Below are 72,089 nucleotides of genomic sequence, written 5' to 3'. Positions count from 1 at the left end.
GAAGGAGAAAGAGCTTAAAGATGTCAAGGAGGCTACGAGTAGGATGCTGGGAGGCGCCGGCGACCAAAAGGAATTGGACGAGATGTTAAGTTCACTAGGTGTTGCGCCGGTTTCCGATATTCTCTCAAGTTTGTCTAGTGCTAATTCGTTAACTCCAGATAATAGTATCAATCACACCCCAGACACCTCTCTACAAACGAACGGTCTTGTTAATAAGTATGAGTATTTTTTATTAGTCATTGCATTTACACTCATATTCGTATATTGCAGCGTCTATTTGGGGAAAAGAAAAACTCCTCAGTTGAGTGTTGTGGCTGTGCAATCGACAAGTATTCCACCGAAGGAAACTGTGTCATATACCAAACAAACTCAGACAACTACCAGCGGTCATGAACGGGATGGTAAGCGTTTATGTGTGTACCTGTGTGCGTTAGTGACTGTGAAGTTAGTGTCATTATCAAATGAGAAATTTTGTAATAGTTCTATGTGCACTCGTAATACCTACAGTTAGTAAAAGATTTGAAGTTGAAGAAATGAGGTACCAATTTCGTATGGCAGCTCATTTTTTGAGAACTCATTTAGTGTGATTAGTTCAAATTAACACCCCTCAACACTTCTATATTTTTAGAGAGGTTTAAAAAAACTTCTCAATACTGAATGGACCGAAATTTAAATTTGAAAAATCCCCATTTACGACTGGGATACATCATTGTAATATCCATAGTTTTACATACATTTCAGAAATGTTGAATTGAAAAGTTAAACTATTTATGGTACCTACCTTTTTAAATTTGCATTTTTCTTGATAAGTAAGCACCACAGTGAAAAATATTAAATACAAAAATTGTGTGTAGATGAGCTGTCCAAAAAGGCCATACCCCATGTGTAGCGTTCAAAATGAAAGCGCTAAAGAGCATTTTCTTAATGTGATACTATGATTATATCTCGGATTATATAGTCAGCGGCTAAAATATGGAACAAATTCATTTGAAAATCAGGCGTATCATAATTTTTCTTTTGGAATTAATTTTTGCTCTAAAGAGAAAATATATGTGTGTCAAAAAGTAGGTTTTGAGTTGATTCTTAAAATGGAACAGGATTTTTTTAATCCATTTTTGAATTCTTAGTCAAATTCTACAATAAAAATAATTCGAACATGGATTTAAAAAAATACTGTTCCATTTAAAAAATGAACTATGGTATCAAAATCTACTTTTTGACGCACCCTGTATATTTTCTCTTTAGTGCAAAATGCGCAAGAAAAAATTATGGTAGACATGTTCGAGCATTGTTTTCAAACCAGACACCTGAATTTGAAATGAATTTGTTCCATATCTTATCCGCTCACTGTATAATAATAATAATAATAATAATAATACCTCAAGAACAAAGAAACACCATAAACACAAGTAACGCAACATGTACTACAAAGACAGGTCCATCCAATAAAGTTACACGCCCTAGCACAGTTAAAAAACACAATACTCCTTCTTCTCAGAAACAACCCACTCGTATACAACCGAAACGCAAAAACCTTAACAGCACCACAGGCTCACAAAATACTGCAATATCTCCACCAAAAACCCAAGCAACCTCACAAATACGACCTCAGGAACAAAGAAACACCATAAATACAATTAAAAAACACAAAACTCCTTCTTCACAGAAACACACCACGTTATCACAACCCACTCGTATTCAACCCAAACGCAAAGCCAAAGAAACACTTACACAATAAACTCCATTTAATAAAATTACAGGAATTATTATAATGATTTTTTTTGTTTTGTTTTCCTCTTTCCTGATAGCGTTGGCTATTGTGCCCATCAATAGGTATGTTGGTAAGTACGAATTACATTATCCCTAGATGTCCAATGTACGTGTGTGATATTTTTTTTTTTTTTTTTTTTTTTTTTTTTTTTTTTTTTTTTTTTTAAGGACCCTACATAACTTCACCAGACACAGACACAGACACTAATCGTTACTTGATTTTAATCCGTGCGATTAGTTAACCAGGCTAGACCTGAGTTCTCACAAGAAACACCGACCATAATAATAATAATACATAACTTCACCAGACACAGACACAGACACTAATCGTTACTTGATTTTAATCCGTGCGATTAGTTAACCAGGCTAGACCTGAGTTCTCACAAGAAACACCGACCATAATAATAATGAATCGACACAATACATCACAGCTGGAAAAAGACAACTTTTAGATTATGGGCTCGAACAGGGAAATTTTATAAATTCCCTGGACGAGAATGAATCTTAAGTATCAATATCATAATACACTATCGAAAAATTTTATCTTCAAGACATTTAAGTTACTCCGCGCAATTGTTGTCTCACCCTGTACATAGCACACATACTCGATGTAGCATTTCTGATAGCTCGGTCAATCTAAATATAAAAAAAACTTCAAAGTTGGCTAAAATGTTCTTTGGACCTTTCTCTTGAATATTTCTCTTTCTTTATCTCGTGCGGTTTTAGCTTGCTCCCGCTAAGGCCATTTAGCCTTTGGCCGGCAGCATCTGCATAGAATGTGTTCTGCCCCTTCATTTGCCTGTTCACAAAGTCTGCAATAATTTGGCCAGTCGTCCTGGTCCTGGCCATCAAATTTTGCTGTCTAAAAGGGGGGCGCCCCCTCCACAAATTATTTAATGAGATGCTGTTTGTGAAAGTAAAACGCGCATAACTTTTACATACGACAACGATTCTGTCTCAGATTTTGCATACTCATGCCTTTAGTGGTGCCAAGTTAAACTTTAGAAAATTTGGGGGGGGGTAAACACATGTTCTACCCTTCATGGTATTCTAATGAAAGGTCTTATCAAAATAAATTAGTTTGTACAAACAATAACTTTCCCGTGCGACTCTTTCGAGATCAGTGGGCCGGGGAGGGGGGGGGGGTATTCTAATTAAACGACACAATGAAAGGAACCGTTTCCTACCAACTACTGTCCTTCTTTCTGTCCTCTTATCAAAGTACGGGGTGAGGGGGAGGGCGGGAGGGGTACCATCATGGTACTCTAATGAAAGGTCTCAACGAAAGGAATTCATTTCTACCAACCATAGTCCTCCTCAACCTCTTATTGTGATCACGTATATTCCCTTATTATACCTCAAGAATGGATTGTAGGAAGAGGGTACTCACAAAGGGCGATTCAGACGTCTGCAAGAAATATATCCATTGGTGATGTCAAAACAAAAGCTATTTCGGTTAAAAAAAATGCGCTTTATCTGCACAGGAGTTGTGCACAATCTATAATTGTTTTATGTGGCTTGTGTGCAGTCTACAGAAGGGCTCCGGCCCTATTGACTACCGCCTGGCGCCTTGTTTGACCAGTTCATCTGCCATTATGTTGCCTGCAATGTGCAGTTTGAATGTGAGAATATCTATTTTTGTCCCTTTCTTGATTTATGAGGTTTATGACATAGACCTTCGCTTGAAAGACTGTGGCTTTTTGTCCCAGTGATTCCGAGACAACCACACAAACCAACAATTTTTTTAGGAAAATAAGACATTTTGTACACAACACAACAAATAAACCGCTGGGTTATAAAATTATGCATATCTTTTCTGTTCATTATAATATTATACAATAAGTACAATGGAGGTATGCCACTGGTCTCGCACGGCAAAAATGCAAACAGCTGATGGAGTAAACCAAAAGTAATCACAGTTTTGTGCACACAAGAAAATGGCCGCCACATGAAAATTTGCTTCAACGCGCAGCATTGCCCTTGAAGGATATTATCAGTCCCCCTTAATCATAGTCTCAGGGTGCACACGCATTTAGTGGAATTTATTATTTTATTTTGTGTGTTAAGTAGAACTAGCAAGAAAATTCATAATATTAAAAAATGAGGTTCGTTTTTTTTACTGTGCTGTGATTATTTCCAATTTAACTAAACAGATGTTTTTCACCTATAGGGCGATTCACACTTAGAGTTCATTATTGGTCTTATGATTTAGTTTTAGACATACATACTAAACTTTAGTGTGAATAAAAGTATAGAATTATTATGGATACAAAAAGAGCTGGTCAGAAACCTATCGAGTTGGCAGTGGGCGTAAATGAAAAGTAACTATTCTCTAATGAATGTGGGTGCTTCTAAAATATTAGCCTGAAATTGAATTTCGGAATATTTAAATTTTGGCGCATATTTTATTTCATCTAGGATTCTAAACCTATTACGAGTGCAAACAGAATTATTAAGAAATTCTCAAATTTTCGATAATGCTGTAGTAATTTTACAGTCACGTTTATTTATTAATGTTGTGAGTGGATATTGCAGTAATACACAATTTGATAAAAACTCATGGATTGCATATTATATTTTAACACAAGATTCGTTAGTAAAGTTGGATGATTACATATCTCAAACTATGAGGAAGTAGATCAATTAAAATTTTTAATTTACACTCCCACCGCAGATAAGTAACAAAAGTTAACCGTACCACTAACATATCTACAATTGGGAAGGAAACTTACATTTTTTTATGTTTGTTATTTTTTGGTTGCTACACATTGGCTGCACTATTTAGTTAAAAGTTACTTTTATTTCAACTCTGAATAACATATCAAAATCGGTTCATTAAAGTATGATTTCTTTTGTCATTGTTATCGACGTGTCTTTATAAAATTAAGAGTAATTTGAATTTGGGTTGCGAAACGCAATATTTCATTATCTTTCCTAACTCCACACTACTGGTATGTTATTTGGGGTCTTGCTTATCTATGATTTCTTAATACAAGACACACACACACGTTTCTAGGGCACACGCTTTAAACTCTCCAAACCACTATTTTTACAAAAGAAATGACTGCGTAGCGGTTTGTATTATCTGTTCTTTTGGTACAAGAAAATTTCCTGTTTAAACTTGACTCATTTCAGCTGCTTGCTAACGAATCAGTACAAATACTGACAGATTACAAGTCAACCACAAACAATTCGTCAGGCACATTTTATTTGAGATGATAAATTTTAGAGTATAGGTCCTTCTGGTTATACAGGGAGTTGATAACAACTTGTTTAGTTTAAATGGAACACCCTATATATTAATTCATTTTTAGTAATGAATTTTGAAAGTACCGTCTGCATCCACTATTTTTTTTGTAAAGTCAAAATAACTTAAAAACCATAATTTGTAGATATCGACATGTGGGTATCAAACAAAAGAAGTGAAATTTCACGTAGAATCCAAAAATGCAATAAAAAAATAGGCGTTGCCATTTAAAATAACGAACTTACTAGCTACTTCCGGTATTTGAGGAAGTACCACCATTTTGAAAATATTTTTCATCGATTCAGCCTTGAGAGTAACTCCTAAGTAGACATTTTCAAAAACCTACCTATTTCACTTTCCCAGAAACATTTAACTAAAGCTCCCTAAAATACACTATCTACTGTATTTTACATAGTAATGACAATACACAGTGTTTCACCCACAGTGTAAAATAGTACGAGGTATGTGGATTACTACTTCTTCAGTATATGGCCGATGCAATGTAAGAGAAACGGAAAATATAGGCTTATAGTCTATCACACTTCCACTAGTGGAGTGTTATGGAGTTTTCTTACCAAAATCACGTTCGCGCGCGTTTACTTCAAAACTCTGGATCAACCGATATAGATACAAAAAAATGTGTGGATGACTAAATTTCATGTGATATACTGAGGCAATGCTTTCTATATCATTTTTATATTCCCTCGACCGCAATTATTACTTTACAATTTAACCAGCAGTTTATTTTCCACTGTGCTCTCGATCTATTTAGTCTGATCATCATATTTGATGCCAAGCGTTCATACTCTTTAACCCTAAGAAATCAAATAAGAATCATTATTTGAAAAATACGCTGTAAGGTGTTTAAATCTACTCTTTTTACAAATGTCTTTATTTTCATGTCAATATTTTTTTCGTCACAAATATAAAATACTATTGTGCAATTGAGCAAAGTCCTTTGTTGATGCGATATGACTCGAAGTATCGAGTTTTTTCAACCCAACTGTGATTCAGAAGTTATGCCATGTCACAATTGATAGTTATATGAACTTTGTTTAAATGTTGTAGCTAATTGGCATTTTTTCTATTTTATTTCCGTAGGAAAAACAATTTAGGGATCATTTGCAGCAGTGATATGGTGTAATAATTCAGTCTGTGTTTTTTGATGGAGTTTGTAAAAATTTATGTAAGCTGTTCTGAGACCGCTAGTTTATTATAGAAATAATTTTTTATTATGTGTATGTAGAGTATTACGAGGGTAGCAGACGTTTTGAAATAAAAAATTATCAAGTGTAAGAAACTTCTATTATATACATTTGAAAGCTACACTCTTGGGCTATTTTTCAACATAGTCGCCATTCATATTCAGGCACTTATCATAGCGCGGTACAAGTGTTTTGATTCGAACTTTTATAAATCCGCCGCCTGAGACTTTAACCACTGGTTATCGCCGGCTTGAAGTTCAGCATCACTGTCCATGTGCTGCGTTGCGAGCAAGGTCTTTATCGCTGGAAAGAGGTGGAAGTCGCTTGGCGCTAGATCAGAGCTGTATGGAGGGTGATCCTTTCTCCCATCCAAGAACTGTCCAGTATGGTTGACTGTGTACGGGTGGGCGTTGTCGTCGAACAACAAAACTTCCAGCCATGAAGACCTGGCGCAACACATGGACAGTGATGCCAAACTTCAAGCTGCGATAACCAGTGTTTAAAGTCTCAGGCGGCGAATTTATAAAAGTTGGAATCAAAACACTTGTGCCACGCTATGATAAGTGCCTCAATTTGAATGGCGCTTGTGTTGATCAATAGCCCAAGAGTGTAGCCCCCAAATGTATACAATAATAGATTTTCTTAACAAGTTTAAAATTTTTTATTCCAAAATGTCTGTTACTTTCTGGACAACCCTCGTACTAATAATATTGTACCATTGATGAAATAACCATGTCTTTAGACACAATTAGTACAAGTTCTAATAAGAGCAAGAGAATTATGCAAACTTTGAAGTTTCTTACAACAGAAAAATGATTCTCTAATAAATGTTTGCTTTGGGTTAGATAAGGATAGTATTAATTTTAGTACTTTTTATGTAAATATTTCACACATACACACAAATACATATACAAGACAACAAAAGTACATATGAGTAGTAATATTTTCTTAAACAAAAATGTTTATATTTTCTGCTGCCAGAGATTTTACCATACTCTACTTGGAGAAAGTGTGAGTACTACTCTGTTGTATCCTTAAATTGTTTTTCATTTCATCTCGGGGTTTTAATTTCCGCTTTTAGATGGCCTTTTTTTGCGGCTAACATTTTTTGAGCTCGATGGAAAAACAGTGTTTTTAATTTATTCGCTTCTTAGCTACTGAGAGTTGTAAAAACATCTTGTTTTTCTTTTAAAGAGCTCATAGGTCTTAATAGAATGACATGTCATTATATGTGATGCTAACAAGGATCTTCTTCATCTTCTTCCCCACTTAAAGGCTACATGGAGGACTGGTGGAGGCCTCGCAAAGGTATTGTACATATTTTTCTACAAACTTTTATCTGCACGATTCTTGTTTTCTAGATATTGTGTGTGATATTTGTAAGTTACTAGAATGCTACGCTATTTATGTGAAAAGGCAGGTGGGAGGGACCACAAAGTCTTCCAATATTGTTTAAACTGAAAAGTAAAACTATATCTTCTTTGTATACTGCACTACATTTCTCAACTTTCATGGAGTTGCTTCAGCTGAACTTTCTATATGGCGCTCTATCACTAAGTAACTTTTGTGTTGCTATTTCTAGTAAATGAAATTTTGCATGTAAATGTAACGCAGCACACCATTTTGTGTTGCGTTTACAAATACCTCTTTAATTTGTAGTGAATTATTTAAATTATTCTAATTTTGGCCATGCCGTTGTATTGTTTTTTTTTTAAGTATACACATGCTCTTTGTTAATATTTGTGGCATTAAAATCAATTGTGAGAATACACAACAAATTGCTGTTATGGAAATTAAAACCTTTTTGTGTATATATTTTGCAGGCTAGTCCTATGTCACTTTACTTGTTTTGGTTTCGGACATAAAATACTTTTTATCAAGATTTATGTCAATTTTCAGTAACATTTGTGCTTGAAGTTGTATCTGGATAATGTCCACAAGGGCATATTAATGAAGAGAATTGATTTGTTGGTTTTTGCCATAGGTTAGTAGTACTTTCTGTAGGCTTTTCAAGAAAGGGTATGGCTATACGTCTACTACGCCGTCATATGACATTTTGGCAATGAGAAAATGCATGTGATATTCTTTGTTTCATCATACGAAGAGTTTTGTGATGGTGACAGTACCAAAATTAATTTTTTTACCAAATTTAAAAAACTGTATACACAAAAGATGCCGCACGGTCCCTTCTTTTAATTTAAAGTTTTCAAGGGAGTGCTGCGATAATGCATAATAACGCTAAAAATGAACTTATTCCATACATATGGCAATAATAATACTATTTTTCTGTTGAAAGTCACCCAAGCCATTTTGAATTATTATTATTAATATGCTCCATGTGGACTTGTAGAGTATTCAAAGTTCTCACAGATCTATGTTTGATTTTATAAAGTTAATGGAATTTGTTTATGGCGTCTACCTACTAAGAATAATAACAGCAATATTTTCCCCTTATTGAAAAAATATGTATTAAGATATGTGACCTGTGTGTCAGTTGAATAAACTGTCAAACTCAACATAGGATATGTCATAGGCGTTTGTATATTTTTGACAAAAGTGGATCCATTTAGAATTTTTGTTTATTCTCAAAACTTGATTTTAAGATAAGCCACATAATTGGTTAAAAAATAAACAAGTGTAGGTTTCCTTTCATTATCATAGACAATTATAATTTACACCTTGTAAGTATGTGGTAGAATTGATTGAGATAATTTGATTTGAATACAATTGGTAGGAGGGGTTTCTTTAGGTGATCAAATAATTAATTATTCCTTTCCTTTCCCAGCTCATGCAACTGATTATTACGGTAAGTTATGATTTTACCTACTTTATTTTGCTTTCTGCATTTCAATTAGGACCTTCCTCTCTTCCGATTTTGTTATAATCCTGTTTTACTTTTGTGTTTGAATGATTAATAGTTTCATTTACTCCCTCCTCTTTGTTTGGATTTTATAACAGCAATTTGAATGATGGAAAATAACACAAAATGCTTTTTGTTGGTTGCACAGGATCGCGTTCGAAGTTTACGTCATATATTTTTGTAACTGTAAGAGCATTTCAGCATTTTACTAAGAGGGTTGTGAATGTTTGGATGTGTTTTAAAAGAAATTTCACTCTTAAATTTGTATAAATTCATTTAATTTAATTCTAATGTTAAGGTGTAATTTCTTTTAATTGCAACATTCAGTGCGAATGGAATTCTTCGTATTCTGTAATACACCGAGTATGATTGCTATACAAGTTTTTGGGACGGGAGGTATTATTTGCTTGTATTTTATGTATGTTTACTAAATTTGCTTTTTAACAGCACGCTTTGTCACTAATAAATAGCTGAGGTAAATCCATTCCCTCTTGCATTAACTTTTTTTGCTTTATTTCTATCGGTTGTTTGATTTGATATACCTGCATAATATTTAATGCAAGATAATGAATGGTACTTATTTAATTAGCAATTTTTCAAAATTCTTAGTGCAGCCAATACGACAACCTAAATTTTATTCTAATAATCCAATCCCTACTGATACATGTTTCTTTCCCCTCAAGACGAGTACAATCTAAATCCGGGTTTAGAGTGGGAGGACGAGTTCACAGGTAGGTGGCTTTTCCGTCTCGCTCTGTCTTAATAAACGCAAATGGTATTTATTATACATCATCTAATGTGCTTGCTTGTGTAAACATTAATTTTCGTAACCTAATCATGGATTTTAGATTTTTTGTTATAAACCTGGTATCTAAATGCATTTCTTGGTAGTTTAACTTCATTTTGTTACTAAAGTGGGAACGCTATTGGATGATAAGTTTATGGAATGCTTCCGCTATATGCATTTTTAAAGGAGTAGTTTTAGTGGAATGAGGACACATCTAGCTTGGTCATTTCTTGATTGTATCACTGCAGATCTTTGTATAGCACTGATATATAGAAAGATGATAATGTTTACATGTTATATTATAGTATGCAATGAATATTTCCTCTACAATATCCATACCTTGTGTGACAATTCCTTCATGCTTTATGCAACTATGTGTTTAACTCCCTAATTTTTTAATTGAAGTGTACTGTTAATGCTTTTCCCTTGATAGTGATGGATGAGTAAATGTATTCTTGACTTACACTTCAATTAATAACAAATAATAGCAATAATAAAATACTGCTTGTTTGATGAGATGTACCTTCACAATGTAAACAGTACATATCGTCATGTTTTTAGTTCTACCATGGATAATCACATGAGTAGAAGTCTGGGCGTAATTTATTTTACATCACTACGATGACGGAACATAAATGTGGTTTAAAGGTTTACATTAAATGGCAATTTCTGTACATTTCATTCTATTAATTTGACTTGCTATTTTCCTATATCATCATTATCTGATTCATGTTTGAAATAATCATAATATCTATAATAATAATAATAATAAATCATTTTTGGGATAGATTTGTCACTTCTTTATATGAACAAATGTGTATTATCCAGGTAGAACATTGTTTCCATTAGATAAATTCTTTTTTACTTTGTTTCCCTGTTTCCAACCATTCACCAGAATTGTAAATTAGTTTTTGTAAATATATTGCTATTATTTGCATTGACAAATATTTGAATGTCATTACTATTCGAGTTACTAACAATGTGTGATTAAAATTAACATTCAGATATTTGAACTGTACTGTGCTTCAGTTCCGAGAGTAACCTTAGAGCTAGATATAGTATGAAAGTTAGTGTGATTGATAAAAAGAGTGGGCAGCTTATTTACCACAGTTTTGACATATGACGACGGGCAAGGTGAAGACGAAGAGGGCAGTCTTCCGCATCTTGGTGGATTTGGAAGTAAGCTGCCTCCGGGAATTCTTCCACATGGTCTCCCGCAAGTTAAAGAAGTTCAACCCGCCGTCACGGCCGTGGAGCAGGAACAAGCAAAACATGAAGTTAAAGAAAGTAAGAGTCCACCTCACATTTAGACCACAATGACCATATCCGCAACCTCAAATTATGATCAAAATTCTTGATTCATTAAAATTTTTCTGCAACTCAAATGAGTTGCCTTCTCAGGGGCGATGCATCGCACTCCACCTCACAGACAACACTTTTTTTCGGACTTGGCACTGATACGGCGCGAATTTCTTTAAACATTTTTTAATGTACTTATCTCGGTAGCTAAAATTAATTATTTGGGTACATGATGTAAAATGTAAATGATAAAAAAGTATGTAGGGTAGTGTACACCCCTAAATTAAACACTACAGTTTAAATGTTTATTGACCAGTATCAATGGCTTCATACATTGCTCTGATTTTCGTGTGCGGGTCGCGCGCCTTAGCAAGTCATAATAAAACGTGATGTTTTCATGTTTAACGAACTTCCGGTTGACATTTATTAAAGTGAAGTTACATTGGTCGGGGTTATGGTCACAACCCATCCACCTCAAAATGACACCTGTGATTCCACTCAAAATTTACAGTTCGAGAGCTGAGTGAAGAGGAAAAGCAGATGATTATTTTATCAGAAGACTTTCAACGGTTTGTGGATCGTGCTGGAAAAATTGTCGAGCGTGCTTTAGGTGAAACTGTCGATATTTATACTGATTACATAGGCGGTTCTGGCGAAGATGGACTGTAAGTTATAAAATGTTGGCTTACGCACAATTTAATGTTTTACATTAGTGACGAAAAATCTCATCAACGAATTGCATTAAATCGATGGTTCTACGATGAGAGATGGTCAAAAAATCGTTGTGTTACTTCGTTAGATTGGTGCCCGCAGTACCCAGAATTACTTTTAGCGTCATATAACAACAACGAAGAGTCTCCAAATGATCCAGATGGTGTGGCTTTAATTTGGAACACTAAATTTAAGAAGACCACTCCCGAGTTTATTTTCCATTGTCAAAGCGGTGTAATGTCAGCAACATTTGCGAGGTTTCACCCAAATTTAATATTAGGAGGTACTTATTCCGGGCAGATTGTGCTGTGGGATAATCGTGTACAAAAAAGAACGCCCATTCAACGAACCCCCTTATCGGCAACTGCGCATACAGTGCGTACACCTTCTTATTGTTAAACTGACTATAGTAATGATTTTCCAGCACCCCGTTTACTGTGTTAACGTAGTCGGCACACAGAATGCACATAACCTCATTAGTATATCGACAGATGGGCGATTATGTTCATGGTCTTTAGATATGTTAAGTCAGCCACAAGAGACTTTAGAATTACATAGGATGCAAGGGAAGGCTGTTGCCGTAACCTGTTTAGATTTTCCACATTCCGATGTAAATAATTTTGTTGTCGGTAGTGAAGAAGGCGCCGCTTATTCTGCATGTCGACATGGAGCAAAAGCTGGAATTGTAGATACGTACGATGGGCATCAAGGGCCAATTACTGGTATTAGTGTAAATGCTGTCCAAGGTGGCATCGATTTCTCTCATCTATTTTTGACTTCTGCAATCGATTGGAGCATGAAATTGTGGAGTTTGAAGGTGTTTTGTTTCAATAAAATAGCATAATCTTATTTTTGTATTTAGGATGCCAAGCCAATATATTCCTTTGAGGATAATAGTGATTATGTATTGGATGTCGCTTGGTCACCAACTCATCCCGCCTTGTTTGCGTCTGTGGATTGCGGCGGGCGATTGGACTTATGGAATCTTAATCAAGATACAGAAGTTCCTGCAGCCAGTATATACGTCGATGCAAATCCAGGTTTGAATAAAGTATCTTGGACGCCATCTGGATTGCACGTTACTGTTGGGGATAATCAGGGGAAAATTTGGGTGTATGACGTTGCAGAGGTAAGATTTCTCCCAACATTGTGTATGCATTATTTTCATGCAAATTTATAGAACTTCGCTCATCCTCGACATGATGAATGGAATAAGTTTTTGTATACCATACAAGAGCTACGGAATAGTCAAGTGGATGAAGAATTAGAAAAATTAAATCTTTCAGTTACAAGTCCTCCATTATCAAGTATGAGTTCATTATCATTACCGCTACGATAAATAGAAATTAATATTTGCTGTGAATTTCATTATTAAATGAAGATGATCTGTAATATTCATCTTTGTAATTAAAAGAAGAAGAATATTTATTTATGAAGCCAATGTTCACTATTTGTTAAGTAATTAGATAATTTGCAGCTGTACTAATACTACATTATAATATTTAGCAGTTGTGATTCCTCGTCTATATATTATGTATATATGGATTAGGTTGTAATAATTCTTTGTCTCAGTTATGCGTAACTCCAGTGCTAAATAAAACAAATTTGGTTTTATGCTGAAATAAACGTTTCGAAAAGTTCTTCATTCAGGGTTCGCGTGAATACTCTCAAAGCATTGTCACTTTATTTTTTACCTTTTTTGCACAGATTGGCATGTACATAGCTAATTTATTGTTTTGTTATATGGTATTTAATTAAATTTTTTTACTTATTTAAACATATTTTTTATTTCTATTTTGCACACATGCTTGGATGTTTCTTTGATTTTTTGAGAAAGCATGCATAATATATCGCATATTACATACCGCTTTTTCATAATGGAGAAATGTGGTGCCTTTTTAGGAGTAACAGCAGCGGGCATGTTATTTCATTTCATAATTCCTTTCCAGTCTTACCAAGGCAATCGAATGTTCATTCACATTATACACAATTCCACTTCTTTTTACTATGGGATGTTCTTTAGGGTTCCACTTTACTTAAACACTCGATTGACTGGATGTTATACTAATATTAATCGTAAGTTAATAGTATGAACATTCTGATAAGTCTGTAATCTGAAGGTCTCGACCACCTGAAATTATAGCATTTGTCAACTGGGAACTGTTTGGGCCATTATATATCAATATCGTTTATGAGAAACTAACTATGCACTGGTTTGATGCTACTAATTCTTTGCCTTGTATGTCAATGTAAATTGTGAAAAGTTGAAAGAAATAAAGACTAAAGTTTCTTTCTGTTATGTAAATGGCAGGGGCCCAATATGCTGGTAGGCCGTAATGATTAATGAAGCAGACTGCCCCTGTAATTATCTATAACTTTCCTTTACATATTGCTATGTGCAATGGCAACTGGATACCAAACCAGCCCCATAAACACCTGTCCAGATAGCTCAACAAAACACAGGTACTCGAAAAACCTCCCACACGAAATGATTATAATTTTTCCAGTGCATGTCCAGCGTCCGCTACTGCGAAAAATCTATAAGCCTTTACTTATTATTAATCTGAGAAAACTCGACAGCCTTGATCAACTCCACAATTCCAAAGAAATATATGAAACATTTTTATTTAAACGCCTAGCATAACTAGATACCAACAAAAAAATGTATCATGAAAACTCATATCTTGGGTCGTAATTTGGGCTCGATTAAACAACATAAAATATTTACAGAGGAAACAAATCTATTAGAAAAGATCAAGATCAATAGTAAATAAATAAAAATAAGGAGCCCACAGGGCTTATAAACAAAGTACCATGCATAAGCGATCGAATCACAAATTACTTATAGAAATCTTAATTACCTACTTGTGTTAATAATCAAAAATATCCGATCATATATAACTGTGATTTTCAACAAACAATGCACAACCAAAAACTAACTGATGTTGTTTTTGGAACTTACCTTCTTTACTTGCACTGAAATTTCGATTTAGATGACACCGACTTTGAATTACAGATGTACAATTGGCTCTGATGATGGAAAAAAGTTTTATCGCGACTTAAGTCTCTCTCTTCAAATTAATTAGCGAATATCGAAATTTATCGCACTGACCAGAGGTAACATTTTACAAAAGAATGATCTTTTAACACGTAAGTTCTTTACAATCAAATAAACAAAATACAAGCGATTAGTTAAACAATGAATTAACAACATTAAATAATTCTTAAACAAAATCACATTGACTTAAAATATGATCGAAATTGCATTCCATCTCAAATTAACGACAACATCTACCCTTAAAAATAAATGAAATTCCACATACAGGATGGCCCATTGTTATTATAGGTGCTGAAGCCAAACATAACGTCTGCATTTTTCAAAAGATTGATATCGGAAAAGTTGTTTTTACAGGCCTTTAAATTTTTCCCAAAAAAAAACAAACAAATTAAATTTGGTTTCTGAAATTGCAATTGTTTCCCCTGTTAATTATATCTTATATCCAAGTTTAAGGGGGAAAAAACTCGCCCTATGTAACCTATACAAGTAGTGGTGTATCCTCACCAATCTTCCCCTTGTCACTTCCTGCCCACACTGCAGAAGTTCATTCAAATGAGTAAACATTTTAACATTTAAAAGTTCATTAATTTTCACTTGCATAAAGCTAAACAAAAATAAGGATAGATACAGGGTGTTCAAAACGTCTGAACTTTTGAGATGCAGGGTGTTAAAGTTTTAAGAAAAAAATCATTTTTTATTGTTTTCATTCCACGTGTAAAGCAAGAAAAAATAAATCTAAAAGAGAAGGACGCAGTGTAACAGGCTAACAGCTAACTGAGCATGCGCCCCCCCCCCTCTGTCCCCGCGATTAATTACACAAATATTACTTAGGGTACTTTTGACTTATTATACTACTTTTTTAGGCAACCATTTCCAATGTTGTTTGTTTACATGCACTTCTACGTCACAAATTTCGGGTGGTTGACTCGTGTTGGCAGTGAAAGGTCTAGCTAAATAGTGTACACTATATTCAACCCTAGGATTTTCAAGGCCCTCGGGGTCCGACGCCCGAACAGTCTTTTCAGACCGAGTTGCCATTGCAATCTGACAGCGAGGGGTAAACCGCGATGGGAAATCAGTGTACACGTTTGAGGAAATCTATGAGAAATCATAGGAATTCCGGAGGAACTCCTAGGAAAGCTAAGAATTCCAAGGAATTCCATGTGTATTCAGGAGGAATTCCAAGGAAATCACAGGAACTCCGAGGAAATCAAGGGAACTCTAAAGAAATCAAAGGAACTCGTGCTGCATTTTATTATTTAATTTGGTCTTAACTAATTTTTTTATTTGTTTATGGTATTTTTCTCATTTAATAATGAGTTTTTCTCATTGCAAATAGGTCTATTAAAATATAAAATAGTGTTTCGTCTAAGGTCGTGTCTTTATCCGTCCGTCCGTCCATCCGCTAACTTTGCGACGCTACTAGTTCTTTATCTTAAGAGCTATTGTTCTACTTTTTTTGCTATTTGGTTCGTTATGGTGTCGAGTCTTGTACCAAGGAAGGAATTTTTTCTGTACCGCTTACAAAAAAAGTTATTGTAAAAAAAACAAAAAACCGTTTTTTACATGTTCCATAATTTTACCCTTTTGCCGTTTATTAACGATCCTAGAGATCGTTTATAATTTTGCATTGCTATCTGTCGCCTGCCGGTTGGTCTCTCCGTCTGTTCCTTTGTCTGTCTGTCCATCTATCTGTCCGTGTGAACGATAACTTTGTTTAGAAATGTTCGATCGCTTTTACATCTCCGTTAGTTATGAACTGAATTGCATGAAATTCAATATGGGCATAGATTTAGCCATATAATACGCAATGCCAAAAGTTGAATCGAATCGATTCAAAATTCACAGTGCCCTTTTCGCATCTCGACCATTTATAAACCGAATTGCAAACTTTTTTACTTATAAAAGTATTTGAATGAAATTTGATACATAGGCACTTGGAATAAAGGAAAATCAAACGCCAATTTCAAAATTTGGTTTTGCGCATGCGCAGTGCCAACTTTTTTATTTATGGAAGAATTTAAACGAAATTTGATACATAGGCACTTGGGATAAAGGAAAATCAAACGCCAATTTCAAAATTTGGTTTTGCGCATGCGCAATGCCAACTTTTTTATTTATGGAAGAATTTAAACGAAATTTGATACATAAGCACTTCAAATAAAAGAAAATCAAACGCCAATTTCAAAATTTCGTTTTGCGCATGCGCAGTGCCAACTTTTTTATTTATGGGAGAATTTAAACGAAATTTGATACATAGGCACTTGGGATAAAGGAAAATCAAACGCCAATTTCAAAATTTGGTTTTGCGCATACGCAGTGCCAACTTTTTTATTTATGGAAGAATTTAAATGAAATGTGATACACAGGCACTTGGAATAAAGGAAAATCTAGCGCCAGTTTCAAAATTTTATTTTGCGCATGCGCAGTGCCAACTTTTTTATCTATGGAACTATTTAAGTGAAATTTGATACTTAGGCGCTTGGAATAAAGGAATATCTAACATTAGTTTTAAAATTTAGGTTTGCGCATGCGCAGTTCCAACTTTCTTATTTAGGAAAGCATTGATATGAAATTCTTCTCATAAACTGAAATTGAAGTAGCACGTCAACAATGGATTGCCCATGTGCAACGCTATCTTTTATATTTGTGGCCGGATTTTTACGATTTTAACAGAAGTTGCATCTTACAAATGGGAAATGAATGCAAGTGGAAATGCGCTTTATGTAAATCGTTTACGATTCCTTTTTAACTTGACACTTGACACTTTTATATTTTTTTTATGGTTTTACCTCGGGTTTTACTTACCAGGAAATTGTTAAATCAACGGAATAACAATGAAATAATTAAAAAACTTTAAAAAATCAGAGGAACTCACAGGAACTCCAAAAGAAAATCGACGGAACTCCAAGGAAATCAGAGGTATTTCGTGGAAGTTGGAGGAACTCGGAGGAAATCAGGGAAACTCAGAAGAAATCAAATGAACTCTGAAGAACTCGAAGGAACTCAGAGGAAATCTAATATTTATAGGAAATCAGTGTACAAAATTTGGGTTGCGGTTTACCCCCCGTCTGACAGTCAATATACCTAGCCAATCAACGATAGGATTGAAAAAATATGCATATTTTATCCAAAAAAACGATTGATTGTCGCTTACTGTTTCACCGGAAACAATCAGACATTATCTAAAATACTATGTTTTTTTAACCTACTTGGAGTTGTTAGAAAATGAAAAATGGGGATATCATAACGGATAGAGCATAAAAATGAGGATGGAATATAGTGTAAGTGTAAATTGTTGGTATTAAACACGGATTTCTTATATGAAAAACGATCAAATTTTAAAATTGATATACTTAAATAAAGAAAAAATTTTTAAAACTAAGTAAATCCATTTTTCAAATTGTGTTGTCAGAGAATGCTATATAGTACAAGTACAATATTTTTTTACGTTATTCGAAAAGAGCAATCAATTTCTGTAGGACTACATAAAATTCTGTATTCTGCAGGAAGTGATGGAATTCCTTGTGCTATTATGAAGCACATCACTAAAGATATCACGCCTGTGCTGTGTCACCTAATAAATAAATCTGCGGATGGCACATTTCCAAAGGTACTAAAATCTGCAATTGTGGTTCCGGTACACAAAAAAGGTGCCTCAAACGAATTTGGCAATTACCGACCTATATCTTTGCTATCCGCTGTCTCAAAAATTCTTGAGAAAGCGTTTTATGAAAGATTAATGAACTTCCTACTACACCACAAGATCCTGGATCCGCACCAATTTGGTTTCCGAAGAGGATTATTCACCGAAGATGAAGTCCTCTCATCTGTAAGTTGTATCTTCAGAAATCTAGAATTAGGGAAAAAAGTCACTGGACTTTTTTTTTATTATTCCAAAGCATTTGATGTGGTAGATCATGATCTCCTTCTATACAAACTACAACACTACGGAATCCGAGGTATTGCCTACGAATGGATAGTATCTTATTTAACTGGACGATCACAGCTTGTGTCGTCGTACTGTTCAAAGACTTGCATGTGCTTACAGCGCCCTCCGTTTATATTTTACAGTGCGCCATCTATGTTCGTAAACATAAAATTCACCTCTCCAGCAAGAAGCAGGAGCAGGACAAATATGAAATAAGGGGGGGAATGACCATATACCGCGACCGGCCCATAAATATACCTTGTCGGCAAAAAACTGTTACATATTATGCCTATAAGAGTATACAACAAATTGCATTTTATCTGCCTCTCACTTTAAAAATGCAGTGAGAAAGTTACTAATTGCGAAAAGTTATTATTCTCTAAAGGAATATTTAGAGGACGTATTATAAAGAAATTCGCATATGTATGTTAAATTCTTTGTTAATTGTTTTTACTTGTTGTATTTTGGGTTGTAATGACATATCCCACAACGCTTTAGTTCAAGGGACGAATAAAAATTATTATTATTATTATTAAAATATGGTTGATATACAACAAAATTGAGAAATACCAATATTTACAAAATGTATAAAATCAGCATGCTGTGTGCTGTCATAATATGTATGGTAGGTACCTGTTGTATTACACGGGGAGATGGTATCGTGCAGAAGTAAATCTTAAAAATGAAACATTGAACAAGTTATTGTAGGTCTCTTCTGTATGATATGGCACATGTCGTGCTAGATTTCACAAATTTTCTAAATATTGAATAACGAACATTTTGTATATCAATGATATCAACCATATGCATATTCTATGTAGGCGTACAGAAAATTGATTGCTCTTTTTAGATATTGTAAAATACTGTATTGCATTAGAAAAACAAAAGTTGCATCGATTTCCAGTTAAACCAGAAGTTTGAATATGCGATCAGATAGACTGTAATGTTACACACAATTGATTATATTTGACAAATTTATTGTGTGGCGCCAAATATAAGAGACATTGAGATAACCCTCTTATCTAGAATGCTGTATACCAAAGTTTTACTTAGGTTTTTGTGCGTGTCCCTTTGGATTTTCCAAAATACCTACCCTAAGATAATCGCTCTAAACGGGAGTGCGGAAAAATCTGATCTAGACAAAATTTTGTATCAGATGAAAACAATTAATCCAGTTAGTTTTAGATAAAAAAAACCATTAATGCTAGTCTAGTGTGGAATCCACTCTTTTTATTCGTTTGCATTTGAAAAACTCATGATCATACTATTTACAATGTCTCTTAACTTAATTAAATATGAAATTGAATGAATACATACATTATTTTATTATATTACTAAACATAATATTTTTTATTTCCCACTATTTACATATAGCACCTAAAACCTACGTTTTGGCTTCATCGGAGCAGTACACATTATAATAACAAACATTTTTTAACAATAACTTGGGATATTAAATGCTACGCATAAACCTTAGCCCCCAAGGTTCCTCGTGTCAGTTTCTCTTGTCGTCGTTGCTGTTGTTCCCAAGCTTTCTTCTGTCTAGCTTCTCTTCTGCTCTCTTTCAATGCTTCCCTAGCATCGAAATCGAGTGTCTGGTCTTCCCATCCCCTTTCGTCGTCCCATTCTTCCAATTCTTTGCTCTAAGATTAGACAAATTATAATTTGTTATTTTTAAACTTAAGTCTCACCATCACGTTAATGTTTTCAGGAGCCAGTGAAAATTTATTAGACGTCTCACTTTGCGTAACATTTGGATTTATGTACACTTTAGTCTGAGCTGTAATAGTGGGCATCATATCTTCGAAGAAATTTTCTTGTGTCTCTTGAGGTTCCTCTTTTACTTGACGAGCTGCAATAGCTTGTTGTCGATAATATTCTATTTGTTCTTGTACAGTTGTTGGTGTCGATGGTGTCGCCACTGGCTCATTCCAGTCATTCCAACTGTCCATTTCATTTGGGATACTTTTTTCAGAAATAACACCAACCTGGGTTAGAGGAACAAATTCATTTACTCGCTTTCGTCTTCGAAAACAACACAGTGCCCGTTTAAATATAGAAACAATAAAAAAGAAAAGGGATTTGAACATTTTAAAAATTATTTCTATCATGCTAATAACATTTTGGTTGTAAAACTAGAACAAGGAGTTAAAAATTAAAATTGTTAATGTTTACACATTACTTTGGCTTCGTGGAATGTTAGTTTACAAATAAAAAAAATGTTTGGGAATATAAAGATAGGTTAATTTGAACAAAAATTCTTGAAAAAATGTAAACGTCAAATTTTACTGTCATTATTCCCATTACTTAAAAACATCTTTCAGTTCTCACACACTCAAACAAATGCCGTTTGTACAAATGGTTTCAGTCGCATTCAATCGTTCAGATAGACAGATACATTAGTGATTAGAATGATTACAGTGGCACCACGCTCAGAAAGTCCCTGACAGGGCGTGTCCGAGGGCGCTAGAAATTTGGACCGTACATTCTGATACAAAATTTAAAAACACTTTAAGGGAATTACATACCTTATCAGATCGTAGATCCAAGCTATATGCGGCTTGAAAAAAGACGAGTTTGTATAAAACTGGAGACGGAAAACGTAAAATAAAGCAAATACAACAGGAAAAGTGTAAACTAAAATAACGTGAAGCGTCAACTGTCAAAACGGAATAATTAATAATTATGCCGCGGAATGTATCGCGTGGTTTTGCAAACTTTCTATTGGCCAGCTTGAATTATTTCAAAATTAGTTCGCATATTTTCCGGGGCTTTTTTGAGCATGGTGGCACTGTAGTGTAAGCTGTAAGGCGTGGAGCACGCCACATAGAGACACACGCGGCGCATGCAACCAAAGAGTATAGTTGTATACTCTTTGATGCAACACAACATAACCCACGGCCACACACACTTTGTGTACTGTTGAAATTACTGAACAATCTGCCATTGTGTCTCAGACACTGTGTGGCGTCAGATATGAGTTCACAAGAATAAAAAAAAATGTGCTACTTATATTGTTTGCGTTTCGTCCGTCCGTCCGTCCGGACCCACTTCTGCGATTGTGAACTATTTTTTGGGGAATGGGCCTCCAGTTCTGGATTTTTTTGCCTAATTCTTTCCTGAGATGCTGTTTTTGAAAGTAAAACGTGCATAGCTTTAACGCGCGACAACCAATTGGGTTAAGGGTGGAAATTAAATCCCCCTACAGTACGATTGGTAAACTAAACTTATTAGCTAGCAACTTATATCCATCTATAATGTTTTTCAAAAACTAAACACAAGAGAAGATTGTTACCTATACCTACTCTCTAACAGATGTCCTGTTACTGTATAAGGTACCGACTACTCCAGAAAGCCCCAAACTTTTTTTTACATATGTATAAGCATTAAGTACGGATATTTTGTTATTGCGTAGTACACTGAAATTATTCATTGGTGTAGTGTCATTACAAAGGTGCCAAGTTTAATTTTTAACATATCTACAAAACATTATTTTTGTTAATATTAGTATCATCATTCTCCAAATTCAGATAATTTGGGGACAACTAAGTGCATTTAAGTGATTATTTTAATTGTATGTTATTATTCATTTATTATAGGTATGTCAAACAGTGTCGGAACGAGATACGATTTTCATATCCGCATTTAATTCGAACAAAAATATGCACAATTATAAGCCATTCAAAACTTAAAAATAGCGGCATTCTTTTGTATTGTAAACGGTAGAAGTCTAAACACAGTTTATTTAAGGAGATGTAATCCTCTCTAGAACCTACCTGAAACCTTTTCCTTATTACAATTGCATGTTTACTTCTCAGAAGCAAGGGTATTTATGATCACAATGGTTTAAAACATAGTCGTCGGTCTTGTCCTTAAATGAAACGATACTTTAATTGTTTACAATAAATTTTCTAATTTTGGTGTGCAAGGTAGAAAAAACCACCTACACCTGTACTTGTTGGATCATTAACACCTTTTCTGCTATTCCCTTTGCATAACAAAATACATGGTATGATACGCTTATGAGGTGTAATATTGTAAAAATACACGACAAAAGCTCGTTACGACTAATTAGTTACTTATTGAAAATAAAAATGAGGTATCGTTAAAAGCATAATATTGCCATATCCTATCCACCTAGAAGAAAAAATTTTCAAATATCATCTCTGCACGAATGATAACGTTATTACAACAGCGAACAAACACCGCGACGCATTGCAAAATAAGCCTTACGATTAAATACCAGTACACCATCTTCAATCACCAGTAACTAAGATGTCTTCAGTTTTGAATAAGTTTTCTCATAGCATTGACTTATTTTCACCTTTTCCCCAATATAAAACCTACTTACGTTCACTCCTTATTAATTAATTAGTTACTGTCATATTGTAAAACAAAAAACGATTAAGATTTATAATTATTGATATGATTTATTTTCACCTTTCCTCCAATATATTAAAACTTGGTTATGTTCAATCCTTATTAATTATGTACCTAGTTGCTGACATTTTCTATAACCGACTATTAAGATTTATAATTATATCAAATTCACTTGTATTGACATTAATTTCTTAAAATATCTATATTTGGGACCAAAATGTATATACCTACTTTATATTATGTGTATTTTTACTTTGATAATTCCGGTAATAGGCATTATTGCTGTTGGAATTAAATAATAAATAAATAAAATTAAATTTAAAAAAATAAAATAAATAGGTACATAAGGTGTGAATAGGTAGTTAGAATAGGATGGAGAGAAATTGTTGCAAGTGTACCGTGTGTCCTCTTTTTGTTGAGACTGCGGTGTATCTCAGCTGTTTTTAAAGATAGAGACGCGGTTTTAGCGACCCTCTGCCACTTTTTTGTGCAAGTGTGAATACCACAATTAGTATTTTTTAAATGTAACACCTTGTACATCTTAACGTCAATTTTTTGCATTGTTATTCCTTGTTACACTGATGTATCACATCCTATAATTTTGTTTAATTTTAGCCATGAACCAAAAATAGAAACTAAATTAATAGTTTTAAAATTTTTTTTAATTTATAATTTTTAAATAGTAGGCCATAGATTTATGGAGATTTTGTTTTTTTTTGTTGTATTCATGGCCGCCGATCCCAATCAATAAAAATGGCTGACGATAGAAACATCTCATTTCAAAATTTTGAAAAATATGATATAATATATAATTATATAAAAAATACAGGTTGTGGTACATAATATAATTCGGAAATAATTGACGATAAAATATACACGGTGTTGCATTTAAAAAATACCACCATTGGGTCAAATATCGAAAACGGTGGTTCACACATTTTTTACTATGCCACTGGATTCTACGTGGAAATATCTAAAAGAAAAAGTGTTTATCTTTTTTCTACCTTGCATGGGTAGTAAGATATTATAACAAGATGTTAAACTTTTCGATTTCGCCCTGTATCTCAGAAACAAACGTAGCTAGATTGATTCTGTTTGTGACATTACAATTTTCACAAAAAAGTGGCCCAGGGTCGCGAAAACCCGAGCGAAAACCCCAAGTCTGTATTATTAAAAACAGTTGAGATACATCGCAGTCTCAACCAAAATAGGACACACGGTACAACAATCGACTGCTAAGTTTTACATTTTAGTTTACGTCTCCATTACTTTTTTGAAGGTTCGTGGATGATGTGAAGCATTTAAGTACCTACTGTACATTATCGTCTATCGAGTAGTATAGGTAAATTAAATTATATTATTTTATTTGTCACACTAATACTGGGTTTATACAATCATTATCATTAAGGAATAGCTAATAGAAACAAAGGTATGGTTTCGTTGGTTAGCGACGCTGCGACGAACAATAAACCTTTGTTTCTATTGGCTATTTCTTAATGATCTAATGACAATTAAGTAATGATAATGATTGTATAAACCCACCATTATAGTTTTGTATTGACACCATTGTTAATCGGAATTGCTAAATGCTATATCAAATATTCTTTAACAATAAATTAGGTGGCCACCTACACCCCTCCATATGTGACTGACACCCACGGACCAGACCATTTTTTCAAATTCTGTTTTTAGGGAAATTTACGAAAACAATTTCCCTTGTGGGAAGGTTTTGTCCGTCTGTTCCTCGTCTAATTCGACAACGAAAAAAAGACGGCGATCGCATTTCACCACAGTTTTGTGAAAATTAGAATCTGGTCCAAATATAGAAATGTTATGTGATTTTATCCGAAATTCGTTTAGGGCGAGCACTAGAAAGCGGAAGTTTAAATAAAATAAATCCCCGAGTATTCGTGTCAGTATTTGAACTTTTTTTTTAATACAACAGGAAAATATTATTTTAAAAAGTAGGCTAAATGCAAATTGTTCAGAGGAGCAGTAAAAAGCGTAGGTATGTGTACTATCAGTGTAAAATTGACATCGTAACTTAAGAGTTTCCAATTTCCAAACAAACAAGCATACCAAAACCACTACAGACAGACGGAATAGTAAGGGCACAAGCATAATAATGTCTCTTTTGTGGAAAAATATTTTGCTCGTCATTAATATACATGAATCTTACGCATCAAGCAATCGAGCCTGGTCTTTAGTGCATAAATAACGATTTTGACACATTTTGGGTAAACATATTCACTTAGTTGGATATCATGCAATATCTTTCCCAAAAATTGGTGAATAAATATCGATTTTGGGCAATAACATGATGAATACCAAAGATACTTTTGATAGTTGCATGTTGGAACCCATTATTCGGTTTCATATAGCAAAAACTCGGAGCCAATACGAGGTCTAGGACCCGAGCTATAGCGTGGAGCGACAGAGAGACGGGCGGAAAAGTGAGGATATAAGCGCTCCACTTTCGTGGGTTGTGCTAAAAATTTTTGTTCTAAAATTAACGTTTCTTCTTTAATTTTGAAGATAAAAATGTGTAGCAGCTGAAAAAGTTATCTACTGATGCGGTGTAAAACTAGGTTATAGAGAAAAAATGACTTTATGGACACATGTAAAATTGTAGAAAAATGTTAATTGCGGTGACCTAATAAATCTCGTAAAGAGGATCTAAAAAAGCGGCAGTGCTACGGGGTCATTGGATTTGGCCCATTTTCAATAGGCTTGTTACATGTAGCAATAATAGGTCAAATGTGTAAAGTTTGAACCTCGGTTTGAACCGAATTGGCTCAAGCATTAGGCAGTTATCGTGTCCGTGTGTATCACGGACAGACAGACAAGCAAATCAAACCGCTCTTATAATTATATTTTAAGGACTGTCTGTCATAAATGTCATCGTACGTAGGTACTGTTGTTTAGATATTTAGAAAATTCTAATAATTGTAAACGCCAGCGTCGCTCAGGCACCTCGCATACCATAATAAATGAGTTTTTTTTTTCAGAAAAAGGCAACGACAACAAAGGTCTTACGCCTAATTTATTGTTTAAATAAATAAATATAGTTCGGATCGGTATAGTGTTTGTATTATTGTGTAGTAGGTAACGATACGTATTGAATTTCAATAAGTGGTTATCTCTTATTTTTTAATTTAATTGCTTATTGTTTTGTAGTTTATCGTTTTTACTAAATATATAAATTACCAACATTGGTAATTTTCACTATTTGAATATTCTCCTTCTAACTAAAGGAATGAAGAATGCTATTATAGGTTGTAGTTGTATGAATCAATTATCTCTTTTTTTTAGATTTCTTGAGTTTGTCTTGTAAGTAGGTAGGTACTCGACAAGAAGTCAACGCCATCCCTTTTTCTGAGAATTGCAAAACGAACTTGCCTTTCATCTTAACATCAAAGTTGCACAATGGTAACCGTCCTAGTCGAGTATTTTGTTATTTTGTAATGCCGTCGCCGTTAATAGAAATGAAGCATTATTTTATTATAAATTTGACTACATACATCACAATTCAATACCTAATTTACCATAGTTTGATATTTATATTATGCACCCTATAAGAGTGCTTATAGATTTTAGAGTAATATATATTTGCTGGACTTTACAATCCGATAATTATTCACAATGTGCAATCAGGTGGCCAAGTTTGTCAACCCCTCAAGTTTCTGAGACAAACTGTTAAAATGCCTGCAGGGGCGGTAAATACCGGTTCGCACTTGGGGGTTCAACCCGTTGTAAAAACAGAAACTCAAGTAAGGAAATGAGAGCAACTGTTAGAAATATAAATAAATACAGATTAGTATCTATACATTTCAAATTAAAAGCCTTTCAACCTTGCGAATGGTTTGAAACATTGACCCCTAACTAACACTTTTTTAGGGTGATTTAGTCCTTATCAGCGTTTCAAGGAATTGCAGCAAGTAGTAAGATTACCTAAGTAGGTAAATCTAACGTGAAATAAACAAATGAATGACAATATTATCGATTTCACACGCATCGCCTTCATTGACGTTATTTGAGGTATGACCATAAAATGTACCCATAATACAAAAAGGTTTTGAACCACTGGATTAGGAACTGATAGTCATTACCGCCATCTAAGTGTAAATAGCCACACTAAATTGAACAGCAGAAAATAATAATGGCGACGTTTTATTTAACATTTTTGTTTCGTGGTTAGAAGAGCACGTATACATTTGTTAATAATTTACTTATGCAAATTTAATTCTGCGTAACTTTATCTTTCTAATGATACCAAATTCATCTATTTTCATTGAAGATCTTAAAAAAGTTTTAGTGTAATTTACGATATTTTACAACAAATTTTGTTACAAAAACATTCAAATGATTCAATACATCATATATTAGTATGAACATGTTTGAATTTCGATATAAAATGGATAATTTTTAAAATAACCACGAAATAAAAACCGATGTTTTGGTTATGCAACTTATCGTACTTCAATTCCAGCCTTAAAAAATCTATTTTAGAAGTATTTTTCCAGAGCATATGTTTTGTTTGATAGAGACTCGGGCCGCGTGTACGACTATTTCACAAAGTCCTGTACTTACTATGTTTTTATCTTCAACTTCAATCAGATTTTTGCCTTTTTGTGGACTTTGGCGTATTCAGTGTTTGCAACTTTGTTGGTCGTTTTTCAACCAAAACTTGATAGGTTTTTAATGATTCTGGTGCTAATGCGTCATTTGAAAATAGTATTCTAACAGCTCCTCGAACGACGCTATCTGCAACCGTTGATTCAACGCGACGAATTGCTCTTGTTTGTTATGATTGAGAACTTGATTCGGATACAGAGACAGAAATGCCAGGGGATAGATTTTTTTTTTACACAATTGTCAGTTAATTGAGAACATTTGGAGACTGCCGAAAAGTCGCCGATTTTGGAATCCTCTTTAATATGTTAACGTTCCTTTTATTTTCTGTCGAGGCCTGTATGAAATCCTCAGTATTTCAACTGTAATTCAAGTCGAAAGTCCATGCGTATATGCTTTAGTCTAAATGTTTATGACCCTGTGAAGTGTGAATATTGCATTTATGGTAAATTTCGTCGTATACCGTTCCACAATATACTAATAGGCAAACATCACACCTTGTATTGTATCTATTTCACTTGACCTTGAACAATTCAATAACTTTATTAATACCTATTGTAGAAGCAAAATGATTAGTGTCTTCCTACTGACAATAGAACAAAATATGTTAACAGATCAATTGTAATGGGAGCCCGTTAACTGATTTTGTTAAATTTTTTTATTTTGTTACGTGGGCGAGTGTTACTGAAATACGGTCCTGAATTTTTAAATGCGTGTGAAAGCTTGAGGCGCAGATAAGTCGTGAGATATGACGAGATTAGCTAAAATTACGGAACGATTTTGCAAGGGTCGCATCGGTGCGTTATTAAGCTTGGTACATGGCGTGAGATTTGCTAACTTTACACGAAATTACTCCATGCGAAGTAAATTTATAGGAAATATTAGTTTTGGTTGGTAGATGGAGTGTGAATCCAAAACGTAAAGTAGTGGAAAGTTGGTTGTTTGGAGAAAGCCGTGAGGCAATTGAGATGAAGCCGCGACAAAATTGACATCTAACTGCGAGAGTATTAGAATGCACGTGGAACTGTGAGCCATAGTTGGATAAAGCACAGCCTAGATTTTGAATAACATTTGGTTTAACCATTTTAAAAGATATAAATCAAAAATTGGTTATTTCTAAAAATACCTAAATGTGATTAAATTTACTTAAATCTAGCAAATTCACCCGCTACTTACTGAGAAGATATATCTTTGCTGTTCAACTTAATCAGCAATTACCTAATCTGGATGTATAGTCGAGGTCACGGGCATGCGAGCATAACAGAAACTGTGCGCTGATCAATCGTTTCTTGAGTATGACGCGCGCTATAATCAGAAATCCCGAGCAACAGAAGAGTAATTCATGAGCCACTCATTTATCGTTATCTCTGAAACTCCCATAGTTGGTTTTGTCGAGTGAAATATTTGGTTCCGGTTTATTACTTCGTTCTTTGTCTTTTAGGGGGGTTTTGGGTATATGGAGCGTAATCAAACAAAATCGTAGTGTTCGTCTGTCTGATGGCAAGTCGTTGGCTCTCTGTTCACACAAGAACAAGTTTAACTAACAGCTCGCAGACAGAAATTTAAACAAAACAAGCGCTTAGGGAATTTTTAATATGGCCAACCAATTTTGCTCCGTCGGCAGGACCCAAGAGAGGTTGATTTTGTTCCGATCAGTGTTACATCCCTTCTATGTTAAGTTTAACCTACCAAAGAGGGCAACGTTCCTAAGTCAACACAATTCTTGGTATTCCATTCTCGTACCGGAATATTATCCAGGCCTGTTTCCTTAAGTGTTACACCTAATTTGAAGTTACAGAAAGAAAAGATCCCCTATAGACTTCGTCAATTTCATGATGAGACCGACGGTTTTTCAGTCGGCACAGCGTATTCGAATAATAACGATCAAAAATTAAAACATCTCTAATTCTCTAATTCGGCTGCTTGATGTGATAAAAATGGCGAACGTCTGGATAAATAAGCGGGCTTCCAACGACACCAACCACGTACAGCCCTTTCCATTCTGATAACGTTTACTGCAGTCCATTTAGTTGGGTACAGGGTGAAATCAATTGACAGGTTACCTTATCAGGTGTATCTACGTGTAAGGGAGCGACCTTGCCGGTTTCTATCCTAGTTTTAAATTACGATTGAGCAGCTAAAATCGGTCAATCACTAATTAACGGAGCTGAAATCATACAATATTAATTTTTCCCCTGCTTCCCCATGCAGAGGGCTGCCAGATGCTAAAAAAAACATTTTATTTCATACTGCTCTATTTCTATTAAAATACCATTTTGATTAGAGTGTTGTAGGTACACATTAACATAAAAGCAAAAGTCGATCACTTGATTTGTTTGATCTGACAGTAGTTTGACAAATATCAATGCATACGTTTAGATGGATGTCAGTTGCGGTTGCTAGGCAAAATTTTCAGTCTGGTAAAAATTTTCAGTCTGGTAAAATACGATTTACCAGACTCAAATCAGTCTGGGAAAGCGGCGATTACTAGATAGTATGAAATAAAATAACATATAGGGGTATAGGCGTAATTTCTAAAATCAAATTAAAGACAGAAACTCATTTCATATTCTAAGTTAGACTATAAGTATTAAGTTTAATAATAAATTTGGTTACAGCGTACCAATTATTTATTCCGTTAGTTTGCATAATGTACAAAATAGAAGCTACTTTGCATCACAAATGTAAGCAACATTTTTAATCACAATGTAGTCAGTTTTCCATTTGTTAATGCGCTTTGAATAATAAGAGACGATTAATTTATCACGCAAAAAGTAAGAATTTGACGGGGAAGAAAGTCACATGCTCGTCGTGAATTTGATGAAGTTCTGGAATTACAAAATACACTTTTAATGGACGTCATCTAACGTAACTAATAATCTAAATTTTGTGTATTTACTCTCTAAAAACAAGATGCCAATATTAGCCGTGATTGGGGGAAAGTTTTAATATGTGCATGAGCTCGTCACACGCTCTAAATGTCGCCTTAACATGATGAAAAACGATTTACTTTTCTATAGGTGGAACACACATCTTAAATGATATCTAAAAATATTACCTACAGAAATGATTTTGTTAATAAGAAGAAAGTTGTGGTAACTTAAAACAACGGGTTCCTAATGCAAAATCGAACACTACCTTCTAAACACCCAGAGGGGATGTATCGCGAAATTTGAATTTGCTATAAGTGAGACTGGGGGTTTCCTACCAATTTTGTGTACTAGTTACGTCATGTCTGGTTTACTTACGGTATACATACGTCACCCGATTGTACATGATACCGAGAAATCTATATACGATCCTTGTCACGAAGAATGTCTTACGTCATTATTAGTATGCAGAAAAATGTTTTTCATTAGAAAAGTACTGTGATAATTTTCCCCGCCAGAACACGACTATGGGGAAGATAACTATTCACAAAGGTTTGGGGGAAGTCGCGCCTGTGAAATGAAAATCTTTTACGTTTCTTGCGTCGTTATACAACAATGATGCATTGGCATTTGTTTGCATCTAACCAGCTGCATTTTCGTTGGAAAACGTCGAAAAGCATTAGGGCCGATTCTACAATGAAGGTATATACCGAGAATAAGCTATACCTAGAATAAATGTCGACGGTTGCGTTGGCTACCATTGTGTCAACCAATGGCATACATGTTGCTATGGCAGTTATTCCAAGAAAATCTTATTCTCCGTAAAAGTGTAATTTTAAAACCGGCCCTTAATCCGATAAATAAACTCTGTATAATAGCAACTGGCGGTTGCGTCATATCCAATTTATCTCTTTTTAATACCCGCATGTTGGAAGTGACAGAAAATTAATGTAATTAAGATATGTCGAGTCGTATGTCGGATGACGTTTGGTGTTTGTTACAGGTCACTAATAAATCTAACCCAAAAATCAATGAAGTTTGACATATCGTCTGGATAATCGTCATCTTTGTCTTTGTTATAAAGATGGAGAGAGTAAACCGACGTAGGACATTATTTTAAACTAAGTGCGTACCAGACAACAAGTCAAATAACAAAATTAATCAATATGTGACGGCCGTTTCTCTTTTCACTTCGCTATTTATGCTGAAGCCAAAACGGAACCAACGGAATTTCTACGATCAGCGTCCCCTCTAAACCAACAGCAGACCCCCATTTACGTTATCTCGACTCTGAGAAAGGAAGCAACGAGATGCGCAGTATTTGGACAACAACCCACGAATCTAAATGCCCACGTTTATCGGTAACAAACTGATTCGCGCCTACTATCCGTATGAGGCGGTACTCATGAAACTACACCCATATATAAAATTCGAAAAATTTTAACTGCAAAGAGTTCCAGAGCAATATGCCATAAATTCTGTGAAAGAGAATTGTGGTGGTTTCGCTTGCATCACACTATTCACATTCGCTGCTTCTGGATGTTTTTAATCCCTCAACCAAATAACAAGGAAATTGGGAGTGATGTCTTGTGGTTTCCTGTATCGCAGAATTTAACGAAGTGCCCGTTTTCGCCTTTGAAGTTTACATACTTTCATGACCACTCGGTACGTGAACACCCAGCATCTGGAGGCGCTTCGTTACGAAAAGGGTCGTGCCGAAAGTATTTGTGTTGGTTCTAGGAGTTGAAGATAGAAGGTCAAAATATTGATTTAAGAATCCATGGTGTGATGAACCCAAAAAAATGGGGTTGAAGTAAAATATAAAGCTAATTAGTGTGGGGAATGTTTTGTGTATAATTTAATGATTGATTTAATTTATAGAGTTGTGTTTCAGCTGCCGTTACCGTAAACAAATGCTGTAATTAATTCATCGTTTGCAACCGTTCCCGTCAAGATATTTTAATTACTCTTGTTGTCTCGGAAAGCTCTTCTCCTTTAGGCGAATTAATTTTTTAGAATTTCAGCTCCGTTAAGTCTTTATTTGCCGTTTTAGTTTTCTATGGTAATTTAAAACGAGCATTAAAGCTGCAAGGCCATCCAGGTTTACGCCAGTATTAATTTGATAAGAGACCTTTTGCCGACCTGAGAAATAGCAAGAGACAATTGGGGGTTAATTATAATTATGAATTTAGAATTATTATTATCCGGCAAATTATAAGTATGTGTAATTAGCGGTAGCTGATTATATGAGATGCAGTAAACAGCATCCGATTACGTTGTGGGGGTCTCAAAAGAAACGCTCTTAATTAAATTTCTAGGACGCAGGCCGCACAATTAATTAAACAAATTTCAATTTAATTAACCGAATACGCCGACCGGCTCGGTATTTCCTACGTTTCCTCTTCGTATTTTGGGAAATTTATATAAACGGAATGCTTAATTTAGATGGGGTCTTTATTATTTTTGCTTCGGTGAAATCATGTATGTAAGCGTAGTGAAGATTGATTTTATTATTTTAATTAAAATTTTTTGTAGTTATTATTGATAATTATTTATATTTTATTTTATATTATTTTAGTTATTAATTATAATTATTGATCATTTCCATAAATTCAGTTTGCTTTTGAAAATTAATTGTACTGCCCCAGATTTAAATTTAGTTTTCGCTTTCACAGTGTTGCTCGGGATTTTTTGAAAGAATTATTATATTATATCTTATTTCCGGCTAATTAAATTTCCTTTCTCTAATTTTATCATTTAATTTCTCGCTGCTCGCCATCAAAAGCTATTTCTGGGAAAAGGCATGCGATATTCATAGCTATTCTTCAAGTTGACTACCCACGTTATATTTTCTCATTGGTACTTTCTTCTTCCCGTGCAAATAGGCAAATAGGATGCTAAATTTCCTAGATGTACCTACTGTAATAAAATAGCCTTGTTCTAAAAATAATTGAAAAGTATGGTCGCTACCCCTGTAAGATAAAGGAAGTAAAATTTCTTTGAAAAATAAATAATAAAGTAATTTCTCTCTAAAATAAAGGTTTATATTAGTAATAAATTGTTTAACATTAATTGAATCTTTAAATACACTATTACCACTTTGATAATAGGTACTAAAAAAACATTGATAATTTTTGATAATAGATTATCTAATATCGACTGATAACATTTATTTTAATTATAACTTGTGCGATACGTGGCAACATAATATGTTTAAAAAAAGATAGGCATTCCAACAAGTATGGACGAATTTACATTTTACATAAATATTACAATTTTAGAGATAATGAATTAAATGTGTGAATAAATAAAATATTTAGATTTTCACTGAAGGCCTTGAAATTAGACTACAAGTTGTCTATTAATCAGGTGAAGTCCAAATGAATTTTAAATAATTATGAAATCTACAGTCCAAATTAAATTTAGTATTTTTCGCTAGGACAAGTTTACATGTGGATCATAACCAAAGAATTAAAGCCTGAAGGGTAAATTCGATTGATAGTTTATTTTAAAACAGGGTACATAAAAGAAATGGAAATTTTCATACAGTACGTTACCAGTTGGGTTATCTTTAAGCCCATAACAATCCAGAAAGATAATGAATGGTTTATATATACCAGGCATGTCAAATTCAATTCTCATCAAGGGCCATTTTAAAGTTTCCGCATACAGGCTGATTCAAATTCGAAGGCCACCAGGAAACTGTAAGAATAGGTAAGTTGTTGGCAAAGTTGCGTATTTTGAGTCTTAACAAAATGCCGTTTTGAAACTGAAAAAATTCCGACTACTTTCGTAGAAATTTTGCAAAATAGTTAATTTTTTACCGAAGCTATTTAAAAAGATAAAATGACACATTATTATAGCCACTTTTTCCCTGTACAAGATACTAGTTTTAAATTTTAAGTCTAACTGACATGGTTTCGGAGAAAAAAACCTAAAATAACTGTCCACTTTAGAAACATTTTGCAAGTAAAGAGATGGTTAAAAATTTCGAGTTTTTGACCAAAAACCGATTTTGCTAAGTTGTCAGACAACAGTGATGGGGCTGATTTACTGAAGCTCTGAAACTATGAAAAAATGTCAAATAACTTCGAAACCATGTCAGTTAGACATCATACTAACAAAATCATACTTTTTTTATGAGGAATTCAAAAATGCCATCAGAAAAGATCATCATCAACATTGTAGTACCTAGGTATATGGTAAATTAAAAACGTATTATATACGTTTGTCAGGTTAACACTAAAAACCGTTTATTTATCTACTTATTTTCAACGTTTCTTATACCAGTTTTGTTAGATTATTATGACATAAATAATACGTACTTTTGATACGTAGAATATGCCTAATTTTTATTCGTATTTAGGAGGAAGTAAATATACCAATGTGCCAGCATGGTAGATCAAAGAGGTATTAAACGTAAGTGTGTTGGCTGGGTAGCCTCATTGTACGAATATTTTCGACGCGGCAAAATCAACATTTTGCTTAAAGTGGCCATAACTGGTACCTCTACCCTAGACTGACAGCTAGCCGGAGCACGGTTATTTATATAATTACATATCAAGAACCACCCCCAATTTAATTACGATATCCGAAGATTAATCAGAGGTGAGATGGAGTAGAAGAAATATTTGTAACATCCGTTACAGCATGATAATGCAATTAAATTTTGAAAGGCCTTATTATTCTAAATTTAAAGACGCCCGAGATAACATGATCCAATCAGTTGTTGTGAGCTTCTGGTCATCAATTCTGAAAACGGAAATTCAAAGTAAATCTTGTAGTTTCATGCTTACTGATGCTATAGGATTTGTTACTGGCCGCAGTGGGAACCACGCCAATACTTTTTTGAGCAGGACATCCAGGATCTCTCACGATAGCTTTAAATTTTTCATATCGAAGATACTCGAACTTTAAATTTTGCGAAACAAACCCCTATCAGATTACTTCTTCAACGCACGAAAAGCTGAACTCGACCAAGCAATCAGAAATGAAAATTTTCTTTCGAATAAAAGCGCCTTTTTCACTAGAGGCTCAAACAAGGCGCTTGTACCGATCACAATGCAACCGAAAATATATTAATTAATATTCAACGGCTTGATTGTGACCCTTAACCCGCTTATCATAATTGCAAATTAACAATTAGATATGCATATGAGCCGTAAGAGAATTGGTTAAAGACCTTTTCGGAATGTCCAACGACATGGGGTGGTTTCCTTACTTATTAAGTTCGAATTTACTGCAGATACAATTCCAATTGGCATAATAAATTTAGAACAAGTTACCGATAGGATAATGTTCGTTTAAGGTACATCGGTTATAGCGTAGGTAAATCATAACAACATTCCTATCTAAATTATCTTATTCTAATAAAAAATATCTGAGGTTATCTGTGTAAGTTTAATTTGTGTTTAAGTTATTAATAAAGTATACGTCGTTCACCCTTAAGTCGCGGACTACTTTGTAATCCTTACTTAGTGTGTGTTTGTGTCTTATTATGAAAGCGTGTTCTTTGTTACGTTCGGTTTTACGTTTTCTACAACTATTGCACCGTTGCACGTTAATTGTTTAACAAGACAAAATTAAAAAGAGATTTGCATGAAAGAGATTCTAAGATTGTTTAGTGCATTACCTGTCCACGCATAGAGAAGGGCGCTGCTGTACGAAAGCACCAGGTAAGCAGCGGGCAGGTATCGCGCGCTCCCAGCCCACTATTCAAAAGTATCTGTACAGTATTCTAAAATACGAGCTTTGAGTAGCACCGCGTATGCACCTGTATTTGCTTCCATCCGACGGCTCAACAAGTGTTCGTATATGTGCATATGTTTATGTTAAGACATTAACGGTCACCTACCTACATCGGCTTTATGCCTTTTGTAATTTGTGCCTTAAACAGTGCTCTACACTCCGCTTGAGGAAGTATTGAATTTAAGTGCCTTTTTATATCCTCCGTTTTATGTGTACTTTTACAACGTGCAACTAGTGCAAAAAAATTCGATTGTGACGATCATTTATAACGGCAATTATTTCCTTATTAAATCGCCGCATAACGGAAAATCCGAGAAAAGCGCTTCCGAATATTTTCCGATAGAATGTGTCGACGTAAAGTGCCTTAAGAAGTAATAACGTGCCTTAGTACCTATTTTGTTGTTATGGCTTCCGACGAGGATTGTAATACGACATACACATATCCGTAAGTAATTTGATTGTATTCACTAATATTGATGCGGAGGGAAAAAAAGCTAAAATGGAAAAGCGCCGTCACTAACGCATTTCAAAATGAAAATGAGCCTGAAAGATTTAATCGAGCGTTACAAAGTACTTATATGTAATGGGACACGATGATAAGGGCCTATTTATAGGAGCGAGGAAACTCCTTCAAAAATATTTGACGCTAGGTACCCAATTTATTGCCCGTTTCGCGAATTTTATCTTCAACGCGTGCGATAAAATTGAGATAAAATTCCACCGGATGTTTTTTTATGCAAATGCAAAAGAGTGCCGTTTGGGAATCTTTTGTAAGAGTAATGTTAGCCGCGCTTTCAGTCGGCAGCCACAACGGATCGAAAACAAAAGAAAATCGCTCATTACTATTTGGCATTGGAATGTTTTCCAAAGTGTCAGGTAGTGGAGGTTCATTGCACGTCGAATATTTCGCAAATATTGAAATAAAATCGTAGTCTCTCCCGTTTCTACTTGCTTCAAAAGACGATTAACATCACGAATGACAAATGTGGCACAACGCTAACGAGGGATGCTGTTTATATTGAGTATTACTAGTTATTTTGGTAGTATTTTCATAACCTTCGCTAACTCTATCGATAATAAATGTTCAACGGAAGCGGCCACATTTGGTCAAAGAGATACTAAAATATGTGCCTTTAAAAAGTGGTCACTAATGCTGTTGGGCGAAGTTAAACTGAACAAGCAAAATATAGGGATCTTTTGCTTGATTAATGTATAATTTTCTTGCCACTCAATTTTGTTCGTGGTTACCGCACGTATTGTTGAAATATCTTGTAATCCGCCAACTTCCTTTTCGTCATTTTTTGAGGCTAAAAGCTAAAACATTCCAGATCAGTATATACCCATCGTCCAATCAACCAAAAGTTCTGTGAAGAAGTAAATTATTACGATTTTTTTCGCGCAAATGTATATCTGCATCGACACCCTTAACGTGCAGTCTCGCCCTCACATTCACGCACATCGTGTAAGAAAAGATTCCCTCGACTAAATTTACACTTTGAACCGTTCTCAGTGGTAGAAATCATAATTTTCATCTCAGCCAGCATGGAAATCTAAATAGCCGGATCGAAATTATAGGACTAGTGCTCATTTTATGAAAACCTTCCAGAAATCTTGTAGTTTCTGAAGGCAACAAGAAGATTCACATCGAAATCTTCCACAATCGTACCAAAATCACGAAATTTAACGAAATCCCATGCATAATCCGAATTTTGTAGTCGCAGAAATCACGATGATGGAAACCCCATTTCCATAGTCCGTAGAAATCGCAATTCTAAAAATCATAGGATTTCAGGTACATGCAATATAAAAAAACAAGTGGTAAATCCGTCGCACTCTCGCGGTTTATTTTTTCACATACAGTCTATACTAATCAAGTCAATAATCAAGTCCATTTTTGTTAAAGGAAGCGAGCGAGATAGGTACAACCTTCACTGTTGCTGATGTTTCCGAATTTATTTCATGGGGTATAGGCATACAGTGTCAGGAGAAAAACGAATTATTCCCGTAGCTTGAAATTCTGATGTAGCATTGCGCGCTATAGGTACAACTGTCTGCCCAGGTTTGCAGTTTTCAATTTTCTTTATTGGAATTTCTTTTCATGTACCAGGATTGTATGATAGGTAAGTCCTCGGTTTGGAGTCCAGCCAGCGTTTCTCTAACCCTACCATCTCCGTCCGGAAGGGCTTTTCCTTGAGCTCCTCAAGATAGGTGTTCACACGCCCTTTCACCTCGTTGTTTATGGAAATTTTTTTTCCAGTCAGATAAACAGACAGTACGAATGCCGTTTCTCCGCCCGATTGCTGTCTGTAAACGGGCAAAAGTGTGAAATAGTACTCCCTTTTTACCTTTTCGACCCACGCAACCGTCTTCGCCTTTTTCGGAGCCGATTTGTTCCTTATAGTCCACTGTCCTGACTGTTGCCTATTCTCGAAAGTGTAGTGGTGAATCTAAGTTTCGTCCGTAGTAACACAAAAGTCCACCTGAATCTTTTGCAACAGGCTCAAACCCTCCTCAGATTTCAGCGCCCGAACTTGTTTTCGATCCATCGTCATGCAAGCACGGCACATCTTCTTCATGTGCAATTCATACTGCAATAAATGATTTCCGTTGAAACGACCACACTGTCAGCTCAGTTACGCACCTTTATACGCCGGTCTTCCATTACCAAATTGTGGAGTTTGTCGATGATTTCTGAAAGAGGAGCGGAAATCGGCAATGCTGAACTGTTTCGTACAAAGGGGTTAAATAACCCAACGTAATAATGGCTTTCGTGAATCACCTTCGCCAACGTCTTCTCCACATACCCCACAAAATTGTACACATGTCGTCACTAAATATCATTACGAAGCAACAGACTTTTCAAATGACCCTCGTAATTGTTGGAGCTTTGTCGAGAAAGAGGCTCGTCTGCAAATGCCATCATTTCGCATAAATTGCAATGAGAAAAGTATGACCAGCGAGAACGTTTCGCATAGGTTTGCAGAACATATACAATGTTCCTAGGGCCAGATGAAAATAATTTCAGTGTTGATGAGCGAGCCAGGGGGGATCTATTTTCCCCTAGATACAGGAAATGGATATTAAAGGTTCTCTCTCCGTTACAGCAAACAATTATGCTCTTTCTCACCCGAAGAAATAGAGCTAATAGCCTTTAGATCACTGGTTTGGCGTTTAGTTATAATCTCTTCTCCTAAATATTAAGAATATTTCCGGTCTTATCAAAATGTTGATGTTCAATGAGTACGATTTCCATCAAAGAAAAATAGCTTTGTACGGTTTCTCGATTCAGTGCAGTGGAGCATGCAACAGACGCCTTCTGAAATTGACTCTAAAATGCGAATTGTGATTTAAAAATAGTTGCAACCAGTCGCACATCCAGCCATTTTCATAGACCAAATGCCATATATAGGGTGTCCCGTGGCTCGATGGACATAGCTTAACGCCATATTCTTTGGTCAATTTTAAGACGAAATTTCCCTATACACTTTGCCCAAAACTCGATAGTTAAGAAGTTATTGGCAATATTAAATTTAACAATAAATCAATCTAGTGAGCCATTAATTGTTTTGTCATATTGTTATGGTGACACTGTTTATTCTTTGACGTAATTTTACGATTAAATTGATATGGCTATGTTTTCAAATCAAGAATATGCGGATATTCACTTTACGGATACTGCGACGGAAATGCAAGTGCGACAGTGAGGGCATATTAGCGGAGGTTACTTACCTGATCGAAGAATACCTAATAGGCCACATCAATTTAATCTTAAAATTACAAGTATACGTGAAAGAATAAACAATGTCTCCATAACAATTTGACAAAACAATTACATGACCTACTAGATTGATTTATTGTTAAATTTAAATATTGCCCATAACTTTTTAACTATTGAGTTTGAAAATTGACCGGTGTTAAGTTATGTCCATGGAGCCACGACACACCGCCTGTATTTTGCTAGTCGCGGTGACCGTTGCTGCTTCGCGCTCCGTTTATTGCATTTTTCTTGAAATTGCGTGCCTACACACAAATTTCAGATTTGCTTTTTTGAATGAGCATAAAATCATATGAAAAAACAGTACCTACAAAATGTGCAAAGTCAACATAGTTTCATTGTTACCGTAAATCGGGGACGAGATAGGTGATTTTTACGTTTTCCTCGAAAATTTTAGAAAGAACCCTTTTAAAAGAGTAAGGTCCCCTTAAATGAGTCTACTATAGAAAAATTTACCTTTCATCTAATAAACCGTCACCCCTACGGAAAATTTCAAGGGGACAAAAAAATCTTTTATTCAGTTCATCTGCACACCGTCTGCACAATGAAATAGTTATTTGTACAACTAGAACAGAAAGTAGAAAAAAAAACACTTTTTTCTACAACTGTCAAAGAAACCTGTCATTTTCTGACGAATTTCGAAACGCGAAGTCCTAGATTTTTAAACGGTTAATTAATAAGTAAGGTGGCTCTTGACAATGTGCGCGAAAGCGACAACAGTGAAAAAAAGTATTTCGCGCACGTGACAAAGTTGAACTTAAACAGCAAATTTAATTAAAAATCGGTTCAGTTGTAGAAAAAATATTGTTGTATATAACGCTAGCGCGAAATTATTTCACGCATTTTACTGATATTTTAACTCAGCTTCGCCTCGTCAAAATACCTTCAGTCTCAATGCGCGAAATTGAACTTCGCGCTCTTGTAATATAAATAACTATCTTCTCAAGTTTTACACATAATTTTTTTTGTAACTAAAATCAAAATTGATAAATTATCGTATGCAATAATGAAGTTTGACACATAGCAATCTAGATAGGGGTATGTTTCAATTTTAAATGTCATTATTAAGATTAACGCAGCAATTGTTTTCTACTTTCCTCACTAGAGCGGAAAATCACATTTTCTTGATCCTTTTTAGAGACGAAAGCAGTTGTTTCTAAAGTAGTTTCAGAAAAATAATATTTTCAGTTGTGTTGTGTGTGGTGGGAAGGTTTAACTTTTTTAAGCGTTTTGAGACATACCTATCTAATTTTCATAAATTCCCTTCACAATTTGCGTAGTGAAAGGTTTCGAACTAAAAGTAAACTAATAGTCAGTATATACACAAATGAAAACACTATTTCGCATTTGTTGCATGAGAGGGAGTTTATGAAGTTGTTTTCCGAATTCTGCTAATGGGAAATGGAAAATCCGAGAGAAAATCCCACTACCACTCATTTTTTGTTTTATCACCTGTTACACCCTGTACAGTTTTTTTCATAATCCAAGTAGGAAATATCCAATTTCTTTTCGCTTTTCGCAAACGCACCGTCTCTTGTAAAATGTCAGTAAAAATATTTATTTTCTTGTACTATATATTTTACAGCAGTTTTTCCTGTAGAGCTTTTATTTGTTTATTCATTTTTATTATCAATTTTTTCCCAGCTTTTTTGAAAAGTTAAAATTTATAATGACAAGTTGTTTCAACTACTTTTATGAACTCTGGTCACAGATACGAAGAATCGCATGCGAATTTTTTGACACTCGGCTCGCATTCGGTAACACGACTTTTAATCCGGCTCATATTCAATAGCACTGATTTTTGAACTTGAACTCTAGAAATCGATTGGCGAAAGTTTGACCTATCGCTGTCTTTTTTCGTTCTCGAGTTATAGGAACAGACGGACAGACAGACAGACGGACGATTGGGCTGAAAAACCATCACATAATGGGAATTTTTCGAAAGAAATTCCCTAATTCGTTTTTCTTCTTCCTGTTTTGTATATTATGTACCCCTTTTACATAAATCGCGAGTTGGAAACGGTAAACCAAATGATTTGGACCATAAAAAGTACTTGTTCTTTACAATTAACAAAATTTTTGTGAATTTTTATCATGATCAGTTATTTTCAAAAGTTACGAGTGTTTTCTTTGTTTGTGTTCGCACGTTCGTGTTCGTGTTTGATGACATCAAACTATACGAACTTAAGTGATTTTTTGAACGAAAGGTATTTTTGTCGGCAATTAGCGTAAAAATGGGGCCGCGATCGCAATTATTCGGGAAGTTCCAATTTTTTAATATGTTTTATTTATACAGTGTGTCTCAGGTAGAACGCGCAATAAGGAAGCGGCATTGTATTTTTTCGCGAAAGATCCTTCTCCCTGGTTGATGACCTGAGCATCAACCAATTTCCTTTTTCTTCTTCTTCTCATTTTCCTTTCTCCCTGAACAGTTACAATGTTACGTTTTTTTCACATTTATACATCCAAAAAGATCACCAGGAATAACGAATTATAAATGGTGACGATTTTTCTTATAGATATCTAACGCCCTCCTTACAATTATATGAAGAAAATACTCCTGAAGTTGAAGTAAAAATCTTTCGGCGAAAATTAAAGTTCTAGGGTGCAGTTTTTTCCTCGGTTTTTTCGAACTGTTAATCCTGGTGTCCATTTATTGCACACCTTTTATTAACGTTAAAGTTTGTCATTAACGGGTTTGAACGCTAGTTTTATTCACATCAGAACGGAGATATTTGTTTACCAAACAACTACTCTAGGTATATTCGGTATTCGGTTAATGTTTCTTCGACTATATGGGCACTTATGCTTATTTACGTATTCCGACGACCAAATTTAATCCCCGTTTGTTCGCTAACGGCTACACAGCTGAATCTTATCGTAACGAAAAAAAACCAGCGCGTTTAATTACTCTATCCTTGGCCGAAAACGACTCCAATTTATGCGACGGGAACGGACGTATTTTTTATGTCGTCTTCTTACACGGTGTCACAGTCACTTAATCCCCTTCTCACTCGCATTCTCAATATTAACTTTATTAATAACTTTAAAGGACTTGAGTACAAATTAATAGTTTGCACTTGGATTTAGAGTTATCTATTGTGTCCGAAAAACAAAGACTTTCGCCCTTGACGAATTCAGCACAAATTTGACTATCGACGAAAGCCACGTGATTATCCTTTGCTAGTTCCCGACCCGAATTTACTGTTTTATGTCCACTCATTAAAAACATTGTATAAGTACTGTTTTTCATTTTCGGTGAAAAATAGGCATATTCGCACAAAATGATTCTATAGGCAATTTTACATGTTCTACATCAATAGGGGTTTTCCACAAAGTAAAAAAAGTTGTATATTCTATGATGCTAGGCAGTTGAATCACTCAAATACTATAATAGCACAACACTTAGTGACTCACAACTAGTACAAAACTGAGATCCTCATATAAAAATCAGAGTATATCTCAAAAACGCAAAAATATAACAGCACAAAGTATTTATTTATTTATTTATTGTCGCTCTTGTTCTAGTATGTATGTACAATGTGTTTCATACAAAATTTGTACGATAAGGCAAAGGATAATACTACCTATACTTCAGTTCACACGCAACAGGCTTAATTTTTGAAAGATTGTGACTATCCCGAGGACTATCCAGTGTGTTGAACCCCACCTTACAAAAGTAACGAGACAGCATTACGGGCATTTTCAACGTAATTTTGCATGTTTTGCGTCTAAGGTCATCCGTAATGGTTGTTACAAGGTAACTAAATAGATCATTTCGGATCGTGAGTGAATATCTGTGCATAAATAAAATAAATTTTGATAAAAGTCACCAAATCAAAATAAAAGGTGATAGTTATTTATTATATACAAGACGATAAAGGGATGTTTTAACCATTGAGTGAAAGATGTTAATTCACAAAGATTTTCCCTTTATCGTCGTGTATAATACAAAACTTTATTTTATAGCAGAAGCCATATAAATTATTGTAAAGCTTCTGACAATTCTGAATTTAATTTAGGGACGTCAAAATTAGTAAGCTTAGGTTCTGCCATCAGGATCGTTTCTATAGAAACAGATTTGTCATTGAACGTCATTTTATAACGTGCATTTGAAATAACAATGAAAGATGTCATAGAATGCACAATCATTTGTTTCACTTTATCTACCCTGACGGTTAAAGTGATCACTTCTTCTATCCTTACGGTTAAAGGACGGCTTAACCTACTGATTCAAACCAAATTTATTAAAATGTCATTTTAACATATGCTATAAAATAAAAATATTTAACTATGTTTCTAACGTTGTTAGTTTTAAGATAATAGCTTTTTTTAAGATAGTTTTGAATGGTCAGGACATTCGCCAAAGGATCACTGACAAGCAAGAAAATTATGTCTAAGAAAAACAATGCGTTTCTTTTAGTATACGCGAACGATGAAAGAATAAGATAAGACTTACTTTTTTAAAGGTGTATAGATATTTTTTTTAATATTATGCTAATTATGAACTAAAGGCACTTTTCCCGGGGTACCATTTAGTTCATGGCGCCTCGACGTCTATCGGAATTTCCGGAATATTCGCTACTTTACATTGTGCATCAAATTAGATGCCCCCTAGAATAATAATGATAACAATTATGAAAACTAAAATTGATTTGCCAATCCCATTTTGATCATCTATATAAACTGTAAAGCAAAAAGTAAAATTAAGAAAGCTCTTCTTTCTATTCTCGGTTTGTTGTATTGACAGACAGGCAGCATGATTTCAGAAACTGTTAATTGTTAACGTCATCGCCTCACGGGCTTCTGTACGACACGTCTAGTCTGATTGTTACATTATAAACCCTCATTTTGGTGGGCATACTTATGCTTTTGTCTTTTTTAATGCTTTTGTATTTGTGATAAGCTCTATACGCTGCCTGTATTCGTTAGTCTATGTCTTGGGTTCTTTCATTTTTGTTGTTAATTATGACCCCTGCGCACTTGAAGATTTTCCACAATCTGAAACCGGTAGTTCCCTTCCTATATCTACTTTCTTTTCAATTCTGTGAGGGATCTCTGTTTATTTTCTATACTTCGCTTTCTCTTGATTAATTTTCAGTCCCCTTTTGCTTGCTTCCTTTTCAATTATTTCTATCATCTAGATCGTCCGCATATGTTTTTAATATATCTCGAATATATCTATCAATGTTGTTATTGCTCTTATGTTTGTTTTGCAGTGTTTCCATTACTTCCCCAATCCATTTCTCATTTTTTCCTTTTATTAGTTTTGTACACTTTTTCCTGGTTTTTTAATACCCTTTATGGTCCTCGCTCTTTCTTGTTCGTATCCAATTCCTCTTCGATAGTTTCAGCCGCACTATACGCGTATAATTTATTTTCTCATCTCTTTTTAGCGCATTTCCACAAAAATAAAAAAAAAATGCGCTATTGTGGCCACTTTGTCCGTCCGTCCGTCCGTCCGTCCGTCCGCTAACTTTGCGACGCTACTAGTTTTTTATCTTAAGAGCTATTGTTCTACTTTTTTCGCTATTTGGTTCGTTATGGTGTCGAGTCTTGTACCAAGGAAGGAATTTTTCTGTACCGCTTACAAAAAAAGTTATTGTAAAAAAAACAAAAAACCGTTTTTTACATGTTCCATAATTTTAAACTTTTGCCGTTTATTGATAGAGATCATTGCACTCTTGCCTCCGTTCCTGTCCTGTCTGTCTGTCTATCTGTCCGTGTTAAAGAAATGTTCGATCGCTTTTACATCTCCGTTAGTTATGAACTGAATTGCATGAAATTCAATATGGGCATAGATTTAGCCATATAATACGCAATGCCAAAAGTTGGATCGAATCGATTCAAAATTCACAGTGCCCTTTTCGCATCTCGACCATTTATAAACCGAATTGCAAACTTTTTTACTTATAAAAGTATTTGAATGAAATTTGATACATAGGCACTTGGAATAAAGGAAAATCAAACGCCAATTTCAAAATTTGGTTTTGCGCATGCGCAGTGCCAACTTTTTTATTTATGGAAGAATTTAAACGAAATTTGATACATAGGCACTTGGGATAAAGGAAAATCAAACGCCAATTTCAAAATTTGGTTTTGCGCATGCGCAGTGCCAACTTTTTTATTTATGGAAGAATTTAAACGAAATTTGATACATAGGCACTTGGGATAAAGGAAAATCAAACGCCAATTTCAAAATTTGGTTTTGCGCATGCGCAGTGCCAACTTTTTTATTTATGGAAGAATTTAACGAAATTTGATACATAGGCACTTGGATAAAGGAAAATCAAACGCCAATTTCAAAATTTGGTTTTGCGCATGCGCAGTGCCAACTTTTTTATTTATGGGAAGAATTTAAACGAAATTTGATACATAGGCACTTGGGATAAAGGAAAATCAAACGCCAATTTCAAAATTTGGTTTTGCGCATGCGCAGTGCCAACTTTTTTATTTATGGAAGAATTTAAACGAAATTTATCCATAGGCACTTGGGATAAAGGAAAATCAAACGCCAATTTCAAAATTTGGTTTTGCGCATGCGCAGTGCCAACTTTTTTATTTATGGAAGAATTTAAATGAAATGTGATACATAGGCACTTGGAATAAAGGAAAATCTAGCGCCAGTTTCAAAATTTTATTTTGCGCATGCGCCGTGCCAACTTTTTTATCTATGGAACTATTTAAGTGAAATTTGATACTTAGGCGCTTGGAACAAAGGAAAATCTTAGTTTATTAGTTAGTTATAGTAAATTAGTTTTAAAATTTAGGTTTGCGCATGCGCAGTTCCAACTTTCTTATTTAGAAAAGCATTGAAATGAAATTCTTCTCATAAACTGAAATTGAAGTAGCACGTCAACAATGGATTGCCCATGTGCAACGCTATCTTTCATATTTGTGGCCGGATTTTTACGATTTTAACAGAAGTTGCATCTTACAAATGGGAAATGAATGCAAGTGGAAATGCGCTTTATGTAAATCGTTTACGATTACTTTTTAACTTGTTCATATTACTTGATCCTCTCTTTAATTTCTTCAATTTTCTCTTTACTGGTGTTTTCTTTCTTTCAACTTTTCTTATTTGCAGGTTTTTGTAGTTCTTCATAAAAGTATGCTTATTCTGCTGCCTCTTTTGGAGCGTACCCATTAATTATAAATACGTTGGTTTCTTACTCTTATGGCAGTTTGCACCGACAAATTTAAGTGGAACTTAGCTTAAGTGTAGCTTAAAATCCATGGCAACGATTATTGAGACAATGGTTGCCATGGATTTTAAGCTACGCTGAAGCTAAGCTCCACTTAAATTTGTCGGTGCAAACGGCCATTAGAGTGTTACATAAGCGATTCTTCCATTACCCCCCTGAAATCTAGTATGTTTGTTTCTATGTTTTGGTCCACCATTAAGCCTACATGCCTTTACTGTCTTGATTGTTTTCCCCTCCGTAATAAAGAGTGCAGCCTGGTTTCTTTCGCGATTTCTTCCATTTTATTACAGGGAGGAAGCATGATTCTTATGTTGCACGTTCCTATTCTTACTATATATCTATCTTTATTTGTGCTTGTTGTTTTACGTATTTCGGTTTGCATTCATTGTCTTAATGTTGCTTTTTGTTCCGTCCATGTTGCCCTCTTTTATTAATTTTTTCTGCTCGATTTTATGATTTTACGAAGTATGATTACAAATAATGGCTATTTCAATAGACGAAATGCCCACTATTGGTCCGGAACCAATCCAGGCATCAACATCGATTTGGTTTTAATATATGGGTTGGTAACTTGGTACCTATTTTCGGTACAAGAATTGTAGGACCACTTATTTACTACCATGCTCTAACATCAGAGGGCTACTTGCATTTACTCCAGAACGATTTAGAGGATGCTCTTTATTACATGGATGTTGGATACAGCAGGATGGTGCACCTGCACATCATTCTAGAGTCAGTTATGTTCACTTTGAGCAAACGTAGTAAAATTGTCTTAGATAAGTGCACGGTACGGTTCTCGTAGACTAGCCAAAACGTTTAGTAAATTTCAAAAGAGAAAACAGAATGATGAGCTAAAGAACAATAAATAATTGACAGGGTAGAACTTAAACAATAATTGTGGTCCCAATCGAGAGTCATTTAACAAATGATCCCAAAGTATTACAGATAGAATCTGAAATGTCAACGCTCAAATTATACTCAATTTTTAGCAACAAGGGATCAGTCAAGAAAATTATCAATATTAAAACAAACTTCCGTAGAAGACAACGGAGCTATAGGTAATTGTTATATGCAAGGATACATCAAGGAGTCGTCGAAAATAAAAATATTACTTTGAACTCTAGCCGTAACCGCCTCTCTGAGCTCAGAAGGACGTTTTTCTGCTTTATCTGTAGCAGATAACAACACAAACAAACAAGAAGGATAGTGAATAGCGCGACACATAAATATTGCGATAGCAATGTCTAACGTTTGACGTGTACTAAAACCGTGATTAACACTTAAAAGGTAAGCACCAATAATCCAAGTTACGTTAATTGAACAAAAGCAAAAACTTCACAAACTATTTTGTCTATAAACTCTTGGATTTTGAATTTCATTTTTAAGTAAATAAAAGAACCAGTATATTGGACGACTATCTATACCATGTTTGGAACATTTTTGCAAAAGCGAGTACTATTTTCAAGACTGTCTGCAGCAGTGGAAGGAATGCTTGTTTTGTTCTCGCTACCATTGATTTTTTTGACATAAGAATTAGAGTAATTTCAAATGACTTTTAACGAAGTAAAGTGTAAGTTTTACCTATTTTGTAAATATAACTAAAATGTATTGACATACAGCAAGCAAAATTCGATATTTTTGTGATATTAGTTTGTTGAACTTATCCGCTATTCCCATCGTCTGAGTGTAGCAGAATTTTTATGGCCGAAATTCGTAGACCAACTCACAAAAAACTATCGAAGGTTACGTTTCCAATCAATGAAAGAGATTATTCGCATTTGGTCGTCTACTGCAACGTGTGCTAAAAGAAGAGATTTAATTTCTCGAGTAGGTACGTGAGATTTATTTAGAAAAAATGAATGGCATATTCTCTCTCAATCTTCTAAATCTAAATAGAACTACGTCATTCTATTGTTACAAACACCTCCATTCACATCAGGTTTTTGACCACTATTAACGCTATTGTTTTAGTAACATAATTGATGCATAACTGATCACTTAAAAAGGAGAAATTTCTCCGTATGCTAATTTAAATTGGAACATATTGCTACTGTACGTTTCGTCAAAGATTTTATAACAAAAAAATGGATTTTTACCGCTTCGCCAACCAACAAATGTTGATTTAACATAAATCAGTATTCAGCCACATAAATATACCACCAGACAACCAATAGTGCATCTGCTTTTTTAGAGTGGAATAAATTTGGATATTTTAGCATAATATTTGCGGAATGCACTGGTAGATTTATGCCTAAAAATCGAGTCACTCATTATAGATTGAATAATATTAATGAACTGCACACTAGCGCTTCGTAATAAATAAAATATAAAGCTAGGTCAAGGTAAGCATCAAACAATCGAATCTCGAAACAATGATCTTTGATCTGCATGTTAGCTTTTACGTTTAACTCCTCCGTCATTAAGATTACGTTTTCACACAAAAATCGAAACAATCTGCTAATAGTACGTTGCCGAGATTGTTTCCGCCGCAGCTACTTTTGCTATCGTAAAGATAACGGTAAATTGCGAGATAAGCGGCGGCGGCGCTTGCGAAAACAATACTCGTTTCATTATTTTCCATTTGCACATAAAAAGAAAACGCCATCTATCACAGCGCTTAAAGGATTCAAACTGCGAAAAAAAAACAAATCTTAGTTCGTCTAGGTTTTAGGTATACCAGTCTGGCCGGCCGATATAAAAATACAACAAAAAGCGATGAAACGTCCAAAAATTCCACAACACTAAATTTCTCTTGTTAAAAACTGGAAGCCACTAAACGGGGAGTTTTTCATTGGAAATAATTCACGACTAAAATGTGTGTTCAACAATCTACTCACGTTCAGTATTCAAGAGTCTTCTGTTTTTGTAGGAAACCTGGCTAAGTTGGTTCTCCTGAAAAGGTCTTAGTAGACCGTTTAAATTCGCGCCGTCGCATTGGCCAATAATTAAGACATTTGCTACACGATATCACGTTTAAATCAAGGAGCAACTATGTTAATGGTAACTGCTTAAGAGAACCGTTTTTCTAAAATATTTGTATTATTTTATAAATGTTCGGGTTTATTTTAAAATCGATCTTAATAAAAACGATTAAATTGTGTTTATGTCTCTACTTGCTAAAACACTAAAAACGATGATGTACTACAAACAGGTTTTAATAATATATAAGCTAAGTATCGTACTCTTTTTTTAAATGCATCATAGAATAAGTAAGTACCTTCGAAACACCGAAGAGGGGACGCGTCATTGCCAATTGGTAAATACAGTCACAAAATTCGTCAACACCACGTTAGCCATATTTTTGACTACTTTCCAATTCCGGTCACAATTCTTCCACCTTAATAAAGTAAGGTACCCTTTTTTGGCAAATTTGTCAGGAATCAATTTTTGTATTATTTTATAATAAGATAATTACGAAGTCTTTAATCTTTCACGCATTTTACGTTTAAACTGTATCACTAAAAAGTCACGTTGTCTTACTTTGTGAGACGATATACCTACGAATTTTAATGTATGCTTTTTGTCACTTCAATCAATTTACTTACTACGTATAGAAAGAAACAGATGTTAATGTACAGTCACCGGACCATCGCACCAAAGTGCGGTGCAATCCAGATCAAAATCGCTGATTTTAGCGACCAATCTATACCTTTTGTTCCTCCTGAAAATGAATAGTCAAAGTACCCGCACCTGCACCAAATTTCAACATCTTTTACAGAGTTATATCACCTTGAAAGGACGGGCCAGTGGACGGACGGACAAAAATTAAAAGCTATAAAAGATATCTGGGCAGTTACAGCGAACACTGACCAACGAGTTATAACGCTGGTAATCATGCGCGTCGTTGGAACACCCTCTAGAGTGTAGACTCCCAACAGATGAGCGAAGTGTTTATAAGGCATAGACGTTTATAAGTTGAATGTTCCACTGTACAATGGTACTGGATCTACACCTTCCTTTAATGCATTGTACAGTGGAACATTCAACTTATAAACGTCTATGCGCTTATAAAAACTTCACTCATTCATTGGGAGTCTGGAGGAGGGTTACAACCGCGCGCATGATTACCAGCTTTATACCTATTTTAGCACAGCGGTATTAATTGAGATTAACAATAAACTTAGTAAACTTTCCCCGATTCCTTTTTAGATGACACGATGTAGGGTCATCTTCGTATTGTTCAGTTGTTCGCTGATGATGACAGCCTTTCTGTCGCAACGCGTTCGAGGTTTTAATAGGTATATATTGTGGTTTATTGATGTTTTTGTTTTACTTTTGTAAGTGCAACAGTCACAAGTCATTTTAACATTTTCAAAAATATAATATAAAAGATACAGGTTGTAATACATCAATGTAACCAGGAATAAGAACGCAAAAATTGACAATATATACAGGGTGTTGCATTTAAAAATACCAACATTGGGTCAAATCTCAGAAACTGTAGTCCACTGGATTCTACGTAAAATATCTAAAACTGACAGCTTTTACCCTTTTTCTATCTTACATGAGTAGTAAACTAGGATAACATCCCAAAAAGTGAACCTTTTCGTTTCCCCCCCGTATCGCAGAAACAAACGTAGCTAGATTGGTTCTGTGTGCGTTGAGTTCATATACAGGGTGTAGCATCTAAAACCCCCCGCATCATAATTACTACAAGATATCGAGTTGCACCAGTGGCGTGCCGTATTTCACTGGCGTATCAAACTTATGATTTTTAAATGCAACACCCTATATTTTATTGCAGATTTGGAAAGTACTCGAAAAGTACTTATTTTTTTATGTAACATATTATACCCTTAACTTTAACAATTTCGCTGTTATAACCTTTTTTTCTTCAAAATTTGATCGTTTTTCGAATTATTAGGTTTTGAATTGAGGCACAGGCTAAGACTTAATAACGAATTAAGTGGGAAAAAAAGTTATACAAAGATTTAATACGGTGAGCCCCTGGAGGGCAAATCCGGGGAAGCGAAGGGTAGGTAAAGTGCTGGTCAGGATCACCGAATTTCCACCAAAGTCTATCATAACTTCACATACATTTTTAAACTATCATCAAAGTTCCACCTACCACCGTGAAACTCCATATACATCTGTCATACTTCCACCTAATTGCTCTTGAAGTATTTCACTTTATCTGCTTGCGTTATCCATTAGTACCCAATAGCCAGTACAACCCACATGAGTACTTCGGTAATACCGTTTGAGTACTGACGAACAACCTATTATATTATAGGGGCCGCACAAGGGTTTGACCAGTACTATATTTGATACTTCTTTGGTACGAAATAAAAATGCAATTAGTTGTGTGGTAACCTTAAGGACGTGCTTGTAATGTACCTAATCTTCCAAACGCTACTAGCCAGTAAATGACATAGTGACAAGCACTACACAAACAGCTGGCATTATTATTACAGGGTATTTCATGAGGAATGGCTTTTGTGAAACAGTCATTTGTCATTTTGCTCGTATTACTGCCAGTGCTGTACAAATCAAAGCAGAACAAGTGCATGAAGTTAGGCGGTGGGATATTCGAACCCTTCCTTTAAAGTTCAAATTTGGATATTTTGTGTACACATTTAAATAATAGATATTTACAAAAAAGTCAGGAAAATGACACATTACTGACGCGGAAATATTGAATTACGAGGCCCCTTTGGGGCCGAGTACTTTAATTTTTGAGTCAAGTAATGTCATTTTACTGACGAGTTTTGTATTAAATTTCACCCAAAATCGTCATGAAACCTTCATTTTCATGCCTACTTTATGTCAGGAAAATGTTAGTTTCAATGACGGAGGCAGAGCAATCTACTTTTCCAGCTGCCTGTCACTTTACCTGCCGCACCTGTCACATTGCTATAATTTCTATCTGTCATAATTGACAGATTGGCATTAATCAAACGTTCAATAATAAAAATTGAAATTTTATATTAAAATATGATTTCGGGTAAAATTTAATACCACGTCAGTAAGATGACGGGCGTTGTACTTCAATATTTGCTCGCCAGTAATGTGTCATTTTCCTGACTTTCATGTAATAGTTAGTTATGTTAATAGTTAGTCAATTACTGGTGAAGAAATATTGAAGTACAAAGTACTTTAATTTCCGAGTCAAGTAATGTCATTTTACTGACGAGTTTTGTATTAAATTTTACCCGAAATCGTATTTTAATACAATAGTTATTTATGCATCAAGGGCATTAAGGCGATATTTATGCCGAGGGCGACAGAGCCCGAGGGATTGTAAGTCGCCCGAGGGTTAAATATTGAGTAATGCCTCAGGTGCATACAACATTTTATTTTTCATCGTTCCAAAGAATGCATTTCCAATATACAAATATCATGATTATTGTTTGCCCATCATTAAAGTGCTTCATACGAAACAAGTTGCATCTTTTTTATTACATAATATAACCCCGTCAATCAATTTGACAGGCCGTTTGAGGGCATAATGAGATGACAATCCATTATGCCCTCTCATTATGCCCTTGGGCGTAATAGACTGCTTCATATATCACATATGACAGATATAATTGACATATAATAGGCAAATGAAAAATAAAATCAATTTTCATATAGAACTTTTGATTAATGTCAATCTGTCAGTGAATCATTATAGACATTTAGCAATGTCACAAATGCGGCCGGTAAAGTGACGGTACGGCCGGTAAAGTGATAAATTTGGCCAGTAAAGTGACAAGCGGCAGGGAACGTAGTAGATCATATTTATTTACCACGGTCTACGACCGTTTTACTCTTTCAAATTAAAAGAAGACCGTAACAGGTATCAATAGCCTTTACCGTGTAATCCTAATTTAATTATGCGTACATAACACACATGCGTGGTTTGTTAGCGGGCATACTTCCGCGATTTCAAACTACAGGAGATACCTAGGTGCATATACTATGGATAGTACCAAGAGACTGAAATCATTTTGATTGCATTCAGTGCATCGTGGAGATATTTTGAAAATATGTTGAGGATAAGTAAAGAGATCTTGAAAATTTCTGAAAATACTGGATATAGGCTCTATACATGCGCATTGAAAGGACTTGGAAAAGACTTTTGAAAGATTATAATGGGTCCTTGACAAAATTCAATAATTCTTAAAGGAGAGTATTTTGGAGAATTGAAGAAAACTTGGTGAACTGGTACTTAAATGGTTCTGAGGAGATACTGATCCAACTGAAAAGGCGATTCGATTTTGGTAAAAAAAGAGAGAGAGTTTGAAAAGGTTTTAGAAAGAAATTGAAAAGAAATGTTGAAAAGACTAAGTATAAATAGTTCCGTTTAAATACTGAAAAGTTAAGGATGATGTTTTCAATAAATCATGAAGAAATTTCGGAAAAACTTTGGAAAAATCTGATGGAAGTTTAGAGAGATATTGCAGTGATATGGATGCCTGCGTCACTGTTCGACACCGTCAGGGAGTATTTGAAACAGTCCATGACTCAACAAGTGCGTGCGTGTATGGAAGCAAGAGTAGGATGACACTTTCAACCTGACAATGAGTGACTAACGTGTTACACACAAAAATTCATTAAGGGCCACTTTTACAAAGTGGGGTTAACTTTAACCTTAAGGTTATTCCTAGGGCAATTTTATAAATCCCCTTTTACAAAATAAAGGTAATACTATCATACTATAATACTATATATTCAGGCTAACATACATGGAGTACTTACACATCGTCAAAAATATCACAGTCACTTATCTAAACAAATGTTTAGAAGTATCACAGGTAAAATCAAAAGTTAAAAATTCTTGATAGCTATAGAATCATTGGTTACTTAAAAAGGTTTTTATTTTATTCTTAAATTCTATTGTGTCTATGTGTCTTAGGTGCGCAGGGATGCAGTTAAAAAATATTTGAGATTGTATCCTAGGACCTTTTTGAGTTTTGCAGAGTCGACCGAAGTTTACTCGTACGTCATCTTTGTGCCTCGTGTTGTGGTGATGTATTTGGGAGTTTGTTGTAAATGAGTGGAAATTCTTCTTTGCGTAGCACAAACACTCAAGGATGTAGGCACACGGCAGAGTTAATATATTTAGATGTTTGAATGCTTTGCGACAGTCTTCACGGTACCCCAAACCCGCAATTATGCGCACAGCTCTTCTCTGCATTCTAAATACCTACTGCATTGCGTTTCCCTGAATTACCCCACACTACGATTGCATAAGTCATAACACTATGAATTAGAGCATAATATGCGTTAATTAGCACTTTCTGGGACACATTTTCTGCTAACGGTATGTAACTCGAGGATTATGTGTAGGTAACTCTTACCCTCACTTGAAGCTCGAGTTATTCCAAAGATTGAGAGGTAAGCCGCAAGTTTGCTGTCTTTTTGCATTACAATTAATAATTAATAATGAAATTATTTGGTGGAAAAATGGATGCCAATGACATATGTTTGGCATATTTAATGAGCTTATGAGTGACGATTATGAGGATTATTTAAATGTAATTGAGAATCGAAGAAGTCAACCAATCTATTTTCCACTGTATTATTTTCCTCTGACTCTCTCAATGTAAAAGCAGGAATTTCATTCCTCCGCGTAACCATAAAAACCTTCGAGTTATCAATAGGAATATATCTCGTAGAAATAACCCTAAAGATAACTCGCTGACTCGAGGGACACATGTTTATGTCAAATTTTTCTTTTGTATTGGTGTAAGGAGTGAAGTGCCAAAAGAGGATACCCACGTACAGAAAAGTGAAGATTTGGATGAGAGGTTTGTACTGGAGTTAACACTCCAAATGCGAATGTTTCGAACATGTTATTGTTATTTATTCCTTCACGATTAAAATATTACGATAAAACTAGGATATCTATATAGTGATAGAGTAGATCTAATGCGGTCCCTACACGATCAATATTTACGTCAATATATTGTACAATATTTTGTGCAATAGTATTACTTGGCCAACCCACACGGTGCACTATTATTGTTCAAGAAATTAGTTCGCAGGGTGATATTTGTGCAGTCAACATGTGGAATAATAAGAAGACAGTAAGTTGTGTGGCTATAGCTTTAGTTATAGCTTCAAAAAAAAAGAAGCGCACGTGGATGAAGGAATGGTAAAAAAAAAGAAATACGTACACTCATGAAAATCTGTTAAATGAACTAAGAATTAATGAACCAAGTGATTTTCACAATTTTCTGCGGCTAGACAGCAGGTTATTTGATGAACTACTGGGATTGGTTGCACTCTGTTCCTACTCTGTTAACCCATAACTGAACTGGTATTGCACATGCACAATATTACCAACAGACGCAGCAATATTTACTAGATTGCACAATAAAAATCAAACAGTTTTTGATTGACTCAATATATTGCGAAATCTTTCAATGTGCCCTACAGACGCTCAATACTATTGTTCAATGTAAATTACTGTGCAATATATTGACGTAAATATTGATCGTGTAGGGACCGCTTAAGCATATTTTTTGCGCATTTTGAGATTGTACTCAAACGTTACTACAGAGTGCTGCTGTACTGGCAATCAAATCCTAAAATATTCTTTGCCTGTAAAAAAATAGATCGTAAGGGAAACCAAAGAAGTAGTTTTCTTCCAAATAAACCATCAACCAAGTGTTCAAAAGATTACATTTTGAAAAACAACGCGAATCTCGCAATCCTTTCATTTGCGACTCTTCTTTTGTTACTAACAGTAAAGTTGGAGAATGGAATTCACGACTTTTTTTAGTACACTTAGTACACTCTTTCCCACTTTGTAAAACATTTTTGTGTCTACCACAGGACATCACCTTTAAATGGAATAACAAAAAAACCTACCATTTTGTATAATATTTTTTTCACTACTAGCGTCTGATGACATGATTATTAACCTTTTTTCCACTTGTAAAGTAGGCTTTCTCGGCATTTGTTCAAAGTGGTTAATAATTTTTTATTATCAACTAGTAGTCAATAATGAGAACTGTCACGCTGTCACTTTTAGAAAACACAACCCGAAATTTCGCTCAATGAACGTTTAGACAAGTTCTCTAAAACGAATAATTGCCACCATTCGCAATTTCCAGAGAAATTACATACCTAAAATTATCACATTTGAAAAAATTCGAACGAAATTACTCTTTGAAAAATCTCAATGACAGAACAAAATACGGCCTGTTTGACTTGTACTTCCACGTACTTGATTGACATGTTAAATTAATAAACAAAAATTCTGTCCAACCGTTAACTCTCTTATCAATATAATATGTTAATTTAGAGGATTTCAAGTGCTAGTAGTGAAAAAAATAGTATATATACCACGGTAGAGAAGTCTCTTATTGCCTTCGCACCTTACACCCCTCGGCGCAAGCGCCTCGAGATGAAATCTTGGTGCTCAGGCAATAATACTGGACTTCTCTACCTTGATATATAATGTACTATTTCAGGTCTTCTCTAAAGGGATTAATCTTGACTTAAAGCCTGATAGTATAAAATTTTCCTTGTGAGAAATCTATCTAATCAATTCGCGATATCAACACTATCGTCACCACCTGAAGTGAAATAAAAAACATTTGTTTTTTTGTCACGCGCCATGTAAATTTCGTCAATATGAGCAATTCATAAATCAAATAAGTTTTATTCGAAAATTAACTATTAATGTGGACGTTTCGATCAGCAATTGAGGCGATTATCAAATTTATCGCCCTTTTAAGTACTCTAGATAACACGGTCGGGAGTCGGAGAAAATAAACAGAGCACTTGAAACTTTACAACACGATTGTTCAAGCGTAATTAAGCAAGATTGCAAGGAATAAATTTATAGCACGCTGACGTTTAGGAAAGTGTTTGTCACCTGTATATAGTATTTTTTTTATCGTTGTTTTGATTTGTAATTATTGACCCCGTAAGTTCAAAGCAAAAAAACAACGCGATATCGACTCGTGTGGAAAGATTATTACTCAAGTGCTTGATGTACTGTACCGAAGAGTCATATTCATAGAGTGTAGTACCTATTATCTTTGATTTCACCGAATCACAACAAGATCGCATGGCATTCCTCAAGTATTAGCGGGTTATTGAAAAAATTCGTCTTTGGAATTCAATCTACAATTCATACCCTAAATTGCAATTACCAATATATGAACACAATTCACATTTTGTGAATTACGAAACGTATAGATAATTAGATATACTTTTTTGAGTTAGAATTGCACTCACTTACCTCGGAGCTTACATTAGTCAGGATAATAACCTTATTTTGAATTAAAACACTAGTACCGTTAATGTTGCAAAAAGTACCTAAGTAGGTACATCAAAAACACCAATAAACTACAAAATACTTGGATCAAACTCGACCACGATTTCTGGATCGATAACCTATAAAAAAACTGGATTGACAGTACCAAGTACCAAATATAGTCGCTCCCTTCCAGGAGTACCTACAACGCATGTTGAGACTTTTTTTTACAAAATTTGAGAGCTCATCTAAAAAACTCATCCTCCATAGAATTTTATTCAACTGCCTCATGTTTACCTTTATTTTTTTAATTTGATATAATTGCTTGTTGTGGTGGTTACTATTGATTACCTGACGATACCAATACAAATTACTTCTACTTTCCGGTTTGAAAACCTTGCCGTCAAATGAAATGTATAAGATCATGTAAACATCGGAATAGTATATTAAGATACAAGTGTATAATCAAGTCTTTAAAGCACGCGCAACGAGTTTAAGGGCACGACGCAAAGCGGAGTGCCTTTAACGTTGCAAGTGCTTTAAAGACTAATTATACACGTGTATCTTATAGTATTTTTTATTATACCTGCAGTATAATTTAAAAATAGGAAATACAATGAAGTCATATTGACGTTATACTCGAATACATGTCTAATTAAGTGGGCTGGGTGTTCGTAATTTCACGATTGCCATGGAAATGTCACTTGACGTTTGCTTATAAAAATCGTCGTCTTTGTGAATAAAACGATTTCCGTTGAAAAAGATAATACACCGCCCATTAAATCGATTGTTGTAAAATCTAAACAAACGTTGGTAGGTGTAAAATCCAACTCCAGTAAAGCCTATTATAAAGTGGATGAATAGGAAGTTACTTACGAATACAGTCTTAAATGCATCCATAATGCTGGCATATATGAAGGAAATGTCAAAGGTATTTAAATCTTCTATATTTTGGTGCATTCATTCAAAACTTTAAAGAAATGCTGCGATTAAAAAGTGGAACCGATTTGGAAGCATGCCCTAAATTACGCGCGTTTGTGAAAGGCTTCAACCAAAGGATAGATACAAAAGCCAAAGAAATGTTCTGCATTTACAGAAAGCGACCTAAGAGGAGTTTTTATTTCATCTAGATGACAGTTTCAAAAGTCATACTTGAAGTATCGTTACTTAGCAACTTTAAAGCACGTGTGTTTTAAAGGCCCTTTTTCGCACGCATTTGAGTGTTTAAAACAGAGATTGTGATTCAGGTATAATAAAAAAGTTTTTTGTCACAATATGCTCTAATGCGTGCTTGATCGAGTCGAAAAGAGCAAAAACTATTCATATTTTGATTGCAAATGTATATCCGTCAAGGCCTAATGTAATTATAGTTTCTCATTATTTATACTTCACCGATTAGCAACTTCGTAGTAATTACTTGCTTTTGTATTCAGACCTTACGGATGGATATTATACAGGGTGGCTCACTGAAAACGAAACAGAGCCATAACTTTGCAAAAAATGCCACTAAAGCATAGGTAATCTCTTCCTGGTTGGTGGTTACATTTCTTCCTTGAAGGTATAGAGATTTTTACGTTACTTGCGTCATATAAATGCCACATCCATTGCTTCCCGAAAAAGTGTACTAATCCACTCCAGAAATCACCGCGACAACTAATTCATAGTTCTAGTACCGAACAATTGACAATAAATATTACAATCTTTAGAAAATCCCCCCCTCCCCCCCTTCCACTTATAATTAATGAAACGGAAAGTAAGTAAAAGCTTACCTTGCAATTAAATGAAGCGGTAGAAATTATAGTGCGAGAAAAAGCAAAAGCTCTCTTATCAACTTGATAACGGCGTTGCAGTTTTAAGGCTCGTTGTAATTTACCGTAGGAAACAAAAAACCTGCTAATAATGGGTGAAATGAGCTGAAATTCTAAAATATTAATTTGCTCTTGAGGTATATCCAGGGCAATGTGCTCTTATTGGGTCAACCTTAATATGGTAAAATCAAAATTTGAAAATGTTCGCTCGCTTGAGATATTGGGGAAAATCAAAGAAATGTCTAATTCAAAATTACTCTTTGGGTTCTTAGTTAAAAAAGATACAGAAAAAACTTATTACAACAGTTTCTATATAATGATTATTGAATAATTTGCGGGTGTCAATAAAGTTATCGGATTTAACCTCACTTTTTAAATGGAATACGCTGTAGATTGTAATTTAAAAATATATATTAAATTCTCTTTTCAAAAATGTTAAAAAAAATGTTCAAATGATTCAAAAATATACAAAATCATGCTATGTTGCTGGTTTTCTTTTTTGAAATACAATGGACCGGATATACCATACAGTAAATGCAGCAATGAAGAAGCGAAAGATATCACTCCTAAATGATTTTTTGCATGCATCGTGTTATATGCTTTTTTACACCAAGAGGAGAAAGCGTTAAAAAAAAGTGTGAAAAGGTGGGTCAAACAATCAATGTAGGGTGTGTGAAGAGAGAACGCGTTAAGGAAGTAGACGTTTTGAAGGGAGTGTGAAATGCAATAGAAACCCGAAAGAAGTCTCAAGTGGAAGATCTAACAAAAGTTGTGAAGAAAACAGATGTGAATGGAGGAGAAGGCTAAGGAGTCAGTGGGAAAGGGATAAACAAAGGAGGCATAAAGTTAGCTCGTATGAAAGAGGCATAAAGAATCCCGTGATGGGGGCGAGGGGTTTTTGATTTACAACTGAAAAAAATTTATTGTTAACAATATACAGTGTCCCAGGAGGTTTTTTCTTTGAATTCAGAATGTACCTACGTATCCTAATTTCCCGAACTCACTATACAATATCTTATATTCAATGTATTTTCCGCGGATACCCGTACACAGCGATTCGCATTTTCGAACTTGATTTTTCGTTAAACTATCCGCATCAAAATTTTACTTTTGTACACGCGTAACAATTGAAGGTCGCTCACCGCTCAATGACTCAACGAAAAATATCAATGTCACCCAAAATGGCGTTTTATTAATGAAAACGGCCATTTTTAATCATTTGCTCATTTGATCTGCTTAAATCCGCGAATTACGTTAGCGCTAGGGTCATTCATCATCATCCCACGCTTTTTTGCGTTTCCAATCCTCCATTTGCCAGGAAAATGATCTCATGCTACGCAAATCAGTACCTACTTCTGATCACGTACACCTCTACTCTAAATGCAGACTTCCGAAACTCATTAACAGGTCACGACGTAGGTATATGGAAAGTAAATGGCACCAAATACTATAGATAGCCAATTTGACCAAGAACTGTCGGACTTCTAAAAATTGAGATTTACTATAAGACGATGGTTGAATTAGGGTAAAGTTATAGTACGTACCGCATTGAGTATCATTTTTATTACGAATACAACGATATACGGCACAGAAAAAAAACAAAAGTTGGACACTGTTGGTTTCAACAGGATGGTGCACTCGCCCACAACTGTCTAATCGTGCGGTAGTACTTTCCCATCGGACATATTTTCCATTTTTCAGGAAATTTGGCTGATAGGTGTTCTTATGCATGATTTGGGGATTTTGGTACGCGGATGCGCCATTTTGTTGAAACCCTGGTTGAAACCAACAGTCTCCAACATTTGTTTTTTTTTATGTGCCGTATGTACATTGTTATATTTGTAATAAAAAATAGAATACTTTTTTACGGGCCATATAAAAAAATAAATGTGATGATGATTTCTCAGAAACGAAACGTTGTAATGAAAATTTCTGAAACAAAATCGGACAATTTCGGTTTTTCTGGAAGTAATCGGATTTTTTTGGTTTCATTTAGCTTGATAATTAGTCTTTAATTGCGCAACTTTTCCCTAAATAATCGGATCACCTTCGTATCTTCTATAGTTTTTGAGAACCCTATAATAGACATCCTTACCTACTTTGGACACAGTGTCGACCTATGTCTAATAAAAAAGAACAAACCTTATTTCAATATATTGTATTTATTATTTTATATAAATTCGCATAACGGTTGTTTAATCTCCATATTATTCCTTTCAATCAAAACAAAATCAAAACGCAATGTATTACCTTCAGTTAATATAAACATTCCTGATTATAATTAAATCATAATTCTAAATATGCTCAAGAATCGCTCAGCAGTTTTGCGTTACAAAGTAGCATCAAATTTAAATCTCCCTGCGGCTACCAGAGAACATATTAATTATGTTGCTGTAACTTGCCTGCTTCTTTCCGGGATCATTTTACCGCTTAATTCTTCTTATTCAATAATTGAACGTAGATATGATTTAGAGAGCATTTACGCCGTATAGAAAATTAAACAATTATTCAGCTAATTGAATTAGTTGTATAAATTATTTAAATTCCTCAAAATGCTCACGCTATATACATCTTTCGCCGTAACAAACTTATCCGTTAGTAATTAATAATAATAATAATAATAATACTTCTTTATTTCTTACTATATACAAATGAAGTCTTTTCAATGCATAAGAAGAAATACGTCCTAATGTATTACATTTACCTACTATTCTAAAAATTCGTTAATCGAATAGGGTTCCATGTTTATTAAAAACTGTTTTAGTCTTCTTTTAAATTCGTTAATATCCCTAATCAGTTTAATACTTTCTGGGAGATGGTTAAAGAATTTCATTGAATTGTAGTAGGTGCCCCTTCTAAACAATGACAGGTGGTATTCAGGTATTCCATAATTTATTTTATTATTATTATTTCTCGTAAGGTACTGATGGTTTAGGGAATTAGTTCTAAAGTATTGAGAATTTTTAAATAGAAATATTATACATTCATAGATGTATAATCCGTATATGGTTAAGAGCTTGTTGTGCTTAAAGATGTTTCTGCAGCTTTGTCTATTATTTAGCTTGAAGGTTACTCTAATGGCCGTCTTTTGTATTTTAAATAGTCGCTGCATTTGTGAGGAGCCTCCCCAAATGATTATACCATATTTAAGTATTGATACAAAATTTGAGTGGTATATGCGTAACCTATCTTGTATCTCAAGCAGCTGTGCCATGATGCGGAGACTGTAACAGGCAGCATTTAGTTTCGGGCGTATCATACTGAAATGCTCCGAAAAATCAATTATCAATTATCAATTAATTGTGTAAGTTATTATCAAAAGTGCCTTGTCTATGTAAGTCTATATACATTTACATAATAAAGTTTTAACGTCAATCCAAAGCTTCTCATAATTATTTATAGGATTACGAAATTTTGAGACGAATCAGATAAACCGCGTCTGAAATGGTCAACGTTAATAACCATTTACTATTTGAAGGGTATTGATATGGCAGGCCGGTTTTGTAACTACGTACATGCACAATTGCGAAAATCTTTCGAACTCTCTATAGTTATACGGCCGCTTTTCCAAATTAATTACAAGATTTTAATTATTAAGTAGACGTGTCCTAATGCGTGATTTTTGTTTTCAGAGTAATGGAAGATGCCACACCGTCGCCTAACCCTGGAAACCCGTACACAAACTGTCTTTCTCCCTCGAGCTCCACGTCGCCCTTGCTATCCCAACAGTACCCAATGCACATGACCCCACGCTACGATTACGACGCCGAACTAATACCCGCAACCCAAGTGCTACCCCAAGTCCTTCCCAAAACTCAGGAGATGTGGGACATGAGCCAAAACATCTACGCGGACTATCGCGCGTACGACAACACGCGTTTCCAAAGTGATTACATAAGGCCCAGTTACGCGGATACGATGCCGGTCTTCGCACAGACGCGCAACACGAGTTTCGTTCCTAAAATCGGCGGACAATCGCAAAAAGTTCCTAAAGAAGCTCGAATAAGAAGACCCATGAACGCGTTCATGGTATGGGCAAAGGTGGAGAGGAAAAAGTTGGCCGACGAAAATCCCGACCTTCATAACGCTGACCTCAGTAAAATGTTGGGTAAGTGCTTTTTTAAATTTTTGAACAATTTTGTATTTCATCATGTCTCTGAATATTAATCAGATTTACTTACTTAAAATGTTAAATCTCATTAGCAATTAATTACTTTTTTTATCCACTTAGCCCTGAACAAAGTTCTTGAAAACCTTTCCAGGTATTTTTAGGTAATTGAATTAACTAGATTTATTTTAGATGGTAATTTTGTTTTCTTCCACAAAGTGTAGCTTATCTTTCTTCGAAAAGCTCTATTGCTAATTCACTTCTTAATATTCCATTGTACCAGGTAGAAGAAAACGGATCGCAAACTAGGCCATTGCAGTTCTGAAAACCAATACCTAAGTCATAGCACCCATGCGTGCTGTTTTATGTCAATTCGTAGATAACATTGTGGAATTGTGTCAGATTCCTGTAAAACACTTTGTTATCTTTGCTTTATAAAGCAAACCTTTATGAAAAGCAAATTTATTAAGAAATATTCTGACCAATACAGTGGAAATAGGGTACAAAGTAGCTCTTACGTTAACGTTAACATTCGTAGCGTAAAAATTGAAATTCGTTCCAATAACAGTTTCACATTGTATAATTGGTACTTATGGTTTCTAAACAAAAGGTTATATACACGAGGAAACAATAGCAAGTATAAAAAACGAGTAAAATAAATATCTCCAAAATAAGTGGAAGCTCAAAATTGTCCCGAAAGCCATGTCTCCCGTGGGATTCAGCTATACCAAAGATTAAATGTGGACAAGCGTAAATTTTCAGAATGTAAGGTTTGCACTCTTTACTTTGTAAAAAATTTATACAGGGTACTTCTCAAATGTATACATAATGGGCTCTGTATACTTTTAAGAAACCATGTTAATGCACGGAATAGCTGGTTAATAATACGGTGTTGGCGTGTGAAAACAAATGTCCATTTACGAAATGGAAAGTTTTATGTTTCGACTATTACGGAAATACGTCTTCTTAAATAAATGTATTGCAGCGTTGCTATTTTTCGACGAAGAATTTTGGCAATGGATTTCCTTTTTTGCATTCATTTGTATAATTCACTAGCCCTTAACTATAGGACCAACCCGCTTTTAAAATGACCAATTCTACCGCTAATTGTTGCATATAAACCCAAATATTTGCACGCTTTTTTTTATTTGTCCACTGTCAGAGAGCGAATACTACTAATCTTTTTCCCCGCGCGTTCACTTCGGTACAATGTACAATGCAATGACGCTTATCTAATTATGAATATTACTTCGCTAATCACATAAATTCTACACTCACTACATGAAAAATACCCATTAACGATACACTGTTATAGAAGGTAACAAGACATTAATTTTTTGATAAATGTTAGCCCATTACATAGACATCCTAAAGACAGAACCCCAATGGATTTAAAGGCTCTAAAAGTCATGAATAACTTTAATGTGTCTTGAAGGTTGAAAGCTGAAGACAAAATGGCAGAAGAGAGGATGGGAAAGCATTTGGAGACTCATTAATCATAAAAGCTTTAAAGAGCTAGTAAAAGATTTTACGTGCACTTAAACCAAAGGCTCTGAAGTCTCTGCATGGTTAACCTAAATTATGTTAAAGGCTCTAGTATACTTTGGAAGGTTTTAGAAGGCAGGTGAAAATTTTTATGAGCTCTTAAATGCGTTTAAATGTTACTAAACCCTTTTACGGGTTGAAAAAAAATCCTGACACAGATCTCTCACTTATAATTTTATATGATGCAACAGTAGTTGCATTTTCAATTTGGGAATGAGATTCTTTATTTCAAACTCCATCTGAACTTCACTGTTATAGGTGTCAAATGCAACTTTAAATTACTTTCTAATTCGATACAATGGGTTATCTTTTTGTATTCGGATACCTCGGTTATCTTTTATTTTCTTCGCTTCAAGCAAAAAAAAAAGGATAAGGAAAATAAAACAATAATATTTATTTATTCATTAATAAAACGGTTCTTATTTTCTTGATTACCCCGGTGGAAGAAAAATAAAATTAAGGAAATAAAGAAAAATCACTCGACATGAATGTTGCGGTTATTGTCAATGGGCTATTTATCTATACATCTAACACAGTTTCCAGTAGCCGCGTAGTTACTGATTACAAATACAATATTCTATAACATTAGTTCATTCTTTAATGACTTTTTGCACTAGTAAGTATATACAGTGCGAGAAGTCTGAAACTATCATATCATAATAAATTTTTTATTAAACGTTTTTAAAAAAATCTTCGAATACGTCAATTTTTGTTTTAAATGAGACATATTTTAGTGCAATTGTCACTTCAGGATTTGAGATATGACGTAAGCGATAATTTTTTTAAACGGAAACCCTTTTTTGGATGCTGAATTTGGAAAGAGCGTGATGACCAAATATGCTAAAAAAGTATGATACTGTATTTTGAAATATTCGAGATAATTACTTTTAAATTAAGTAGTTCTTTTTCAGTCAAATATCGCGCCACTTATAATTACGTAAAAACCACACAGTAAAAACAGATAAACACGCTGATTAAGACCTGATCATTTTAACGGCAATTGTTACATGGCTATTTGATTTGATTTATTTATTTATTTATTATTTATTAATTTATTAATTAATTTATTTATTTATTTAGCATAAGTATTTCGTCTTAGAGTTTCATGCTCTGCAAATTCAGCATAAAAATAAAGTTTCCAGTATAAATTAAAAAAATTTACAAATTTCGCAATCCGTGCATCCATCGGAAACATTGGACATAATAACCGTATGACGCCATATGTAAAACACAAATAAGCCTTCACCCGGGATTACTTGCTCCCTAGCTTGCTCCACTCGCTCGCAAGCTCACTCGTGTCGCAAACGTACACTTTTTCTGACTAATAAGCCTCATCACAACATGCTCGTATTAAAGGAGATGTGCGAGAATTTTAGATTGGAATTAACAAATCAATTGTAAGTACCGTATCGACAGTATCCTCGACTTGTCTTTAATATACCGATTGCGGCCGAGTACAGTACAATCAACACTTGACGCGACACCATTGCCTTCTTTTCTGCTTGACGAAACTTCATACCCATCCACAAAACAAAAATTATCGTTTAACTATAACTCTCGCCAGGAAAGATTGCCGGTCACAGCACACCTTGTGTCGATCTACAATCTATGTTTTTCTTAAGATGCGAGCGACTTCCGGAATAGGATCGTGCCGTTGTTGAACGAAAAGTCTTTTTGTTCAACAATGACACGATACTTTCGTGAAATCTTTCCTGGCGAAAGGTTTACGTCATATCTCAAAAACAAAAAACTATCCTTAAGTGACAATAACAGTAAAACTGAAATTCCAAATCACACATTATTAGTTTGCACTATTCGACCTCCTTTCGCTGACAGTCTCCCTCTCTACCTCAACTGCTCCTGCAGTATTAGCATTGGAAATGCTTATGTTTTGTATATGGGGATGAAGTTACCAGTTTCGTCAAGCAGAAAAGAAGACAGTGGTGTCGCATCAAGTGTTGATTATACCGTACTCGGCCGCAATCCGTAGATTAAAGAAAAGTCGTGGATACTGTCGATACGGTATTTATATTTAATAGTGCAATTGTTTTATTAATTCTAATCTAAAATTCTGGCACATCTCCTTTAACAGGATTACGAGCATGTTGTGATGAGGCTTATTATTCAGAAAAAGTGTACGTGATTCCGGGTGAATAAGGCTTATTTGTGTTTTACATATGGCGTTATACGGTTATCATCTTCAATGTTTCCGAGGGTTGCATGGATTGCGAAATCTGTAAATTTTCACTTTTTGCTTTTTGCATTCGGTAACTGACATAGAGCCCAAAAAAAATCTGGACTTATCTGACAACATGAATCACGATAAGAAACATATCACAACCGTTGGATGCATGTTTAGTCAAGAGTGAGTCACTATTTTATAATAAACTTGTAACAAATATAGCAACCGAGCTCCTGGATCACTGAACATTTAATCAGTTCTTCCTTGGGTGATGATAAATAAAATACTGAAAACAGAATGGGAAAATTCGAAACCGTTCCGGAGTTATCTTATCGACAGACGGACGGACGGACGAACCGAAAGTCCAAAATCATGAACTTGCTAGGAGCTCGTTAATATCAATGACGTTCCTTTAAAATTTGCACTCACCAAAATCAAGATTTTGTTATGTTACTATAATAGAAAACCGAAAATCGCCCCCAGTTAATTTTTCTTGACAGGAAATCTAAAATAGCGGCACTAGTAGGTACTAGGTATGTATAGTCCTAAAACTATTGCGTCCAAGAGAAGTAGGTAGATTTCCCATTTAATATTGTGTTGTAGAAAAATAAACTATAATGGATTCGATTGTATAATTGAAAGAGAATGCCGTATAGAACCATGCGCCACGTCCGAAGCGTTTTTTAGCAGTCCGTGACAAAAAATGACTGGCGCATATATGCGTTATACCCACGCACTTTGTATGCGTGAAGCGTCATTTTACACAGAGAAACAGTTATGCGGCACTTGGAAATGCAAATCGATCTCGCATTTTACAAATTGCAAGACGAAGAAAATCCTAATTGCGTAATATACGGTGGATGCCAAGGCATTTATATTTATAAATAAAATATACCTATAAGAGAGGAGCGCGTGAGATATTTTGTTTGAAAGCTATCAGTAAGTAAAGGTTGAGTTTGTTTTGTCGGAGCAGAGTAAATTACCGCCCATTACATACCATTAATGTCCATATAATTTTCACTTGGAAAGTGCCGCGTGTCTCTAGAGTTAAAAAACAATGCAGCAATTACATGTATTAAGACTAAAATAGTTAAAACAAGCATTAAAGGTATTCGCATTCTGCATACCTACATATTACGCTATGTAGATTAAACTCTATTGCAAATGCAAATGAGGTATAGGAACATATCCCGAGTGTAGGTAGGATATATAGCGGACGGTCCAGTTGAAGGGTTTGGCTCAAAACAGATTTTAGGAGTGGTCTCTAGGTGTGCCCTGTCAATCATCGAGGTCAATAGGTTACTTTGTCTGCTCTTCTTTTGGCTTTTATACATCAGGCTAATAATAATTATATGAATCTTATCATCTTTATAGATAATGAGATGGTACACATAGAAAATGTGTACAAGGTCATGTAAACAGTTTTATGTTAAACTGCCGTAACCAATTGTTGCTAAACTAAAGCATATTACGTGATCACAACTTTTTTACTCCCCATATGCATTGTGCCTACTTTTAAAATCACACATCTCTATACCTATATAGTTGCCATAACTTTGCGTTGTCACACTTGGCTTCTGTTTTAAATAAAAACGCGCAATACACACCTAGAGATTGGTTCGACATTAACAAGAGTTTAATTAGAAGATGCGGACATTGCGTCACATCAAATTAATAATAAAAAAGTAAAAATAGTTATTACGCTCGGTTGATCAAGGTTTCTCTTCTTTATACTTTCAAAATGTTTCTACCTATTCGTGTTAGATTTCCACACGAGCGTCTAATCTGTGGTTCCCCACATCAGTATACCGCATCAGGTCCGCAAGACACACTGCCTGATAAGGAATTTTACAAACAAATATGAATAAAAAAGCTGTTGATATTCAATGTCCTAAGATGCATGTTTTGCGTTCTCAGAAAAGAAGTTGATGTAAGTAGTGATAAATTAAATACTAAAAAAATAAAAAAATCAAACAACCTAAATTAGAGATTCAATGATGTTCGCGTATAAATTATTATTGGGAATTTTAATTAAATTATTAGTAGCATTTAATTCATTTCTGCGTTCTAAAAAATCACAGCAAAGTATAAGTATTGATGGCGTATTAAACTTTTAATTGATTGATTTGAAATTGATGTCATCTCAAAGATTTTGATTTGAGTTCCATCAACTACTGCTCTCTACATTAATTATTGTCTTCAGATATTAATCATTCAGTCGAAAGCGCGTCTGTAAAAGTGATGGATACTTATAATACTTCTACAAATTAAAATTGGAAATGTTTATGTTTTCGTATATCCAGTATGTAGAAACGGTTTACGCTTCCATAGGGATTTCAATATTATTCGACTGATTCCATCGTGGTTTTTAAAATAATGTGTTGTGCATTAAGGAAGGAGTTAAAGAAATTCTTTGTAAACACGTTTTGTATTTGTCTTATGCGGCTATCGATTTCGACGTAACTGGTCATGTTCAGGCCGAGCGTCATTGATGACGTGAAATGAATACAACATTTTTAATGATGTTATATAGTGGTCAGGAATGAAAAATTAATGTACGAAAGAGTGAGGTTGTGTATTAGCCTAACCTAATACAGACAGAAAGAAGGGCAGTAATTTGGTAGAAAACGGTTATTAGAATACCATGAAGGGTAGAACGTGTGTTTACCCCCCCCCCCCCCCATTTCCTAAAGTTTAAGTTAGCACCACTAAAGGCATGCGTATGCAAAATCCTAGACCAGTTGGTTGTCGTATGTAAAAGTTATGAACGTTTTACTTTCAAAACAACATCTCAGGAAATAATTCGTGGGGGCCCCCCTTTTAGACAGCGAGATGGCCGTCTGCCCTCTGGCACACCTTCAAGGTAGGTATACCTATAGGCTACCTACTGCAAAAAATTCCAGGACTCGAGGACCATTCCCCTAGAAATAGGTATAGTTCAAAACGGTTGAAGTGAGTCCGGACGGACGGACAATACGCAAACAATAGCACTTTTTTTTACTTCTTAAAAAATGCGCTAAAACGCCGAAACAAGTCAAAAGATTTGTCAAGGGGGACAATTTTTTAACCAAAAACTACTTCACCCCCTGTCACCATCTGCCCCCCAGGGTCGTTCCCTTAAACATTTTAAATGAGTGGTATCGAGTAATCATTTGCTTGAAAGATCTTTCGAAGTCCTTCATTTTGACGTTTGATTTTTTAAAATCGGTCGATCCGTTTTCGAAAACATTAGGATAATTTCCATTCTTTCGGCTAGTGTGTAAACCATTTTGGAAGAGAATCTGAATCAATAAATTAATTTTCACTACCTATCCCAAGATTGTCAGAACTGACAGCAAATTAAATTCTTTCTTTCCTATAGCAACAAATAAGTGATATTTTCGTTGTTTTCCATCTGAACAAAGTCGCTTAGATAAATTAAATATTTTTCTAATTTTTTCGAAAACGAATCGATCGATTTTTAAAAATCAAACGTCAAAATAAAGGACATCGAAAGACCTTTCATGCAAGCGATTACTCGAGACCACTTGTCATTTAAAATTTTTAAGGGAATCATCCTGGTGGGCTGAGGGTGAGAGGGGGGAAACGGGGTGAAGTAGTTTTTAATTAAAAAGTTGTCTCCCTTGATAAATCTTTTGATGTGTCTCTGCGTTTTTTTCTTTTAATCAGATGGTTTTCCATGAATCCGTGGTGATGGGAAGTTTTCAAATGAACAGCCTGTATGTAGGTATGTGTTTGATTCAAGATTTACACGAAGAATAGCATCCCTTA

The 72,089-nt window shown here is 34.7% G+C and overlaps 3 protein-coding genes across 24 annotated transcripts in view; 2 read left to right on the top strand and 1 right to left on the bottom strand.

Annotated features, from left to right (window-relative positions):
* The window catches only part of LOC116181792 (cytoplasmic dynein 1 intermediate chain), a 14,147-nt gene extending 491 nt beyond the window's left edge, over positions 1 to 13,656 (top strand). The window contains exons 2-13 of one of the 22 annotated variants that reach the window (XM_031502228.1): positions 1 to 216; positions 271 to 401; positions 7,204 to 7,233; positions 7,498 to 7,530; positions 9,008 to 9,028; positions 9,766 to 9,813; positions 10,980 to 11,156; positions 11,680 to 11,833; positions 11,882 to 12,254; positions 12,304 to 12,696; positions 12,742 to 13,008; positions 13,060 to 13,656. The exon at positions 1 to 216 is cut by the window's left edge and continues 85 nt beyond it. In XM_031502228.1, coding sequence (XP_031358088.1) covers positions 1 to 216; positions 271 to 401; positions 7,204 to 7,233; positions 7,498 to 7,530; positions 9,008 to 9,028; positions 9,766 to 9,813; positions 10,980 to 11,156; positions 11,680 to 11,833; positions 11,882 to 12,254; positions 12,304 to 12,696; positions 12,742 to 13,008; positions 13,060 to 13,218 — 2,002 coding nt within the window. In that variant the 3' untranslated portion in view covers positions 13,219 to 13,656. Of the gene's footprint in view, positions 217 to 270; positions 402 to 7,203; positions 7,234 to 7,467; positions 7,531 to 9,007; positions 9,029 to 9,765; positions 9,814 to 10,979; positions 11,157 to 11,679; positions 11,834 to 11,881; positions 12,255 to 12,303; positions 12,697 to 12,741; positions 13,009 to 13,059 lie in introns of all 22 variants that reach the window. The other 21 variants (XM_031502252.1, XM_031502244.1, XM_031502222.1 and 18 more) reach the window with 21 other exon arrangements.
* Positions 13,657 to 20,070: 6,414 nt separating this feature from the next.
* On the bottom strand, positions 20,071 to 21,144 carry LOC116160290. Its single transcript, XM_031473464.1, has 2 exons — positions 20,560 to 21,144; positions 20,071 to 20,511 (listed from the first exon to the last, which is right to left on the bottom strand). The coding sequence occupies exons 1-2, from the start codon at positions 20,977 to 20,979 to the stop codon at positions 20,329 to 20,331; spliced, it is 603 nt and encodes a 200-aa protein (XP_031329324.1). The 5' UTR covers positions 20,980 to 21,144; the 3' UTR covers positions 20,071 to 20,328.
* Positions 21,145 to 36,491: 15,347 nt separating this feature from the next.
* Positions 36,492 to 65,134, top strand: LOC116170127 (transcription factor SOX-13-like). Its single transcript, XM_031486355.1, has 3 exons — positions 36,492 to 36,943; positions 64,116 to 64,591; positions 65,130 to 65,134. Exons 1-3 carry the CDS (start codon positions 36,903 to 36,905, stop codon positions 65,132 to 65,134), a joined length of 522 nt encoding a protein of 173 aa, XP_031342215.1. The 5' UTR covers positions 36,492 to 36,902.
* The last annotated feature ends 6,955 nt before the right edge of the window (positions 65,135 to 72,089 follow it).

This window comes from Photinus pyralis, unplaced genomic scaffold (genome assembly GCF_008802855.1).
Source record: "Photinus pyralis isolate 1611_PpyrPB1 unplaced genomic scaffold, Ppyr1.3 Ppyr1.4_LG1, whole genome shotgun sequence".
In the NCBI taxonomy this organism is placed as follows: Eukaryota; Metazoa; Arthropoda; class Insecta; order Coleoptera; family Lampyridae; genus Photinus; species Photinus pyralis.
Note: the sequence above shows the minus strand (reverse complement) of the source record. Positions and strands in the feature narration are given on the sequence as shown.

What these genes read in the sequence shown, in the direction of transcription:
- LOC116160290 (XM_031473464.1), bottom strand. Translation starts at nt 20,979, where the DNA reads ATGATAGAAATAATTTTTAAAATGTTCAAATCCCTTTTCTTTTTTATT. An exon ending in CTGAAAACATTAACGTGATG is followed by an intron (nt 20,512 to 20,559) that starts GTGAGACTTAAG and finishes GTCTAATCTTAG; the next exon opens with AGCAAAGAATTGGAAGAATG.
- LOC116170127 (XM_031486355.1), top strand. Translation starts at nt 36,903, where the DNA reads ATGGCTTCCGACGAGGATTGTAATACGACATACACATATCC. An exon ending in AATACGACATACACATATCC is followed by an intron (nt 36,944 to 64,115) that starts GTAAGTAATTTG and finishes TTTTGTTTTCAG; the next exon opens with AGTAATGGAAGATGCCACAC.